General features: G+C 40.7%; 3 protein-coding genes across 7 annotated transcripts; 1 reads left to right on the forward strand and 2 right to left on the reverse strand.

Annotated features, from left to right (window-relative positions):
• Positions 1-8271: 8271 nt before the first annotated feature.
• On the reverse strand, positions 8272-36893 carry pth3r (parathyroid hormone 3 receptor). The gene is made up of 13 exons (XM_010904132.3): positions 36345-36893; positions 26713-26818; positions 25823-25933; positions 23335-23459; positions 21885-21979; positions 13448-13601; positions 12648-12801; positions 11889-11949; positions 11716-11782; positions 10239-10333; positions 10006-10147; positions 9565-9606; positions 8272-9362 (listed from the first exon to the last, which is right to left on the reverse strand). The coding sequence occupies exons 1-13, from the start codon at positions 36405-36407 to the stop codon at positions 8826-8828; spliced, it is 1752 nt and encodes a 583-aa protein (XP_010902434.1). The 5' UTR covers positions 36408-36893; the 3' UTR covers positions 8272-8825.
• Positions 36894-37380: 487 nt separating this feature from the next.
• On the forward strand, positions 37381-42125 carry LOC105030247 (translational activator of cytochrome c oxidase 1). 3 transcript variants are annotated; one of them, XM_010903984.3, is made up of 6 exons: positions 37381-37458; positions 37784-38082; positions 38187-38296; positions 40835-40968; positions 41158-41320; positions 41739-42093. In XM_010903984.3, exons 2-6 carry the CDS (start codon positions 37788-37790, stop codon positions 41946-41948), a joined length of 912 nt encoding a protein of 303 aa, XP_010902286.1. In that variant the 5' UTR covers positions 37381-37458; positions 37784-37787; the 3' UTR covers positions 41949-42093.
• A 303-nt stretch (positions 42126-42428) lies between these two features.
• On the reverse strand, positions 42429-48562 carry LOC105030263 (mitochondrial amidoxime-reducing component 1-like). Of its 3 annotated transcripts, none has more exons than XM_010904013.5 (2): positions 48498-48562; positions 42429-43578 (listed from the first exon to the last, which is right to left on the reverse strand). In XM_010904013.5, exons 1-2 carry the CDS (start codon positions 48503-48505, stop codon positions 42840-42842), a joined length of 747 nt encoding a protein of 248 aa, XP_010902315.2. In that variant the 5' UTR covers positions 48506-48562; the 3' UTR covers positions 42429-42839.
• Positions 48563-61904: the final 13342 nt, after the last annotated feature.

Consider the following 61904-nt stretch of genomic DNA (forward strand, 5'->3'; position numbering starts at 1 on the left):
TTGCAATGTCTGGCAACTTGTGGCAATAGCTTTGAAATCTCTGGATCAGCTCAATTTGCGCCCATGGACTAAGAAACAGCACCAGTGCCACTGGGCTCCAAGTCCTGGATCACAGTGGAACTGTCACACAATGCACAGTTAATGTTATCAATAGTACATAAAAAAGCTGTTACAAAATATAGATTTAAGGGAATTAAATAATACATTCTATTAATATTTATTTGTATCTAATATTGTGAGGCCCAAATCTTGATTAGGGCCCTGCCTCCTTGCAGCAACTCTACTCATGGCCTCGTGGGCTTACTGCACAGGCCAATGAGCCATATTTGGAGATGTTAGAAAAGGTAAACTTTAAATACTGCCATTGACATTTATCACATATAATATATTTGGCATGTACCACAATCAATTGGTGTTCCCCAATTTTGTATATTCGCTTAGACAGAACATTTGTTTTCTACGCAGAAAATCGTTATTTAACAAAGTTCTATCAAATCACATTAGTGGGTGAAGAGCAATAAGCAATATAACCAGATGATGCTGCATTATCGCAATGGCTTGACCCCCGCTCTCCCTGAAAGAGAGAGCTGTGTGCATAGAGAGGCAGTCCAATAATTACTTTAAGTGATTTATAAACTTAGACAAATTGTAGATATTCATGGTTTTTCTCCTTTAAAATCCAGATCAGCTGCAAAAGCCAAGACAGGACTAATACAGGGACAACAAGGTGGGCTGTGGGCAATGACAGCAGGAACTGTCAGGCAGCAACGTGATCTGTAACAAAATCAGGATGACTTTGGACAAACACAGCTATGAGTCAACAAGCCAGGTACTGAGGCAGGTTAAATAGGACACTAGAAAAATGGGTGAGAGCATTCATTTTATCCAAAAGCATACCTCAGCATATGATTTCGAGATATACATGTCACGGAAGGCAACTAAGACTGCACTTTGATACAGTTCCCATCAATTAATTATTATATTTTTGTCCAGTATTTATGAGTTAGCGTTTGTAGCTATAGGAATTTGCAGTGTTTTAACATGTAACCTGCATGAGTTGTTTTGGGTGCGTACGCGTGTGCTTTGTTTTGGTGGTATACTTTTTGTTGCAATTTTGACAGCTCTCTATGTCTGACCCACCCACGCCACCTGATCCTCATGTGCTCTCAACTAACGCAGCTAACGAGATTGCTGAAACGATTGGACAAGCAGCAAATAAAAGGTTTTCTGAAATCCCAGTATGGGGGAAGGGGCCAACGAAAGACGGAGGGAACGGGCCAACGAAAGACGGAGGGAACGGGCCAACGAAAGACGGAGGGAACGGGCCAACGAAAGACGGAGGGAACGGGCCAACGAAAGACGGAGGGAACGGGCCAACGAAAGACTGAGGGAACGGGCCAACGAAAGACTGAGGGAACGGGCCAACGAAAGACAGAGGGAACAGGCCAACGAAAGACGGAGGGAACGGGCCAACGAAAGACGGAGGGAACGGGCCAGCGAAAGACGGAGGGAACGGGCCAACGAAAGACTGAGGGAACGGGCCTACGAAAGACTGAGGGAACGGGCCAACGAAAGACGGAGGGAACAGGCCGGCCCAGAATTGAGGAAAGCCCTGCCTGCGGTGTGCAGCCGCTAGATCGCTGGAGAGCACAAAAAGGCGAGTACCTGGTCTATGCGCTCCTTTAAACTAAGTCTGGTTAAAAACAGAACTTGGCTGCTCTCTCTCTTTCCCCCCCTCAAGAGGAACTGTCGACGAAAGATGGCGACTTCAAACACGCTAGCCCTGCTGCCCTCTACCAGGTTGTACCTACCTCTAAAGAGACAGTACCGACTTCTACAGCACTGCTTCCTCAACCCTGGAATCCCAGATGTCAGTTTTAATATATTTAAACTATTTTTGATAGACTCTGCTCACCAACTTTTTTGAGGAACTTTGATTTATCGGGACTAGAACCAGCTGGGTGTCTTGTAGCGTCAGTTTATTAGTCCATGTTTTCGTCCTCTATATAAACCCTAGGGGGGTGTAATCAGGAGCCTACATGTGACATAAACATAAAATGTAAACAATTGGGACTAAGACTGGACAGACTGACCCTAGCCTCCCAGCACAATACTATAGCAGCATACAACTAGGGACCTGGACAGTTGGGGTCCAGAGATACAGTGGCCCCATCTGAATGTAACCCTGGACAGGGCCAACCACGCAGGAAGCAACTCATCCCACTTTGCCAAGCACCAGACCAAAGGGACACCAATCAACCGCAACCACCCTAAGAGGGGGCTGACTATAGCATATAGCAGGGGTATTCAAATCTGGCCCTTGAAGCTAGGTCCACTCCATTTTTTCATTGCAACCCTCTGATCAGGGACTTATTTAGACTTAAGACACCAGTTGGGTCATTAATGATGAGGAAGATCAGTAAACCAGCAGGCTCTGGCCCTCATAGGTTAAGGTTTGAATACCCCTGGCATATAGAGTTCACTCCCATCGCACGAGGACAGCAAGGGGAACATGAGTAAGTTATTAAACAGAAGAATTGCTTTGATGAAGGGATTCATGTTTTTTTTTACTCTTTGCTGTTTTTTTATACAGCATTATGATTAAACCTTTTTCTGTAAAAATTGTTTGTTCTACCAACAGCTAATCAATGATACCGTAACACCTTTAGCCAATTAGTGATACCCTAAACACCAGCGCCAAAATAACTTTGTTAAAGCTGCAGTAGAATTTATTCAGTAAAAACTAAATTAAGTGACATACAGTGGAATGTCATTTTATCATTTTTGATAAAAAACCACAAAGCGAAAGAAGACTTAAACCAACTCTCTGTAGCTAGCTACCAGGAACCCTAAGCTAACGTTAGCAGGGCTAAGAAGAATGTCTTCAAACTCTGAGTTAGCGCTTTTTTTGGAAAAGATAATTCCATTTTTCATATTTTTATTCAAAACATGATTCTCTATTTGGCATTGGTGCGGAACTACCTTCTCACGGGTGAAAAATTGGAAAATGCTGTAATAGATTTTTCTACTGAAAAATAATTGTACTAGTGCAGCTTAAAACATTTTCACATTTAACTAATAATTTGATCTAACTACAGTACTGTAGCTATCTGGCTAAAACATAGGCACCAAAACTAGGAGCATGTCTAAAAGAGAACGCCTAAATATGTGTAGCAGTTAAGTAATGGCTGATTGGGACTGAGTAGGTAATGAATTGAAAAGATGTGACATCATTAATAACGTGTCTTGAACACAAAGGGATTTGAATGTGGCCTAGTTAAGAATTAAAACATTAAACAATAAAACGTTTTTGACCTGTTTTTTGGACAGTAATATCATTTCTATTAATACACTTTTGGCCTGTGGTTTGGGTCCTAATTTTGTCCTGGGCCCTGTCATTCCTGTTGGTGTCCCTGATGCCCTCCATAGTCATTTCTTTGTTAACAAAGCTCAGAAGGGTCCGCTATATGGAGGTACAGTGTATATAAAAAGTCTACACACCCCTGTTAAAATGCCAGTGAAACAAACTGAAATCTTCGAGGGGGAAAAATGGAAAATAAAAACCTTATAATAACCTGGTTGCATAAGTGTGCACACCCTCTTATAACTGGGGATGTGACTGTGTTCAGAATGAACCAATCACATTCAAACTCATGTTAAATAGAAGTTATTATACACCTGCCATCATTTAAAGTGACTCTGATTAATCACAAAGTTCAGCTGTTCTAGTAGGATATTCCTGACATTTTCTAAGTTGCATCTCAGAGCAAAAGCCATGGTCCACAGAGAGCTTCCAAAGCATCAGAGGGATCTCATTGTTGAAAGATATCAATCAGGAGAAAGGTACAAAATAATTTCAAAAGCATTTGATATACCATGGAACACAGTGAAGACAGTCATCATCAAGTGGAGAAAATATGGCCCGACAGAGACATTACCAAGAACTGGACGTCCCTCCAAAATTGATGGAAAGACGAGAAAACTGGTCAGGGAGGCTTCCAAGAGGCCTACAGCAACATTAAAGGAACTGCAGGAATTTCTGGCAAGTACTGGCTGTGTGCTACATGTGACAACAATCTCCTGTATTCTTCATATGAATGGGCTATGGGGTAGGGTGGCAAGATGGAAGTATTTTCCTACAAAGAAAAACATCAAAGCCCGGCTGAAGTTTGCAAAAACTTGGCACAAAAAGTTGGCACAAAACCTTCAGGCGTCCGTTAGAAAGCTGAAGATGAAGAGGAAGTTCACCTTTCAGCACGACAATGACCCAAAGCACACATCCAAATCCACAAAAGCATGGCTTCACCAGAAGAAGAGTAATGTTTTGGAAAGGCCCAGCCTGAGCCCAGACCTGAATCCAATTGAACATCTGTGGGGTGATCTGAAGAGGGCTGTGCCCAGGATATGTCCTCGCAATCTGACAGATTTGGAGTGCTTTTGCAAAGCTGTGCCATGCTAATAGACTCCTACCCAAAAAGAGTGCTGTAAAAAAAATCAAAAGGTGCATCAACAAAGTATGCAACCAGGTTGCTTAACCTTGTGCAACCAGGTTATTGTGAGTTTTTTATTTTTCCCCCTCAAATATTTCTGTTTGTTTTTCAATTGAATTGTTCACGTTATAGGTCACATAAAAGGTGGAAAAAGTTCTGACATGATTTATCTTTGTCTCATTCTTTTACATCACAAGAACCTGGCATTTTTAAAGGGGTGTGTAGACTTTTTATATCCACTGTACATGCGTCTTTTTTCAATCAAAAATAATTGTTCTAAAAGCAAAAACAAGGTTTCAAAGTAAAAGAAAATATTTTTGCAATCAAGTATTTAGTATTTGAGCGCCAGAAAATATTTTGAGAACAAAACATTTATTTAAAAACAAAACTCACTGGCAAATACAGGCTAAACCATGTATTTCACCGGAAGAACTAAAACAAAATCATGTGAAAAGTAAACATTAACTGTCAGATCCCGTGGGGAGATTTGGATAGGAAGTTCAGGGATACAGGTTGGCTTGGATAGGCCAGTAGGCTACATTTCAGATCCAAAAATGACCTCTAAGATGAGGCTAACATATTGGCTTCCACAATTATTTTTGACATTTAAGTTATTCAATGGATTGTGACATCAGACAAGTGTTAAGCATTGGTGATGAAAGTGTTTCCATTTCAACTTTTCTTGCGTAAAAGTGATTGATTGAACGACTTCTAGAGCAGTGATTCAGTACACCCAGTTCACTGAAAAGATTTGTTCAAAAGGAATGAATCATTCATGATTCGCATATCACGACCTGTGGGTTAACTTGTGTTGCCTTGAGGAACACTACACAAGTAATTTTACAACAGAGGTCGGCCTAACAACGCAGCAAAAACAGCAAATTATAGACACTGATGCTAATGAGAGCATGGAAGAAGTTTTTTACAAATCATGTTACCGTTAGTTATAAATCGTTATACGAATTACATTTTTTAAGACATAAATTCATAAGGAGAGGGCATCTGTTGGTGTCTACCCTGCTGATTGTTTGGTTACTGACAAGTGAAACATCCCTTAGAGACATCATTATGCCAGGCACATCTCATTAAGCTGATTTATTTTGTAGCATGTTTGTGATCTTGTCTAAAAGACCTAGCTAGTTGTGTGAAATCCACTATTTCTGGATGGTAGATATTATGTGGAACATTCAATGACTGTTAATGTGATTATAGCATTTGCATGCCTAGATGAAACATCTGAAAACACACAATGGTGAGTAATGAATTGCGCTCAATGCATCTTCAATGGGCACTGATGAAGATTTGATCCTTGCCATCTGTCTAAATACATTTGATTAATTGATTATGATGGCAGAGTTGTTTTCTACCAAATATTTTCAGTCATGATTTTAAGCCGCTATTGTAATCTAGCCAAAACAGTTAACCTTTGACCCTCATTATGGTGGCAGAACGTGACGGAGTGAAAGAGGTGCAATCAATGAATGTGATATTATTGTAGTATGAGTGTCTGATAAGCATGTAAGATATGCTTCTCCAGTACTGCTCCCATGATATTAGGAAATAACAACTGCAATTTATGGATGTCCAATTTTCTGTCTTTTCTACACCTAAGCAGTAATAGCAGTTCAAGCATTCGCTGTTCAAGCTTTAGCTATTGCGTTTCTTAAACATGTTTGCTTCTGCAACAAAACAGCAAAAAAGAACAGAACCAGACCTGTAGTGTAGCTAACTAGTTATGATGCAAGACTGTAAATACAAAAGTTCAAAGGTTGTTGCTAGTTACAGTCAAATAGCACCTCAAAACTTCTAGCCTAGTAGCTACCACTACTAGAGACGGTCTCTGGCCTGTCTAGTAGATGTATAGCCTACACAAGGCAGATTTTGTCTCCTGTTGAAACGTAACGAAAAACCAGAACCCACCTCTGTACTGCCCTTGCAAAAAACAATGTGAATTAATCTGCGTTGTAAGCTTGCAGACACCTTTAGAATACTTCACCACTCAGGGTGAAAACAACAAATTCTTCATTCACTTTTTTAATATACAAATCTACTGCAGAATATAAATAATCCATATCCCAAATTACATACATGCCAAGAGTACAATTACAATCTACCATATAAACATTACTTTCTGCTTGAAACTAGGGTAAGTCCTGAGCTGATATTTAACTATTCTAAAGATAGTGTATTTTAAAGTTATATATTTTTTACTTATTTTGATCCGTTTTTTATTTATATTTATTTACTGTGTGTTAGGATTTTAAGGCCCCAGGTATGTACAGTGGGGAGAACAATTATTTGATACACTGCCGATTTTTCAGGTTTTCCTACTTACAAAGCATGTAGAGGTCTGTAATTTTTTATCATAGGTACACTTCAACTATGAGAGACAGAATCTAAAACAAAAATCCAGAAAATCACATTGTATGATAGTAATCACATGTATGATATTTTAATAATTAATTAGCATTTTATTGCATGACATAAGTATTTGATCACCTACCAGCCAGTAAGAATTCCGGCTCTCATTACCTTTATTAACTGCACCTGTTTGAACTCATTACCTGAATAAAAGACACCTGTCCACACACTCAAACAGACTCCAACCTTGACACAATGACCAAGACCAGAGAGCTGTGTAAGGACATCAGGGACAAAATTGTAGACCTGCACAAGGCTGGGATGGGCTACAGGACATTAAGCAGCTTGGTGAGAAGGCAACAACTGTTGGCGCAATTATTAGAAAATGGAAGAAGTTCAAGATGGTCAATCACCCTCGGTCTGGGGCTCCATGCAAGATCTCACCTCGTGGGGCATCAATGATCATGAGGAAGGTGAGGGATCAGCCCAGAACTACACAGCAGGACCTGGTCAATGACCTGAAGAGAGCTGGGACCACAGTCTCAAAGAAAACCATTAGTTACACGCTACATGTCATGGATTAAAATCCTGCAGCGCACGCAAGGTCCCCCTGCTCAAGCCAGCGCATGTCCAGGCCCGTCTGAAGTTTGCCAATGACCATCTGGATGATCCAGAGGAGGAATGGGAGAAGGTCATGTGGTCTGATGAGACAAAAATTTTGCTTTTTGGTCTAAACTCCACTCTCTGTGTTTGGAGGAAGAAGAAGGATGAGTACAATCCCAAGAACACCATCTCAACCGTGAAGCATGGAGGTGGAAACATCATTCTTTGGGGATGCTTTTCTGCAAAGGGGACAGGACGACTGCACCGTATTGAGGGGAGGATGGATGGGGCCATGTATCGCGAGATCTTGGCCAACAACCTCCTTCCCTCAGTAAGAGCATTGAAGATGGGTCGTGGCTGGGTCTTACTGCATGACAACGACCTGAAACACACAGCCAAGGCAACTAAGGAGTGGCTCCGTAAGAAGCATCTCAAGGTCCTGGAGTGGCCCAGCCAGTCTCCAGACCTGAACCCAATAGAAAATCTTTGGAGGGAGCTGAAAGTCTGTATTGCCCAGCGGCAGCCCCGAAACCAGTGGGCCAAAATCCCTGCTGCAGTGTGTGCAAACCTGGTCAAGAACTACAGGAAATGTATGATCTTTGTAATTGCAAACAAAGGTTTGTGTACCAAATATTAAGTTCTGCTTTTCTGATGTATCAAATACTTATGTCATGCAGTAAAATGCTAATTAATTACCTAAAAATCATACAACGTGATTTTCTGGATTTCTGTTTTAGATTCCTTCACTCACAGTTGAAGAGTGCCTATGATAAAAATTACAGACTTCTACTTGCTTGTAAGTGGGAAAACCTGCAAAATCGGCAGTGTATCCAATACATGTTCTCCCCACTGTTTACATTTACTGCTGCTTATTACAAAATTACAATATCTGACAAAAAAATACAAATAGCGCATTGATTGGTACAGTATGCAGAAGAGATCAGAGAGAGGACAGGCAGACACAAATCAGTCTAACGATGTATCATACAGTTGCATGAGATATCAAAGGCAATATGAGAAAAATTATGTTTCAAAGGCTTGCAAGACAACATATTCCGTAAAGTATGCAGCAACTCACATATCACTGGTTTCATCATTAAAATCACTGATACACCAATAACAAATGTTTTTTATTCATGGTTAATCAATGTCTATCGATACCTGTGTCATCAGACCAGTGAGTCTTCTCATCCAATCTAAATACAATAACTGTTTCTTCAGACATTAATCAATAACAGGGGGTCCTTTGGAGATCAGTTATACAGTATGGATTATTGGTCCTTGGACAGTCCTTGGAATGCCTCATTAATATTGATCCATGGCAGTGGGTATGGCTAAGTAAAACCAACAGTAAGATATAACATTTCCAGCTCACAAGATTGTCTCCAGTTCCTTTAGAGACAAAGAACAGCAGGGGCCATTGTCTCCCGAGCACTGAGAAGCAGCTACTGCAGTCTCAACCTTGGCTACTCCACCAGCCCCTTTGATCCCCCCGCTAGCTGCCCTGATGTGCTTGCTAAAAGCTTCCACACAGGCCTTGGCCCCCACCCTGGGCTTCCTCAAGACAGGTTCCTGCTGGGGACTTTGGGTCTCTGTGTCACTGGGCCTGTAACCTGGCAGATTTGTGTGAGGGTGGAGGGGGGAAGTGTGGAGGCGTGGTTGCCTGCTTCCCCCTCCCCCATTGTTTTCCCCACCCCCTCCCATCGCTGGGACTCCTACCCCAGTCAGGGACACTACTCTGGTATTGACCACGGTCAGGCTCATGCTTTGGGACGTAGTGTGGGACATCATGCCACTGCCGCCATAGTAGCAGCTGCCCCCGCCCCCGCTACTAGTCACCCGGGCCTTCTGTTTGAGGTCCAGGGCTAGGCTCCGACGTAGCCAGGCCTTCTTCACCTCTGCCTGCACCTGGAAAGACCAAAACCACAACCCACTGAACATAATGGCATCATTTGTTTGGCTAATTGTTAATATAATGTAGACACAATGTGTGGAAAACGCACTTCTAAAATGTGAGAATGTCTGTAAAACTATCTTTGAGGGAATCTTCCTCAAAAAGATACTCTGATAATGAGATATTCGAAATTATGTGAATTGTTTCCGTATTTACCTCCCCATTGCAGAAACAGTAGATGAATGCCACAAAAAATCCCTGAATGTGTGCAAAAGGGGAAAACACACTAAGATTAAGGGAATACATTTAGTGCTTTTTGACCTTTAGAAACAGGTGAGAGGACCAATTTTAGTCTTAAATCAATTAACATTAATCTTTCATCAATACATTTTACACTTAAATTATGTAGTAGACACTCTTATCTAGAGCGACCTACAGGATCAAATGGGGTAATTGTCTTGACCAAGGACAGAATAACATTTTCTTTCTCAGCTTGTGGACTCAAACTAGCAGCTGTTCAGACACTGGTCATACTCTAAAAACGCTTTATTTATAGTCAATAATAATTAACAGTAGACTGTACCAACAATGCCTTTTGCTGATACATAGAAAAAAAATCTCTCTCTCTGAGATAATTTTAACTTTCGGGTATTTGACCTGGGAGGAGTTGAAGAACATTTCGTAGTGCATCTGCACCTGCCACAGCAGGCCTGTAACCTCAGTGTATGGTAGAGCCATAAACACCATGTAGTGCACTCCAAACAAGGGCATCAGAACCAGAGTGGATTTCAACAGCTTCCTGTAAACAGTAAGAAACAAAATGTCAAAAGTTCCATCAGTGTATTATTCTCTGGTTTGTTACTACTACCACCACTACTACAGTTCCTCACCTGTACTGCTGGCGGGGGTCCAGTTTGCCTGTGTTGGTCTCCCACAACTTAGAGGCCAAAACACGTATGATGTTAAGGAACAGGAAGAAGTTAACCTGTAGGAGGAGTGAATAATGAATATACACTCACCTAAAGGATTATTAGGAACACCATACTAATACTGTGTTTGACCCCCTTTCGCCTTCAGAACTGCCTTAATTCTATGTGGCATTGATTCAACAAGGTGCTGAAAGCATTCTTTAGAAATGTTGGCCCATATTGATAGGATAGCATCTTGCAGATGATGGAGATTTGTGGGATGCACATCCAGGGCACGAAGCTCCAGTTTCACCACATCCCAAAGATGCTCTATTGGGTTGAGATCTGGTGACTGTGGGGGCCATTTCAATACAGCAAACTCATTGTCATGTTCAAGAAACCAATTTGAAATGATTCGAGCTTTGTGACATGGTGCATTATCCTGCTGGAAGTAGCCATCAGAGGATGGGTACATGGTGGTCATAAAGGGATGGACATGGTCAGAAACAATGCTCAGGTAGGCCGTGGCATTTAAACAATGCCCAATTGGCACTAAGGGGCCTAAAGTGTGTCAAGAAAACATCCCCCACACCATTACACCACCACCACCAGCCTGCACAGTGGTAACAAGGCATGATGGATCCATGTTCTCATTCTGTTTACGCCAAATTCTGACTCTACCATCTGAATGTCTCAACAGAAATCGAGACTCGTCAGACCAGGCAACATTCTTCCAGTCTTCAACTGTCCAATTTTGGTGAGCTCGTGCAAATTGTAGCCTATTTTTCCTATTTGTAGTGGAGATGAGTGGTACCCGGTGGGGTCTTCTGCTGTTGTAGCCCATCCGCCTCAAGGTTGTGCGTGTTGTGGCTTCACTAATGCTTTGGTGCATACCTCGGTTGTAACGAGTGGTTATTTCAGTCAAAGTTGCTCTTCTATCAGCTTGAATCAGTCGGTCCATTCTCCTCTGACCTCTAGCATCAACAAGGCATTTTCGCCCACAGGACTGCCGCATACTGGATGTTTTTCCCTTTTCCCACCATTCTTTGTAAACCCTAGAAATGGTTGTGCGTGAAAATCCCAGTAACTGAGCAGATTGTGAAATACCCAGACCGGCCCGTCTGGCACCAACAACCATGCCACGCTCAAAATTGCTTAAATCACCTTTCTTTCCCATTCTGACATTCAGTTTGGAGTTCAGGAGATTGTCTTGACCAGGACCACACCCCTAAATGCATTGAAGCAACTGCCATGTGATTGGTTGATTTAGATAATTGCATTAATGAGAAATTGAACAGGTTTTCCTAATAATCCTTTAGGTGAGTGTAAAGTGTTCATAATAAAAGTCACCGTCATTTAAGATTTCTATCCACAAATTTTAAAAAGGGATGGCTGATAAACGCGTGTACAGTGCTTGAGGTGATCCATTAAGGAAGGAGGAAAATGAAATATTAGTTACCACAATGGCTGCAAGAATCGGGACTTGATAGATCCACTTTAGATTTCCTGCACTAATGTCCCAGCACCTGCAAATGTTGAGAAGTTGTGATTGTTTGTAGAATAGCTAGTGTTGAGTGTTCAATAATGAAATTCACTGTCACAGTCAATAATGTACTGTATAAAGGAACTTACTGAGTGTCTGCCAGTGATGCTCGTGCACTGACCCAAATAGATACAAACACCGCTGGGACACCTGTGAAAAGGGGGAGGGCAAAAGGTAGTAGTTCAAAATGGGATAATGTTTACTAATGTAACTTTCCTTATAATATGTTTGAAGAGTATAAACCGAGCAAGGCTCAGTTAATATAGCCTAGAGTCCAAACTAAACATGGTGAAGCTGCATTTAGCAGTTATGCTGCACACAACTGGAATAAACTACCAGAAGATCTTAGACGTGCCCCAAACGTATACATTTTTAAATCCATGTTAAAAACACTTCTCTTTTCACGTGCCTGTGACTGAGGGCTTGAACTTAACCACACTGTTTTTTTTATTTTTATTATTATGTTTTATTGTTTTTTATTGTTATTATTCTAGTATTTGTAGTATTTGTGTGCTACTCTGATAAAATCTCAGAAATAAAATTCTACTATGATATACAGTATCAATGTTACAGAAATTGCTGCAAAATAAGATAACCTTAAACTTTAACAGCCTTGATAACAGGTCTTCATTCCGAAACAAACGCTACCATAAAACAAATTGGCCCTGAACAACAATGTTTAGCTTCTATACAACCTGAGAATCTTTTTAACACTGGGTTCTTAAAAGGTTCTTCCAGGGAAATGTTTTAGTTAAAACGGTTGCACCTGCAGCAAATAAGACCCCTCTGTCACGGAAAAACAAAGAAAAAAAAATTTTAAAACATTTTTGGACTGTAGAAATACTCACCCCAGCCAATGATTGTGAGCGCCCACAGGTAGCTCTTGTCAGATAGGAAGGCCATAAAGATTAGGCTGTGCAGGTACAGCCCCTCCACCAGAATCCAGTAGTGATTGGTCGCCAGGAAATACAGAAAGAGAGTAACTGCCAACTTACAACCCACCTATAGGGCGCAAGAGAGAAGAGCGGTGTCATGTTTAAATCCTTATATAACCATCAGATAATGGTTTAGAAGGGTGAATGGGTTTGAACATGGCATAATCTATTGTTTCTCAAAAATGTCCTCAGGGACTGCCAGATGTTTCACAATTTGTTTGCAGCCTGAACTAGCTCATTTGATCCACCTAACCAAAGGTGTGATAATTTGACAAATTGAATCAGGTGTTCTGGAGTAGTTCAAATACATAAGCTGTCTAGCGGTCACCAAGTTGAGAACACCTAGTATAAACTACATTGAGTTGTTGGTTCGAATCCCACCTGTGTCATATATAATGAATTTGTATGTTATTGTGAATATTGACAGTTTTGAAAGCAACTTTAATGTTTGTTTCCATTTCCTAAATGAATATTGTTATGTTTATTTGACATGTCTGAGTGGTGTGAAGATATTGCTCTGGTCAGACAACAAACATACATTTAATCAATACTGTACCAGGATTGGGTTAAAACTATGTACAGGACATTCACAATTTCAATAGTAATTCTATTTCATGCTTATCAATGAGGACATTTTTGAATTGGAAATTGTTTTTGAATGAAATTCAAATGCAATTGACCCCAACCCCAGGCAGTTCAGATGTGCATAATACCATATGGGGCCTCTCTGACATGTTCTCCACTTCAGCCTTTTCATCGTCAGACATGGCATAGAGGACAGCATCTTTAACAAAGATACTGATGGCCCGACACACAAAGGAGGTAAAGAGATGAATGTGGATATAATTTCGTGTGCAGTGGAGTCGCCTGGAGGTAAAAGGGAGAGATAATGAGACAGAGTGGGAGGAAGGGAGGGAGCCAGAAATATTGGGGGGTGGAGATAAGGGATATTATAATATCTTGTAATCGCTCTTGAAAATACCACACTCGGGAATCTTCTGTAATAGTATCCATCCACAAATTCTGGGAAAGAAACAAAACAAAATGTTCTGCTTTTTTAAGACACCATGGGCCCTAGCTGTCTGATAATATGTCAAGATTTTAGCTTGTTGAAAAATTACAATAGGTCAAGAGTTGCTAACAGTTATCTATGAGGCTTCACCTGCCACATGGTCTTCACGTGTGTTACAGACGGCAATACTCTGGCTTGGGCCTAGTCTCCTGTACATAGCCCTGAAAGTGTGATTGATTTCTTGAAAGTTCCAAGTTACTTAGTATGATCTATTCTGGCTTTTAACTCATGTTTCTTCCCAATCTAGAGATCACATTAAAAAAATGGGCTAACTCAATATAATAGTATAAACTACCTGTAATTCTTTGTAATTTTTTATTGACATTTAAGCGGTTTAAATCCAGTGAATAACCTGAAATGGTATAATGGTATGAGGTAAACTGCCAGAGGTAAAAAAAAAACGTTAAGGTTACCAAAAAATGTTTTAGAGTAAATTAACAAAGGAAGACAGACCATTATAACCCTTAAAATTGTAGGTCTTTCCCTTAGAGAATTTACAAGTAAAGCCAAGGTGTCAGTGAATACAGTTTCCTACACGATCAAAAGCCCTTGGAAACTCTGACAGGAAGAGGTCTGGCAAACCCAAAGCCACAACAAAGTGAGAAGCAGGTTTGAAAGGTCGAGTGGCAGTAAGAAAGCCATTGCTAAGACAGCAAAATATAAAAAATGAGGCTTTTCTGGTTATGAAGCGCCGCCAGTGGACTACTGAAGACTGGAAGGTCTTATGGACCGATATTTGAAATCTTCGGTTCATCGCACAGGGATTTTGTATGCCACTGGGTAGGCTTTGGCCTACCCAGTTTGATTTCAGGCCTACCAATTGTTTTATTTTAATAATTAATGCATTTTTCTAAGAAATGCATGTGAGATTTCTGTTCTATGGGTAATTTTATTATAATATAACAAAGTAAACGTCCACGATAATGAAGTTAGCCTCTGATTATTGGTTACATTTTAATGTTTTACCTACCGTGGTTTACCTCAACAATCTGGCAACATCATGTGGCTAAATTTTGCAGCACATAAGCTAGCAAGCTCTACCACGCTATAGCTTACTCGAACAGACTTACCAGCTAAGGTAATTTAGTAGTTCTAGCAATGGTAAACCAGATGTTGAACGCTAGGTCTTAAAAATAAACATCTAGAAGAAGAGGAGTGTGCCCAAAATTTGGATCAATCTACTGATAGCTTCCGGAATGAGACATTAATAGGTGGTACCTGGACAGAAACAACCGTATTTGCCATCATAAATGCCATTGCCATGTTGAGCCAGGCATGCTTGCCTACCCCACTGTCTCCTCTCGTTCTTGATGCTGCGGGTGGGGGTGAACATAGAATTTTTTTAATTCTACTGACTGAGGCTCTATCACCTTATCATTTAACAACTAGTCTACAGTCTACAATAAGAAACCATTGATGCCTAGTTCAGCCGTCCCGCAATGAAAAGCATTGATCGTTGTTGCCCTCCCGAGATTCGACCCGGATCACCCACGTGAAAGGCTACTACACCACAAAGCTATACATCTAGCACGTGACAGTATAGTCTCTTGACATAATATAATGCTATCATGCATTAACATTACTTCAAGTTTGAATATTTATTTAGACACCATTAACCATTGTGTTAAACTGAGTAACATTTCTTATTAAGTTTTCCTCGATCACAAATAGCATCTATGAACTGTATGGCTTTTGCCACTTATCGTTTAAACATCTTATTAGCCATTCATAAATGACCGAAATAGTCGCAATATAACAGTAAAAAGTTTCATTTTAGGCTTATAACATAGCTACTGAAGTTTTTGTCTATTCTGAACAAATCCTCTTTTGCCACTGGCCGTTTTAACAGCTAATTAGCCATTCGTGAATGACATTGATATGGTATCTATCAATATACACTCACCTAAAGGATTATTAGGAACACCTGTTCAATTTCTCATTAATGCAATTATCTAATCAACCAATCGCATGGCAGTTGCTTCAATGCATTTAGGGGTGTGGTCCTGGTCAAGACAATCTCCTGAACTCCAAACTTCCATCCATCATCTTCCGCTTTATCCGGGGCCGGGTCGCAGGGGCAGCAGTCTAAGCAGGGATGCCCAGACTTCCCTCTCCCCAGACACTTCCTCCAGCTCTTCCGGGGGGACACCGAGGCGTTCCCAGGCCAGCCGGGAGACATAGTCCCTCCAGCGTGTCCTAGGTCTTCCCCGGGGTCTCCTCCCGGTGGGACGGGACCGGAACACCTTCCCAGGAAAGCGTTCCGGAGGCATCCGAAACAGATGCCCAAGCCACCTCAGCTGACCCCTCTCGATGTGGAGGAGCAGTGGCTCTACTCTGAACTCCTCCCGGGTGACCGAGCTTCTCATCTCTAAGGGATCGCCCAGCCACCCTGCGGAGAAAGCTCATTTCGGCCGCCTGTATCCGGGATCTTGTCCTTTCGGTCATGACCCAAAGCTCATGACCATAGGTGAGAGTAGGAACGTAGATTGACCGGTAAATCGAGAGCTTTGCCTTGCGGCTCAGCTCTTTCTCCACCACGACAGACCGATACATCGACCGCATTACTGCAGAAGCTGCACCGATCCGTCTGTCAATCTCCCGTTCCATCCTTCCCTCACTTGTGAACAAGAACCCTAGATACTCCTCCACTTGAGGCAGGCACTCTCCACCAACCTGAAGTGGGCAAGCCACCCTTTTCCGACTGAGGACCATGGCCTCGGATTTGGAGGTACTGATTTTCATCCCCACCGCTTCACACTAGGCTGCAAAACATCCCAGTGCATGCTGAAGGTCCTGGTTTGAAAGGGCCAACACGACAACATCATCCGCAAAGAGCAGAGACGAAATTGTGTGGTCCCCTAACCTGACACCCTCCGGCCCCTGACAGTTGCTTCAATGCATTTAGGGGTGTGGTCCTGGTCAAGACAATCTCCTGAACTCCAAACTGAATGTCAGAATGGGAAAGAAAGGTGATTTAAGCAATTTTGAGCGTGGCATGGTTGTTGGTGCCAGATGGGCCGGTCAGAGTATTTCACAATCTGCTCAGTAACTGGGATTTTCATGCACAACCATTTCTAGGGTTTACAAAGAATGGTGCGAAAAGGGAAAAACATCCAGTATGCGGCAGTCCTGTGGGCGAAAATGCCTTGTTGATGCTAGAGGTCAGAGGAGAATGGGCCGACTGATTCAAGCTGATAGAAAAGCAACTTTGACTGAAATAACCACTTGTTACAACCGAAGTATGCAGCAAATCATTTGTGAAGCCACAACACGCACAACCTTGTGGTGGATGGGCTACAACAGCAGAAGACCCCACCGGGTACCACTCCACTACAAATAGGAAAAATAGGCTACAATTTGCACGAGCTCACCAAAATTGGACAGTTGAAGACTGGAAGAATGTTGCCTGGTCTGACGAGTCTCGATTTCTGTTGAGACATTCAGATGGTAGAGTCAGAATTTGGCGTAAACAGAATGAGAACATGGATCCATCATGCCTTGTTACCACTGTGCAGGCTAGTGGTGGTGGTGTAATGGTGTGGGGGATGTTTTCTTGGCACACTTTAGGCCCCTTAGTGCCAATTGGGCATTGTTTAAATGCCACAGCCTACCTGAGCATTGTTTCCCTTTATGACCACCATGTACCCATCCTCTGATGGCTACTTCCAGCTGGATAATGCACCATGTCACAAAGCTCAAATCATTTCAAATTGGTTTCTTGAACATGACAATGAGTTCACTGTATTGAAATGGCCCCCACAGTCACCAGATCTCAACCCAATAGAGCATCTTTGGGATGTGGTGGAACAGGGAGCTTCGTGCCCTGGATGTGCATCCCACAAATCTCCATCAACTGCAAGATGCTATCCTATCAATATGGGCCAACATTTGTAAAGAATGCTTTCAGCACCTTGTTGAATCAATGCCACGTAGAATTAAGGCAGTTCTGTAGGCGAAAGGGGGTCAAACACAGTATTAGTATAATGTAGATACTGAAGGTTATAGCCAGCAAAGTTTTTGTCTATCTGGAACAAATCTAAAATCATACTCCATTTTGACAGGGAGGAGATTTGATCGCGGAACCTATAGCTTGCACGTCCCCTCCTCTAACTACGCTATTTAACATGAGTAAGGTGAGGGATCAGCCCAGAACTACACGGCAGGACCTGGTCAATGACCTGAAGAGAGCTGGGATCACAGTCTCAAAGAAAACCATTAGTAACACGCTACACGTCATGGATTAAAATCCTGCAGCGCACGCAAGGTCCCTCTGCTCAAGCCAGCCCCGTCTCATGTCCAGGCCCGTCTGAAGTTTGCCAATGAACATCTGGATGATCCAGAGGAGGAATGGGAGAAGGTCATGTGGTCTGATGAGACAAAAATAGAGCATTTTGGTCTAAACTCCACTCGCCATGTTTGGAGGAAGAAGAAGGATGAGTACAACCCCAAGAACACCATCCCAACGGTGAAGCATGGAGGTGGAAACATCATTCTTTGGGGATGCTTTTCTGCAAAGGGGACTGCACCGTATTGAGGGGAGGATGGATGGGGCCGTGTATCATGAGATCTTGGCCAACAGCCTCCTTCCCTCAGTAAGAGCATTGAAGATGGGTCGTGGCTGGGTCTTCCAGCATGACAACGACCCGAAACACACAGCCAAGGCAACTAAGGAGTGGCTCCGTAAGAAGCATCTCAAGGTCCTGGAGTGGCCTAGCCAGTATCCATACCTGAACCCAATAGAAAGTCTTTGGAGGGAGCTGAAAGTCCGTATTGCCCAGCGGCAAAAGGTCTGTATGGAGGAGTGGGCCAAAGTCCCAGCTGCAGTGAGTGGAAACCTGGTCAAGAACTACAGGAAACATATTATCTCTGTAATTGCAAACAAAGGTTTGTGTACCAAATATTAAGTTCTGCTTTTCTGATGTATCAAATACTTATGTCATGCAATAAAATGCAAATTAATTACTTAAAAATCATACAATATGATTTTCTGGATTTCTGTTTTAGATTCCCTATGAAAAAAATTACAGACTTCTACATGCTTTCTAAGTGGGAAAACCTGCAAAATCGGCAGTGTATCATTTTCCACACAGTTTAATACATGTTATGATCTGACTGAGAACGTACCTGTTTTCCTCCACCTGTTTGTTATGCTGCTCAATGGAGCGCCTGTATGCACTGTTTAATTTGGGCTGCAACATTTACCCTTCCAAGTAAACCCAATTTCACAGCATTGTCCAGATGACTCCCGCTGCTCTCATGTTTTGCAATCCTCTCAGAAAGATGTTGCAAATCTTTGTAACCCGTCCTCGACCAAGTACCATCTCCACCAAATAGCAGACATGGAAAACAGAATAGTGCCTTCTTTTGTATGCTAACATTTAGCCACTTTTTCTTCAAAAACCAATCCATGTTAAACCCACGGTTACTTTTCCCAGCAGTTTGAGTAATGACAATATCCCGTGGCTGATGGGCACCAAGTGGCTTTACTTAAAGTTTCTCCTCCAAATTAAGGTGCTCAAGTATAAAATCCACTTTATTCATTTTCTCAAGTTATCTGGCGTTTGTGAAGCTAACAAGCTAGCTAAGTCAATCTACCCTCCTCACTCTTCTTGCCGACTAATGTTGGCACCAGACAGATAGGCAGCCAATCAGGTCTGAAATACAAAACTGCGCTGTAGTGGGGCTACCAGCTGTCAGCCCCACTTGGCATCAAATTCGTGTGATCTGTATTGATCACACTAACATTCTGAGCATGTGTATTTATTTTCACACATACAATGTACATTGCATTGTGAGAGACGGGCGAGCCCCACATTCATGCTTAGCCTATGGTCTACTACTGTGAACTCGAATTGGCAGAAATAGGCAGTCTGAAGCAGCAAGGCAGGGACCAATGTACATTAAATAGAATCCTAACACAAATTATATGCAATTTAAGAAGATGCTATATTCATAGATAATACATTATAAAAATACCAATTTTGTTGCAGTTCTTTCTGTTGACCAGTCGCCCCTGTGTGTTGGAGCAAAATGAACAGTTTTGTAATAATGCTGTCAGTATAAACAACTGACAGCATTACTCCCAAATTCCAAATAAAATAGAGTAATTTAGACTATATACAGTACAACCCGAATTAGAGAGGGGGGCGAGTGGGAAATGTCCCTCTCCACAACATCAGGTGACTACAAACTACCTGGTTATGCCGTATTGCCTGACAAATACTCTCCTGGAGTCCTGCAGCTCTCCTGGAGTCCTGCAGCAGTGACAGTTTACGTGGGCCTCAAGAAGTGCTTCACCACCAGTCCCATCTTAAAGCATCCTGATCCCATTCTGCCCTTTGTAATGGAGGTAGACGTGTCGGAGGTGGGCATCTGAGCTGTCCTCATGTAACCCACCTAAACTACACCCTTGTACCTTCCATTCCAGGAAGCTGTCATCCGCTGAGAGAATATCATGATGTGTGCACTGCTAACCTCCTGGCTGTGGAGTGGGCCCTGAAGGAGCTCAAAACACCCATTCTTTGATTTGAGGACATCTGAGCCGCAAAGGGACTCAACCCGTGTCAAGCTAGATGGGCTATGTTTGTGACAAGATTTGATTTCACTCTGTTGTAACGCCTAGGGTCAAAGAACACCAAGGCTAATGCACTGTCTGCATCCACGACACGGAAGAGAATCCAGAGGCAGATGTTCCCATCATCCCCTCCTCTCTCATTGTGGCTCTGGTTCCGTGGGATGTCAATGCTGATATCCATCAGGGTCAAGTGCATGACCCGTCACCTCCTTGTTGTCCAACTGATCACACTTACATTCCCACTGGAGTGCAGGACTGCCTGCTTGCCTGGGCACATAAGGCACCCACTTCTGGACTGGTCCTCTTGCTGGAGCTGGTCCCCATGACAAACCGCCTCCGCCGTTGGATAGGGGTGACCCTGACTAATCAATCCGTTCCTCCTGGACTCCAAGTGTCGGCTGTAGTACCTGGTCACACTGGGAGGTTTATGTTCCCAGGGGAATGGGGCTGGGTCCCAGTGTAGGCCATCCTGGACCCCGCCCTCATCAAAGACTTTGCCTTTGCGTTGGCAATGGTGCTGCTGGCCTATTAGACACCACGATCACTCCTGGACGTGTCTTGTCACTATTAGGCACATTACATGTATTATTCCTAAATCATTATTTGTATTTAGCTCCTGCTGATTCCTATTATCATTGCCTGTCATGTTTCCATGTGTTCTTTTCTGTGAGCCTGCAAGCTTTAAGATTGTATTCCATTCCATTGTATTCATTATTCAAGATACCTTTTTAAAATTCAAAAACATTCTCTTTTAAAATGTAAAAATAAATACATGTTGGTCAATAAATTATTGGTGAAGTGTGGACTGAACTTAGGTCACAACAACTAATGGATCAAGAGTGCGGGAGCTTCTGATCTGTACTCAGGGGAAACATAAAACTGCATTATTGTCTAACTGCAACATGCGTCATCAATACATGCAGTACCAATCTGGTCGAAGGATCTGATAACACCCTTGAAATACCAGTCATTATAAGAGGGTCAGGCAATTGACGAAACAGCTGGTCTTTGTCTGCCTCATTTTGGGGTCTCTGTTGTGAATACCAGCACCACCTTTATCATAGAAGCACCTATTTCAAGACTTAAATGTATTATAACCACATCAAAATTAAATAAACTGTTTTGTAAGTATTGGGCTATTCTTTTAATATACATTCTTTCAGATTCTTTTGTTATTACATCTGTGTCTCAGTTGATATTGTAAGATTTTTGGAAATGGTGGACTACCACAATGTATCGGTATTACCATAGAATTCCTATTGAAGAGCGTTACTGTATCGGTATTATCATAGTATTCCTACTGAAGAAGAGTGTTACAGTATCAGTATTACCATAGTATTCCTAGTGAAGAAGAGTGTTACAGTATCGGTATTACCATAGTATTCCTACTGAAGAAGAGCGTTACTGTATCTGTATTACCATAGTATTCCTAGTGAAGAAGAGCGTTACAGTATTGATATTACCATAGTATTCCTAGTGAAGAAGAGCGTTACTGGGATCTTACTTGAAGTAGAAGAGGATGGAGACAGCCACCAGTAGGGACACTAGAGAGATGGAGTAACCAATGGTGTACATCAAGTGCAGGCGTACAAAAACGTCCTAAACACAGAAAGCAAATACACTAAATAAATGTGTGTGAGTATGTTATTGTGTGTCTGTGTTTCACTGTAAACAGCAACTACGTTGAAGACATGCTTGTCAGAGAAATGGTTCTTTATAGCACCAAAGCTCATATTAAGTGGGTATGATTAATCAGAAAAGTTATTCACATCAAAAAGCATAATTTTCCTAAAACTGAAAACTAGCATTTATCCATACCATAAAATACTCAAACTGTCACTGATGTATAAGGGAGTGAATTAGGTACAACACTAGGTGGTGTGCACATGCACACGCATAGATCCTGAACACAAATTGAATCATCCTTTTTAAGGCCAAACAGGTGTTATGCTGTGCCAGCAGTTCCAGGCACAGAGCTGGTGATGAATAACAGCATGTGAAAACTTCACAGTGTAGAAGGACTGGCAATACTTTCGGAGGTCCTAAAGGAACAATGAAATCTTCCACAGTCTCCAAACAGAACAATCTAAGCAACAACCAATCCGGGATGGCAAGCCTGGAACATGAGTGTACTGCATTGCCTTGGATAAAACACATCTAGCTGAGTTGATCAGGAGAAATTGGCGGGTGACTCCCATAGGGTCTTGCAGGGAAATTGACAAATTAAATTCTGTGGGAAGCAGGCCAAACTTTAACCCTCATAAGAAAAAGACTTGCATGACGAGAGTGTCAAAGCATAGCCGGTGGCAGCGGACACACAGCCTAAGATGTAGGACAGCACAGAGGTGAACCACACACCAAGGCACAACCCATGGAAGTAATTTAGAGTGATGTAGAAGCCACATGAGCAAGAGCATAGCTTGGAACTCAAGGGTGGTCTGAATGTCTTTGCCGAACCATTCAGATTTTTACTCGTAAAAACTGTAGGCACAAAGGACAACGCCAGCCTTGCAATGCCAACTAATAGAGAAAAAATAAGTATCTCTAGGTGGATGGTTAAATTGTTTGTAGAAGGCAGAAAAATTGCATTGTTAAAAAGATAATTAAAAAAAATATATTTCTTTTTAGGAAAAATAAAAAACTTGAGAATCCGGCTTTGATTTTCAGTGCAGAGTGGATAAACTTTGTGGCCTGTGGTGCTTTTATAGCCAGTTAGGTGGGGGTCACTACTGGCCGCGATTGACATTGTGTTCAGGTTCTGTGCGCAAGTCTGTGTTCCTTCCAGTGTTGTCCAGGGTGACAGAACGAAAGGGATCCCAAACATAACAAGTCTAAATTACAAAATGTTATTATGACGACTGGCAAAATATCCAAATTGTGCTGCTTATACCATTCTTGTGAGGAGTTTTGTCGTCACAAGTATATAAAAACCTAAAACGCATGTGGACACGCACCTCCTCCTGGCTTCTATGGCTGGGCAACAAGTAGGTGGTACACTCGCTGTAGTTGGCCCAGGTGCGGTTGATGCTCGGCACCTGTTCCCAGTTCCCTGAGGTGCCACACTGACGGTATGCATGACCTGTGGGTTCGAGAGAATACCTATAACATATGTACTCAAACCTTGGCCTAAACAATATACACAGAGCCTTTGCCTAAGGGCATAAACCTAAACAATATACACAGAGCCTTTGCCTAAGGGCATAAACCTAAACAATATACACAGAGCCTTTGCCTAAGGGCATAAACCTAAACAATATACACAGAGCCTTTGCCTAAGGGCATAAACCTAAACAATATACACAGAGCCTTTGCCTAAGGGCATAAACCTAAACAATATACACAGAGCCTTTGCCTAAGGGCATACTATTGAGCTAAAAAGGTTCTCTATATATTGGCCCAGAAATTTTAAACACACTGACATTCGCACACAGGTATTTTTTTTATTTCGGCCAAAACTAGGGATTGTGTCCTCATGTTATATCATACGGTATGTAGTGTATGGTATGTATACACTATGAATACATTACAAATGGTATGTAGGTCCAGTGTAGATCATTTGGTAGAGCATGGCACTTGAAATGCCAGAGGTTGTGTGTTTGATTGCCACAAGGCACCAATTAAGTCACTGTTTTGGGAGTCAGCTAAATGACAAAAATGTGAACTATATGTTGCACAGCTAATACATCTGATGCAATCCCTACATACAATTGCCTTATGATGTATGTCTTTGGATAATTTTTAAAGGAATAGTATTTTTTTTTTAAAGGAAGAATATATTTCTGGAAGTCCATTTCCCAAGAGATATTCCTGAAGGCACATAATAATTTTTTAAAACAATCCATTATTAAGCTGTCTCAGTCTGTAATTAGCATTATTAGCATTGTCCAAATTCATGAATGGAAACCGTACATACCCCTATCGCAAAGCTGCATTGCAAGTAGAAAACTACTTCTGAGAGAAATTGGAACGTCTAAGAGCAGAATCGAAACATAGTAGGTCAGGGATAATCCCACAAAACCACAGGGCTTGTTGGTAGACAGACCATCTCCATATAGTCTCCAAATGCCACTTTTATCCCAGCCGTAACATATTTGCTGAAATAACATAGGTACACTAAAGTGTACTCTTGTACAAAGATTACTATAGATGGTCATCCATACAGTAACAGATGAATAGCTAACCACTAAGCTATGTGAACTACAAGGGGACGAATTACGAGGGGACATACTACCTCATTAGAAAATTGCGTCTCAACATTGGATAATTTTGTCACGCATTACCATCACGCCAAGTTTGAATATTTAGCTAGACACCATTAATCATTGTATTAAACTGACTAATGTTTCTTATTTAGTTTACTTCCACCACAAATAGCATATATGAAATGTATGACTTTTATTAGCAAGTAATAGGCCTACTAGTATCTACTAATTACTTTGAATAGTCATAATAGTCTTATGCAAGGGGTTGTGATCGATAGGCTACCCCAAAAAGCATGCATGGATGCGTACCCCAAAAATCCACCAAAAGCAGTCGCAATATAACCGTAAACAGTATTATTTTAGGCTTACTATAATGTAGCTACTGAAGGTTGTAGCCAGCTAAGTTTTTGTATATCCTGAACAAATTCTAATGTGTAATTTGTTAAGTCTGACGAGACACCAATCACTTGCATGAAATGCCTTGTCTCTAACCACTATGCTATTTAACAAGGGGTAGGCAGGAATTTTTGACACACTATCCCTTTAACACATGAACAAACTGGAGCAGGTGTCTGCAAAAGAAGTAGTTGATTTGAGTGTCATGGTTTAGGAGGCAGGACACAGGCACCGAGTTAATGGCAACATTGTTTTAATGTTCTTTATAAAAAAAAGAAAAAAAAAGAGCGAAACTGTGAACTGAAGCACAAAACACAAACTCCAAACAATGAACCGAGAACTTAGGCAAACAAGGGCAACTCTTCACAGGGCAGCAGTCTCTAATTGGGGAAAATCAAAACAGCCGCACAGATATGCTTAGAGGCACCTCTGTGGGCAGGCCCTGGCTGTGACCCCCAGCCACATAGAGATGTCTGGAGGCCCCCAGCCAGGACCTGACATTGGGACCAGCAGACTGCCTAAACTGAATTTACATTTCGCAATGCCCACTCACCAGAGATCAGCTGTTATTACATTGAATGCCATTAATGAACTATGTTAACAGTATACTGAGTAAGGTCACAGCAGCTTAAACATTCAGTCCAATACTCGATATTTAAACGCCCGAAGATAGGAGTCTACTGGTAAACAGTCTATCACTGACCTGTCATGACTACTTAAGGGGTCGATGTACGTGGCCAATATATGTTGTTCTACTGAATGGGGTTTGTCCATTAGTGTAATGTAAAATGACCACAGAAGCTGTCAAGGTTTTGGTCAGTGATCTAATCATTATTCAGCCCACCTTTGTGGTTGAAGTCGTAGATGTACTCCGGACACAGCACAGGAACCAGCTGACTAGGCCTCCCCCTGGGCCAGCAAATAATCCCATCCCACTCTGGTACGCATTCACCTTCTGCAAACATAACAACAGCACAAACAGTAATTTTACGAGTTGTTTGTGCTCTTACACAGTTAAACATTCCCCCAGAATTTCAATTCATGACATTTAGTAGGAGTCTGTCATTACAGCATACATAAAAAAAAATCCTTAACGTGACTTTGCAGGTGTAATAATGGATAAATAACATGAAAAACAGAAATTTGATTCAAGTATTTTTAACATTAACAGGTTAACAAAACAACTCATCCCCTTATCTCTGTTAAACAATACAGCACATTTGTAATTAAATTCCTAACCAAAATAAAAATCCATATCAAGACACACCATCATAGCTCTACGTCAGAGGACGGTGAGCATGGCGTGTCTTCTTGTAATTCATTTTGACTCAAGGATATTGCATTGATATGGCTTTTGACTCTTCTTCAATGGGGAAGTGACATTTATTTTATTGTATTCAGTAAGATACGCTATCCTACAGTGGACTGACAATGGTAGCCTCAAGATAAGCTGATCTTAGCCTCCAGCAAATAATTCATGATTAAGACAACCACTGCACCAGTGGCCTTTTCTGGACCTTGATTTTCAGCGTAGAACTTCAGTAATATCTCAATTAAATCAGACATTCCAGAGGTTTAGACACTTCTGAAACCTTGCCTCCAGGACATTCAGAAATTAGATATATTTGATGTATTCTAGAACCACTATTAGTTTAAGTGTCTGTATAAAGTTTTAGGTTTGGGAAACACTGTCCTTTGACACTTTGGTAAGAGTAATCCACAGACTCCACACACCTTTAATTATGGCTAGCTGGGAGCGGATAATCCTCTCACATTTGGCACGGGCCCCAATCAGGAGGTAGATCTGCTCGTCTCGCGTGATGACATCATCTGAGTCTATCTATGTAGGTAGAGGAACATAGGAATAAGACAGAGGAGAAAAGATTACCACCAACTCGCCCAAATCAATTCCAGAACCTTCCAGAAGCAGTTACCAGGACCAGCCCCTTCCATGTGCAGCTGCACCCCATCAGGACCTCGCCTGGGGAGGTATTAAGACACTCCCCACACACTGCTCAGGGAATGAAGAGGAGTCAGAAGGAGCAAAAAAGGCCAAGCATGTGGGGAAGATATAGGAGCTAGAGAGGAAGCAATTGCAGTCAAAATGAGGCAGCTGCTCACCGTGGCTCGGCTCCAGCTGCACAGAGGCCAAGGAGGGAGAAGGACCAATGGGAGAAACAGGTGGAACAGCCACCAAAGATATGACCACCCGAATATTCCTCCGGGAAGCCACGAATAAGATGCTGCTTTTCAGTTGACATTTCTTTCTGCTCCCCTCACCCTTTAAATTTATAAAATGCCCACAAGTGACCTGAGCACATCCTCTGTGTCCATCCCCTGTGCCTTTCCACTTTACATGTCAGATTAAAATAAGTTAACCCGACGTGACCTATTTCTCAGAGGGGTTTATAAATTGTTGTTTCATATCAAGTCTGTGAAACCTTTAGAGGTGTGTGCAGGTATGGCAACAATTATTTGACTCTTCAGGTGTGAAGCTACATGTATACACACTGATGAGCAAACATTATGACCACCTGCCTAATATGTTGTTGGTCCTCCGTGTGCCGCCAAAACAGCACCTACCCGCTGAGGCACGGACTCTACAAGACCCCTGAAGGTGTCCTGGGGTATCTGGCAGTGGGGCAACAACTTGAATTCTTTATTATGTTCCTCAAACCATTCCTGAACAATGTGTCACAGGGCGCATCATCCTGCTGGAAGAGGCCACTGCCACCAGGGAATACCGTTGCCATGAAGGGGTGTACCTGGTTTACAACAATGTTAGGTGGCCCGTGTCAAACTGATGTCCACATGAATGCCTGGACCCAGGGCCTCCCGGCTTTTCATCTTCCCACAGTGCATCCTGGTGCCACGTGTTCTCCAGGTAATGGTGGACAGGTCATAATGGGCACAATGACCTTAATGTTGTGATAAATTCCTCCCGTAACCAACATTAAAATCTTCAGTGACTTGTGCCACAGTAGACCTTCTGTTGGTTCAGACCAGATGGAATAGCCTTCATTGCCCTTGTGTATCAATGAGCTTTGGGCGCCCAACACTCTGACACCGGGTTGTGGTTTGTCCGTCCACGGACCACTGTCAGTAGGTACTGATCACTGCTGACCGGAAGCAGCCCACAAGCCTTGTCGTTTCAGACATGCTCTCATCCAGTTTTCTGGCCATAACAATTTGGCCCTTGACAAAGTTGCTCAGGTCTTAACTCCTGTCCATTTCTCCTGCATCCAACACATTGACTATGAGAACTGATTGTTCGCGTACCATCTAATCTACCCAGACCTTGACATGTGCCCATGTTAGGAGATGATCAACTTTATTCGCTTCACCTGTGAGTGGTCATAATGTTTTGGCTTATCAATGTATGTATACTTATTATACTGACCTTGCATCAAAAACCTCCACATATTCTGACCTGGAAACCCAAACTTAATCCCTCTGTTTCACCTTCAATGATTCCGTTTATTTTTACAGTGCATTCAGTAAGTATTCAGACATCTTCACATTTTCCTCATGCTGTTACGTTACAGCCTTATTCTAAAATGGAATAATATTTTTTTTCCCTCATCAATCAATAGTACCCCAAAACATTTGTTTTGAACTTTTAGCAAATGTACCTACAATGGTTTTCAAACCCATTACTCAGCACCTTGTTTAATCACCTTTGGCAAAGATTAAACCCTTCTCAAGCACTGTCAAGTTGGATGGGAAACATTGCTGTGGTGAACCTTTTCCCCAGTCTGATGTTCTGAGCACTCTAGAGCAGGTTTTCATCAAGGATCTGTCTTTATTTTTCTCCATTCATATTTTCCTTGATCCTGACTAGTCTCCCAGTCCCTGCCACTGAAAAACATCCCAACTGGCTAGATGATGAGTGATACCTGGTTTCCTCCAGGTCCAAACACCAAGAGGGCTGGCATCTGCCTTTACTGGGGAGTGTCTTTGTTCTGGCCAGTCTACCATAAAGGCCTGACTGGTGGAGTTCTGCAAAGATGGTTTTTTTTCTGGAAGGTTCTGCCATCTCCACACAGGAACTATGGAGAGTGGCAATTGGGTACGTGGTCACCTCCCTAACTAAGGCCCTTCTCCATCGATTGCTCAGTTTGGCTGTGCAGTTAGCTCTAGAAAGAGTGCTGTTTTTTCCAAACATGTTTCAAATAAGAATGATGGACGCCATCAGGAGGAGACCCCCGGGAAGAGCTAGAGGAAGTGTCTAGGGAGAGGGAAGTCTGGGCATCTCTGCTTAGACTGCTGCACCCGCGACCCGGCCCCGGATAAGCGGAAGAAGATGGATGGATGGACGCCATCAGTGTTTTTGTGTATCTTCAATGCTGCAGCATTTTTTGGTAGCCTTTCACAGATCTGCACCTTGATACAATTCTGTCTCTGTGCTCTATGGATCATTCCTTCAACATTATTGTATGTTTTTTGTTCTAACGTGCACTGACAACTGTGGGGCCTTATATACACAGATGTGTGCCTTTCCAAATCATGTCCAATTGATTACATGTATATATTTTTTTTATATATTTGCAAAACATTTCTAAAATCTTGCTTTTCCTTGATCATTATGGGCTATGTATGTAGATTAAGGGAAAAGTCTATTTCATCCATTTCAAAATAATGAATGTGGAAAAAGTTAATGTCTCTGAATACTTTCCCGAATGCAGTGTATATATTTTTTTAGTCTGTAATTTTGCCAGCTGTGTCCAAAAATAACTTTTCTGAAAACAAATCAAAAATATCTTTTAACAAATTTGAAGACAATCCAAGCCAAATCTTTTGGAACCCAGAAAGAGCAGTTGTTTTCGACAATAACAGTGAATGGCGAATAAAAGTAGCTCTGCTTTTAGGTTTTCAAGCTAAACCAGTCTGCAGCTGTCTCTCATGGAAAAGACAAACAAATCCGAGAATTGAAATGGAAGCTGAAATAATTCAGTTTGATCCCCAGGATATCACAGTGCCCTGGAAGTAGTCACTACAATAGATTTCATGGGGTTTGTTGAAAGGTGTTCTGATCGCAAGAGTCCCTCTGTGTCCTCATCAGGGCTCTTTGTCACCTGTAGCCAACATCCCATGGAGCCGATATGCTGCCTCGGGGTGTTGTGAAATAGTTGCACTGGTATGCAGTATGTGTCAATCCCTCTTGAACACTTTTTGTCTGTGGTATGTCCAACACCGTCCACATGGGTGCCTTGTCCTCAGGACCTTTGCCTTGCAAGTGAGGGGCAAGCACAGCACAAAGTCGCTTTTTGTGCCTGTCCATAAAGCATTAGCAAGACAAGAAAAACTAGCAGTGAGTCAGCTAGGCCACTCATCAGGTGATGAATAGCCAGACAGAGAGGGAGCAAGAGAGAATGTATGTGAGAGGTTGTCACAAGTGTAAAAAAGGGGAGAAAGGTAGATGGAGAGACAGAGTCCAGAGACATGACATAGATACACCAGAGCTAATATTTTCAGCAATTGTGTCAACTGTTGGGGGGAATTAGAATTTTGTGTATATAGAAGTTTTTTATTTTACCTACTTTTCACACATTTTACAATTTTCTCAAATTCAGTCATATCTGGTTGTATCGCCAAGCTTGTCTAATTGCAACAACTCCCAACCGACTCGGTAGAGTTGAAGATTGAGGCAAGCCTTCCTCTGTCTCTGTGCCAATCTGTTCTGTTTTCCCCCCATTGCTTGTCTGACCAATAAGTCAAGGATAACTTTAGTTTGCTTAGAAGGCAATCAAGCCGCGTAGGCAGTAACCAAAAATAATGACTCCTGTAACTTTCTATCCCTCTTCCACGCAATTTGTATCACCCATGGGGTTTACCAGCTCCTTGTCAGCTAGTGGCACAGTTAAGGAGTTAAGGGCAACTCCTTAGCATGCTGCACCACATTGGAAGCCTTGGAAGTCCTTAACGAGGAGAATCTTTGTTAACTTGATAAAATACATTGTTCGTAGGTTATAGACAAAATAAATTCAATTAGAAGTGCTTTTCTGATTAGATTACATATTGACCACCTTCCCTAAAAGTCACACTGTAATTTATTTACAGCTCTTAAAGCTCTTAAACTCTACCTCATAAACATCCACAGTCATTGATTGAAAGACCAAACCCAAATTTCGCTTCATGTTCAGACAAAAAAATTGACTTTGTGAGTTTAGTTTGTTATCGACTTGGACTGAAATATGTGTCATCCGGTATATATTTTTCTAATATTGTTTATTGCATTTACTAAGATTGTATTAGAGGTGGGGAAAATAAAACAGACAGTTCTCAGATGAGCAAGATTAAGAACAACAACTCAAATAGGATTTTTTTTATTATCTCCAAGAGTGTATTCAAGAACCAAATAATAACCACAAATAACTAATTACTTTTCTATGCATTATTGAAATGTAAAATATACATCAGTTTTGAATTGGTCACTGCTTATGCATATTAAATCAGTTAACATGTTTTGTTGGTAGAATTTGTGCTATTAACCTAAAATAGTTAGAAGCACCACATACATTCGTTCATTTTTCATATTGATTGAGTTATAGCCCATACATTGCTTGATCCTAGGTACTGTTAAAACACATTTTATTTGTGTTTTACCAAAAAGTTACGGAAAGTTACCATCATTGCAATTTATCAACCAAATATATATCCGCTTGTTTTCCATAATACATAATAGTATATTATTTTTGCATCTTCCTCTTTCTATTTATATGTGTATTTTGCTCACTCAGCACAAATTAAAACAAGTGGATTTATATTTAGATTTGTGGAAAGTTATGTTTTGATGGACAATCTGTTAAGTGCATGGACTGACAGGATGCTGATAAAAACAACATAATTGATGTTGAGGTGGACTCAAGGAATGGTAGTGTGTGCTAAGCTCACTAAATGTTGCCTCCTTGAATGATAGCCAGGGTGCGGGCATTTTGTGTACTGGAACTTTTATAGCTTTTAGTGACCAGAAACGGAAAGCAGGTAGAGGAGGGCCACATGTCAAACAAGCCTAAATAATTATTATCAAAATGTTCAGTTTTTTTTCTCCAATCTGTCTTAATGTTGAGCTGTGTTACAGCCACATTTTTTTACACTATCCTAAATTAAATAGAAACGTCATATTTAGCACAGTTAATTCTTAAACACAAATATGAGTTGTACGGAATTTATAAATTTAGATGGATGTTCACACACGATGAAAGGGAAACTAGTTCAAAACTGCCAGTCATGACAAGTAAAATGATAAGCAACAGTTACTTTTTTACAGCTCAAATTGGTGACACCCTGAACTCAGATCAGATATAAAACATAAATTCCAACGTAAGAAACAGACCACAAAACAGATTTAAAAAAATGCATTTGTTAGTGCCTTTTTACCGTAAGATGTGACCTGCACTAAGTAATATTTTCCAGCTACACTCAACCAAAGTATTCATATCCTTTGTACAAAGCAAAACTTTAGTGGTTAAAAACTATTTATCTTAGCAGAAGTGGTGTTGTGCAGTGTCATCTGGTAATTATTATATAATTTCTCAAAAGGTGAAATATTTATTTACAGTTGAAAACAAACTTGGTTTAAAATGTGTAAGATGAGAAATTAACCAATGGATTATGACAATTTTTTTGAACAAATGGAAAGTGTAAAAATTTACAGTCTTTACTTGTTATTTAATGGGAAGTGTAAAAGCGTATTGTCTTTACTAGTTATTTAATGGAAAGTGTGAAAGCGTTCTGTCTTTACTCGTTATTTAATGGAAAGTGTAAAAGCGTACTGACTCCATGATGAGGATTTATTTATTTATTTATTATTTTTTAGAATTTTCTGGAATTTTCAAGCATTGTTTGATATCGGCAGTGGGCCAGATTCAAATCCATGCTGTTGCGGTTCATCTGCCATTAGGCAGCGGCAATGACTGCTTGATCACCCTAGTCCACATTGGGATCAGCCTGTGTCAGACAGTTGTGAATACCATTTTCTTGTCTTCACATGTAGTTGGAAGTAGATAACTATCGCTGGTGCATTTGCTAACTAGCACTAGCGCAGTGACTAAAAGTCTATTTATCATTGTGCTCATGCATGGGCACACAAAACTATTTTGAACTTAACAAAGTTGTTGTATCTTCAAGTTCCAGAGAAGCAGGTAAAATACTTCATTGATATGAATAATTCATTTTGAAGTACCCCTTAGGAGTAATAGAAATGTTTGGTGTTTGTGGTACATGATTCATTTTTATTGGAAAAAGTATTGATTTCTAACAAGTAGGCTGCTACTGAGGAAAGACATAATATAGGTACATTGTGGCTGTGGGATTATTTGCCTTTTCATCAGTACTGGCTTTTGGTTTGTCAGTATAGTCTAAGTTGAAACCCACTCTGCTCTTATCAAGACTGAAAGAAGCCTAAATAACCTCATTATGGGTTCAGGAAACTGCCTTGTCTGCTTCATTTCTGAGGCTAATTGGACCTTCCAGTGTTTTCTTGAAGCAGGTGTGCAACATTGTAGCCTCCAAAAGTGAAGTGGAATCCCATAAGGCACCACTTTATTTTTGACCAAAATCACCCAAAAGAAGGGAGACTTGATACATTTGCAAAGTACCTATTAAATTAAATATTCAGTTGTGAATTACAGACTTCGAAACAATTTCTCAATTTGAATTGAAAAGACCTAGGACACGCTGGAGGGACTATGTCTCCCGACTGGCCTGGGAACGCCTCGGTGTCCCCCCAGAAGAGCTAGAGGAAGTGCCTGGGGAGAGGGAAGTCTGGGCATCTCTGCTTAGACTGCTGCCCCCACGACCCGGCCCCAGATAATCGGAAGAAAATGATGATGATGATGATGATGATGAATTTCATGCTTGCTTTTTTAATTGAAGTTGAAACATAAATTGCTCATTCGAGTCATTAGTGTGTCCAGAATTTATGTGTTTATTAAAGACGTAGTCACTGTGACCATAGGGCACTCTGGGGATGGAGGCTGGTTTGAGATTCATGGTCTGTGTTGTCTTTTTTGTTGTGTGGCAGACAGCCTGGGATGATATGTTTGAAAAACAATCATTGCAGGACATCTCCCTAGTATTGTCTGTTAATTAGGTTTTCTTCCAACCTAAGTGATTTTAAGGTTGGCTGAGCAGCGTACAGCTGTAGATCTACCTCAGGGCCAACAGTTATTGATTCTAGGAAATGAAGAAATGATGAAGCAGAGATTGATGTTTGGCTACAGACATTAACATCAGCAATACATTCTTAGTGTTTTAATTTAGGCAAAAATATTCTTACAAATGTATTATAAATGTATTTTGGTTGTTGGATGTGGTTTGTTTAACGAATAAGGTAGGAGGGGTGGTTTATGGCTAAAAATACATAGTTACATTTATTTCTCAACATTTACTCATTTACAAATATTTAAAAAAAAAAAATGGTGGTGCTCCTTACTTTTAAAGTTGAAAGTACCAGTACATTCTTTTCCTTAGAGCCCTGGGATAGTGGTCCGAGGTGAAAGGTCATTTCAGACCTGCTTTGTGGTTGTGATTTTGAAGTAAGCCAGACCTCAGGAGATTTGGGGGATATAGATAGCTATCTGGGAAAGGTTTTTGTAACGAGAGTACACTAGTCAAAACGAGTCAAAACTAAAAATGAAGATAGAGGACTCGTTATGAAAAATTGCAAGGTGGTCTAATAATGTGCTAAATTGAATCACAGAGCAGAGAGATTATGTAGGGTTTAAATAGGTGGTTGGGGCAGTGGGCTCATGAGTGCTTTAGGGGTGTAAGCTTAATCTTATCCTGGTTGCTGCATACCAATCATCCCGGGAATCCCAGAGCCATGCCGGTGCAAACTGGCTTACCAGGGTCTGGGGTGGAGGATGGATGGTCTGACACTGTTGCCTTTGCCAAGTTGTACTTTGGTGACTACAACCATTGGGACGTATGCCTACAAGCTACATTTTTTGTTAATTTTTATTTCTAACGCTCAAACAGAAGGATAATTGTGCGAGAAGCCATATAGAGTTCAACAATAACTTTCAAAGGGCTGCAGATTCAGTTGCAGGGAGTAGAGTACAGGTAGACCAATTGACCTTATTAAGATCTCTGACTGTATAAGAGAGTGACATGAAAAGAGCTGTTTCTCAAGAAGTATGATCTGAAAGCAAGTCTGGAGCTTGCTTGAAGTTCAGATGAGACTAAGATAAAGTATTTTGTTATTTTCAAAACTCACAGCTGTATGTGTGGCGCAAAATTGAGTCAGCCAATGCCTAAAGATAGACCTATCCCTACAGTGGAGTGTGGTGGTGGCAGCATCATTCTGTGGGGATGCTTCTCATCAGCAGGGACTAGAATTGTGGTTAGAATTGTGGTTAGAATTAGAAAGAATAGATGTAAAATACCAGGAAATACTGCAAGAGAACCCTTTTCAGTTGGCTAAAGAACTGTGGCTTGGTTGGAAATTCACCATTCAGCAGGACAATGATCCCAAGCACACGGCTAAAGCAACAGTGGAGTGGCTCAAGAATAAAACAGTGAATATCCTCCAGTAGCCCAGGCAAGGTCCTCGCCTCAATCCCAGGAGAATTTGTGGCACTATTTGAAAATTGCCCTCCACAAGCATTGTCCTACCAACCTGAGGTTCATCTCTCAAGAAGAATTAGTTAAATCCAATGTTGGTACACACTTACTAAAAGTCATAAAGTTGTGTATGAGTTCAATATTTGCAAACAGCATAATTCAGTGTTTTTTTTAGTAAAGTATTTGACAACATAAAACCTATTTTACTTTACATTAATTCATATTCAGTGTTAATGTTTAATAAAATATGAAACTGAATGGAATGTCAATGTGTTTGTAATTCAGTAAAATGTGTGATTGCTTAGCGGTCTGAAAACGTTTCCAAGGAACTTTATACATTTTGTTGATAGTAAACCTAAACACACAAAGCCTTTATAATATGTTGCTCATTATAAATAAACATTACCAAAATACATTGAAAGCTTGATTAGAAATTACTAATGTAATTTCTTAGGTCAGGGGCATAGAATTAGGGTGAGACAGGGGGGAAAAGTGTGAACATTCTGGGATTTATTGACTCTGACCCCCCCAATATACAATACAAATCTACGCCATTGCCTTAGGTTGTCCATTAAGCTACACCACAACCTATAGTGCACATGTACTGCTGAAGCATGGGTTCAAATCCAACGCACAACTCTTTCAACAGAAAATTGTCTCCATCTAATAAAGTGTAAAAATACTTAAAACATATCTTAAAAATGTGCTAATACATGAGATTAATTAATGGATGCAGAAATCAATCAATCCATTAAATAAATCATTATTTATTTTAGTAGTTAAATGTAAAAGATACTTACCAGTGCATTGGCAGTCATCAAGAAAAAGCAGAGAACAAAAGCATTGACTCCAATAGATATCATTGTTCTTTTGATCTTCAAGCTAAATCTATATTTTACTCACCAAACCCCCCCCTATCCCCCATCTCACAACTTATCCTCTTTGGGGTACAGCAAAGGAAACTTCCCGCTGAAACACGTAGAATGAGAGTCCGTGAAACTGTGTCCCATTACAGCTCCTGTTACCCAGCTGTCTGAACACATCTCACAGAGAATGAACATGATGCCATAACTCAGAAGAAAAAAGAGCTAAAGCTTAGGTAGAAGGTCATCCTTCTACCCTTCCAATGAATGGCAACACATTAACCATGGTGTAGTAGGACGGAAAGTTGTAGTTGAATCAAAACGTCCAGCCTTTCCAATTGTCCTCTTATTTCAATATTCTGTATGAAGTGATTCTCTTGAGAACAGTGGGCATTGGTATGGTCCCGGTGACTAACTGTGGAGATCCTTGTGTAGCTCATGGATAAGTACCTACTACTGTATGTCTAGCATATTTCTTTGTGTGAGCATGATGTTAGTAAGGGGAGGAACGAAGAGAAGGAAAGCTGCTCATCAGATGCAGCTCCTTTTACTGTTGACTATAAGGGATGGGCTGGCTTAGCTTTCCACCTCAGTAACTCTTTGCTGTCTGGTGCAACTATTAATGTCCCCCCTGTATCTATCTGTGCATTTACTTAACTATGTATCTATGCCACCCTCTGTGTGTCTGTCTGTCTGTCTGTCTCTCTTTTCACTAAAACACAAACCATGGTCAAAAATACATTTGTTTAGAACAATGTTAAAGGATTTTTTCACTAAAAGTAAAAACATATTTATTTCTGGAAATCTTGTTTTTGATATGATTCAACTAAACCAAGCAAAATACACCCTTGAAATGATAGTCTATTCAAATTATTATATTTAACTGTAGTAAGTGTTTTTATATGTTGCCCTCTTGTGGTAACAATAACATTTTAACTGACGGACTTTTATTTTGAAAGGGACGCTTTTTTTGATCAAAAGACAAAACGGAAGTGTCAATTTCACCTGAAAGGACAGTTGCATGACTCTGTGCATGGTCTTACTATAAAGCGTAAGTCTTCTGGTCTTCTTTCAATCTACAATTTCGTTTAGGACCACCATAAATGTATTTTGCAGACCAGTCCAGTCCAGTCATTAATAAGATAGTCGACAGATTATTTTAGCAAGTAGCTACCTAAATTAGCTAACTTGCTAACGTTAGCTAGTTACTGCATGCACGGTCATCTGAAGCCAGGTGCTATAATATAAAATAAATAATAAATAAATAAACTGTTATACACTCGCATATATGTTGACCGGTCTGTTCTGGTTCTCACGTGTACAGCATACATACAATAATGTCTTGTCAATGCCACATTGTTCGTTTCTGACTCAAGGGCAATGGCAGGGGCAGTGGCGTTGAGGGGTTTCTTGACTCGGCATTCACGTCTGCTTGACTGCATGACCATCACGACATGCATGAGTGCAAGGATACGTCCAGTACAGACAGACTGCACAGGGCTGTGTCACGACTTTTTTTGGAAAACCGTTCCTGTACGAACACTACATCTATGTCCTAACTTCTGTGCCGGGCATAATAAGTGGTCAAAGGTTAAACATATTAAAGGTCCTAAAGATGCAGCCCGGAGTCGAATGTTTATGAAGCTTGCAATGATGATACGAATTGCAGTCAAAGGTAAGGTTGACTGACTACTGCATTTGCTCAAATTCAAACTTGAGAATTATGAGTTGAATGTTTTGACCAGTGAAGCATTAACTGTTTATTTTTTTCCTATACAGAAGGTGGATCTAGTAATCCAGAATTCAACATAGCATTAGCGAACGTAGTGGAGCAATGCAGAGGAAAGAACATGCCTAAAGCATCCATAGAAGCTGCCATCAAGGGGGCGGTAAGTTGACTGCTTGATCAAAGTTAAATTGTATTAACACCCATCTCACACTGATTGAATGAATTAAAATTGAGTCAAAATGCAATGTAAGACTTATTATGAGCATGTATAATAACCATACTTTAAGTTGAATGCAGGGCTATCTAATGAGATTGGGGGAAAGGAGCAGCGCAGGGGTCAAAGTCACAGCCTCGCTTCACAATTTCTTTGAGGCCAGGAATATGAATTGAGGTCGCAGGATACCGACAATTCCCCTGGTGTCCAGCATAGGACAGAGTAAATTTACTCCACATCACCCATGATCAAAGTCAGATAGGTTTGCCTTGTCAAATCTCGTTCTAGCAACCCCTTTGTGGTAGGTTGTGCTCCTTCAAATTATTTATTGTTTGAGCTAGTATTGTCATACGAATTTTCCTCTGAATATTCTCCCTATCTTGCTGTGAAGTTGTAACGCTTTAAGGCAATAATAACAAATTGGACACCACAAAATGGAATCGGGAAAAAATTTAATTAATAAGTACCGTGGAAATAAGTCTACACACCCCTGTTAAAATGCCAGGTTTTAATGATGTAAAAGATAAATCATGTCAGAACTTTAACCACTTTTAATGTGACCTATAATGTGAACAATTCAATTGAAAAACAAACTGAGATCTTCAAGGGGGAAAATAAAAACCTTACAATAACCTGTTTGCATAAGTGTGCACCTTCTATACTTGGGGATGTGGCTGTGTTCAGAATTAACCATTCAAACTCACTTTAAATAGAAGTCATTATACACCTGCCATCATTTAAAGTGACTCTGATTAATCACAAATAAAGTTCAGGTGTTCTAGTAGGATTTTCCTGACATTTTCTTAGTTGCATCTCAGAGGAAAAGCCATGGTCTGTAGAGAGCTTCCAAAGCATCAGAGGGATTTCATTGTTGAAAGATATCAGTCCGGAGAAGGGTACAAAATAATTTCCAAAGCATTAGATATACCATAGAACACAGTGAAGACAGTCATCATCAAGTGGAGAAAATATGGCCCGACAGAGACATTACCAAGAACTGGACGTCCCTCCAAAATTGATGGAAAGACGAGAAGAAAACTGGTCAGGGAGGCTTCCAAGCGGCCTACAGCAACATTAAAGGAACTGCAGGAATTTCTTGCAAGTAATGGCTTTGTGCTACATATGACAACAGTCTTGTGTATTCTTCATATGAATGGCCTATGGGGTAGAGTGGCAAGACGGATGCCTTTTCTTACAAAGAAAAACATCCAAGCCTGGCTGAAGTTTGCAAACACAAACATCAAGTCTCCCAAAAGCACATGGGAAAATGTGTTATGGTCTGATGAAACCAAGGTTGAACTCTTTCGCCATAATTCCAAAAGGTATGTTTAGCGCAAAAACAACACTGCACATCACCCAAAGAACACCATACCCACACTGAAGCATGTTGGTGGCAGCATCATGCTTTGGGGCATGACAGGAAGTTCACCTTTCAGCACGACAACGACACAAAGCACACATCCAAATCCACAAAAGCATGGCTTCACCAGAAGAAGATTAACATTTTGGAATGGCCCAGCCAGAGCCCAGACCTGAATCCAATTGAACATCTGTGGGGTGATCTGAAGAGGGCTGTGCACAGGAGATGTCCTCGCAATCTGACAGATTTGGAGAGCTTTTGCAAAGAGTGGGCAAGCAAATATTGCAACGTCAAGATGTGCCATGCTAATAGCCTCCTACCCAAAAAGACTGAGGGCTGTAATAAAATCAAAAGGTGCTTCAACAAAGAATTATTTTAAGGGTGTCCACACGTATGCAACCAGGTTATTGTAAGATTTGTATTTTTTATTTTCACCCCTAGAACAGCTGAACTTTGTGATTAATCAGAGTCACTTTAAATGATGACAGGTGTGTAATGACTTCTATTTTACATGAGTTTGAATGTGATTGGTTAATTCTGAACACAGCCACATCCCCAATTATAGAAGGTGCACACTTATGCAACCAGGTTATTGTAAGATTTGTATTTTTTATTTTCACCCCTCAAATATTTCAGTTTGTTTTTCAATTGAATTGTTCATGTTATAGGTCACATTAAAGGTGTAAAAAGTTCTGACATGATTTATCTTTGTCTCATTCTTTTACATCACAAGAGCCTGGCATTTTAACAGGGGTGAGAAGACTTTTTATATCCACTGTATATGTAAAACAAAAATCAACATTGCTGGCTTCTTCAACAATGTCTAACAATTTATATATTATGGTATGTCTGGAGACAGAAGATCAGAGTTGTGCCATGAGATGTGTAAGGGATAGGACTGGAGCCAAGCCTGTGTGTCTGTCTGTGAAATAGAGAAGAGGAATAGCGTCTCTTAATTTTATTCAGCTTTCAACCCGCCTGCTACCCGTCCACAAAATGATATATCCAAAAGGCCTGTAGGTTATGAGTCAACCCACTATTACACACGTCTGTTAATTTGAATCTGCTTGTTTTCTCTCGCCTATTACATACTTAGAGGATGTAAAATGCATGTGTCTTCTCAGGAAAAGTCCAAGGCAGGAACCCAGCACACCTATGAAGCTCGGGGGCCTGGTGGCTGCATGCTGCTCATCGATATTCTGACTGACAACAATACTCGAAGTCTTCAGGAAGTCCGACACCTACTCAACAAGCATGGGTCAGAACCGAGACGGGGCCAAGAGTGGGGGTTAAATAGTGTCAGGGTGAATTTCGTTAGGGCACACATGCAGGTGTTTCAATATTGCAATGACGTCAAGTAATTCAAACTGCCAGTCTGTGCATGTTTGTTGTTTTCTTTTCAGAACCGTTGTTTGTTTTTGTTGCTTAAATCGGCATTTGTTCACAGTGCGGCATTGTGTGAGGGAGCACGTCACAGCTTCATGAGGAAGGGTGTGGTGGTGGCCCTGGGGGAGGGTGTGTCGTCTGAACGAGCCCTAGAGCTTGCAATAGAGGCCGGTGCAGAGGATGTCCAGGAGATGGATGACGAGGATGAGAAGCCCATACTACGGGTGAGGCGCGTGCCGGGTCCATTCATGGACTGCTCTGCTTCTCATGGGGGTTTTAGTGATGAGTGGTTTTGCTGAATAAGCTGTTGGCCAAATTCAGACGCTGCACCGGAGGAAGCCAGCCAGACCACGGGGCCACTGTAGGCCTGTGGTCTGGGGACGGGTTTCTAAATGGAAAACCGTGGCCAAACCGGAACTAAAATGATTGACATAAGGTCTACCTGGATGTTTCTTTTTCAAAATATTTTCATACACACACGAACACAACATAGGTGTTTTCTCTCTACCCAATCTCTAACACGAGTTGAAACGAATTCTCCCAGGGACTAAGTAAACACTAAACATTAGGATCTGAGATAGTACATCCTGGAACTGACATTAGCTTTCCAGCATCACTAAACCACACTTTCTCCGTTATCAGTTTTTGTGTGGAATGTCGGAGCAGAAGAAGGTGAGGATGTCGCTTGAAGAACTAGGGGTGCGCACTGTGTCCGCCAGCCTGGAGTTTGTGCCCACTGCCCCCACACAGCTTCCACAAGACCAGCTGGAGGCAGCCTTCTCCTTGATAGAGGCCTTAAATGATTACACAGATGTTCTGCGGGTCTGGGATAACATCCAGAGCCAGAGCTAAATAGACTGAGTTCTTGTTCTTGACAGATATGTTACTACTATGTAATAATTAAGGTTATATTCCGCATTTGATATTTGGAATTTAAAGGTGATAGGCATCATATTTCTGGATGTGCATTTTAATAAAAGATGTCCATAATATATTGTATCTTTAGTAAAAGTGGAAGGATTACTAACCCACCAGTGTTGTGATTGGCTGTGATATTTGCCGTGGACTAAATATTGCAGGGATAAATTGTATCATCTAAATCACGCTCAAATATATTTTCATTAAAACAATTTATAAAACCAAAGGTACCAAGTCCAGCATGGAGCTGGTGAAGGGAGATTTGTTTTAAATTGAGCATTGTTATTGTAATTCACCCATCTTCCATATGGGCATCAAAAATAATGGTTGCAGTTATTTAAAGAGAAAATACTGCCTTTTTTTGTGCCAAGAAAAACAACAAATAACAACAAATAAGGATGTACATATAAAATCTTCATGTTCAAATAAAGCTTTATTTTAATTTTTTTCATCTGTTCTTGATGCTCAGAAAAGTGTAGACATATGGTTACATTGTCAGTGTGAATTTGAAATTATACAACATGTATTCATCTTAATCTGGTTACAAGAAAGGCTATGAACTGATTCACTTAAGCATTTCTTCCATAGCCTGGTTCCAGATCTGCTTGGGCCCACCACATTGTCTTTGTAATGCTGAATATGACAATAAATTGACCAATGTGTCGCCTAGGGAGGACTGGCGGTCTAGTGGACATGTTCTGCTGCAGCATGCAACCTAGTGGTCTAACAGCAAAAGGTCTTTATTTTAAACCACTTCCCTGACCCAAAAAAACATTAACATAAATTGGCACAAACATGCTGAGACTCTGGCATCTTCCATCCATCTCAGTGGCTTATCTTGTACACTACATCACCGACCTGGAGGATACCGTCCTTGCTGATGGAAAACATCTGTCCAAACAGCGGCGCTGTCTTATAGATATGTTTCTCGGCTTCGTCACACATTCTGTAGCTTTTCAGCATTTCCAGTGGCTGTTTCCTGCTCATGACTCCTGTTTCAGGGTCGACTGTGGTGAAGATGCACCTTCCACACGCCATCACGCGGCGCATCTGCACGTTGCCAATCTGGATGTCGTCCCAGGAATCCTCATCGAATGCGTCGCAACCGCTAACAACAATGTTTGGTCGGAATCGTGCAACCGTGACATCGTTTTCCAACCTGCTGCTCAGGTCTTTCACAGACGCTTCAGACAGCAACATCACTGCACCACTGTCGGGATATGCAACCTTTTCACTTTGAGGATAGAGAAACTCTGTCTCTGCCGGCTTTCTGGGCTTCATGTGGGGCTCATAGTGCACCATTCGAAAGGTTTTCTCCGAAACTAGGCAACGGGTTAGCCATCTAGACACTTCGTCACCACAGTCCCTGCCTTGGATGTCGCTGCTAAACACCCTGCAATCGATAATGGGGTTCTCGGGCTGAATTAGGGGGAACCTGAGCTTCTCCATGTCAGGTCCATTCAAACACATCTGTCCCCCCTCACTGGTCAATGACACAAGTACCAGACGAGGCTCCTGCCTCCCTGTCACCATGTGGCCATCCTCAGTTATTACCATCCAGTGCCTGGATCAAAACAGAGGTTAAAGTTCAAACACTGTGCCTGGATCAAAACAGAGGTTAAAGTTCAAACACTGTTTATCATTAACACCCAAGAAGTAAAATCTACAGAAGCATATTTAGGTTCACAGAAAAGCCAGATAAATTAATTGGCCGCTAATGTATCCCAAAGAAATTTCTACAACATTGCTGGTTATTATACTTACAAACACTGAATATGTATGCTACAAAAAAAATATTGTTTGGGAAATCATTAATTTAAATGTTTTTTTCAGATGTTTTTTTTTTACTGTAAATGTGACAGGTTTGTCTTGTCTTGTGTTCCAGTGACTACTTTTTTCAATCAATGCTTTTTAGTTCTTTCAAGTCATGTTCACAAACATCCTCACTCTCAAAATGTGTTGACAATAACTGAACTCTGTCACCAATGGACAAAAATAGATCTTTGTCCACCAATGCGACAAATAGTTAGCCTATAGCTTAGTTACTTGAATGTCAGTAGACTTTGTTTTTTGTAACAGATGTCTCTTTATTAAGCATGTATATGTTAACTACCGGTCAATAGTTTTAGAACACCCCCAAATTTAAGCAGTTCCAAGTCCTTTGTATTTATGGTACAAAGGTCAGAAGTAAATTAAATGGTACAAAGATCAGCTGTAAATTGCCAGTGGTAGAAAAAAAGTGTTGGTTACTAAAAACTGGAAAATTATGTAAATTTTTGAGTTATAAAAAAGGGCCTTTTTCAGGGAAAAAAAATTATAAGCTAAAAACATACAGTTGTTCAGCAGCAATTTAAATAAATTAAGCAGGGAATTCTTACAAGTGCCCCAATTCTGTTGATTATATACCATAATTGCCTGTTATGATTTTGAAAACATTTTCAACCACAGTGGTTAATACATGGCTGATACACCTCTGGGCCCACACCTCCCGAGTACCAGGCTCTAAAGACTCTTTGCTGCCACTGTCCAAAGTCATCCTGGCTGTGTTGCAGATCAAGACGGTACCTGGCGATTCCAGTTGCTAGTCTGATAACTACCCCCCCGCCCGCTCCACCCGGTTATCCCTGTCCTTGTCCATCTGGTCATGCTTCTGACCTGGATTTATAGACCTGGATTTTTATAGACTCTGGACAGAGACCAAATGCATTTACTAATTATGACTAACTTAATCTTAAAATGTTCACCCGGCACAGCCAGAAGAGGACTGGTCACCCCTCCGAGCCTGGTTCTTCTCTTTTTTTTAAAAGTTTCCACTGGCAAACTTTTTCACCGATGATTGCTTAACGACGAGAGGTCTCAGAAACTCATGTAGAAAACATGATACAATTGGCATTACAGGGTTTTCAAAAATATATAAAATTTTTCAACTAATTATTTTTAGTAGCGCCCTACGACAGATGTTTACTATTAATGTACAGTGTATGTACGAGTCATAATTATCCGGTCAAATGTGGTTTATATGTGTGTGCAGTTAATATTCAGGTTTGTATAAACACAAAACACAATAAAATTAATGGTGCGATGTATACAAGGTGCGGGTTATAAACGGGCAATTACGGTACAAACCCTCTGCATAAAAGCAGTGTTGGAACAGTAGTATATTGTTATTATAATGGTGAGAAAAAGGCAATTTACAAAGGAAGACTGATGGTCCATTATGACCCTTAAAGTGTAGGTCTTATGGACTTTTCTTGGGCAAAATGTAAAGCAAGTAATATGTATGTATGTTTTTACTGTAATACTTGCACAAACACAAGCAAAAAAGACTAGTAGACATCTGCAGTTAATGTTTCAAATGATATATTTCTATGAAATGTATCTACATGAGATATTCCCCCCTTTTAAGCTTTCTCACCAGTCCGTCTTTTAGTTAGCATGACTTGTAATCTCCTCATAATCGCTTTTTACAGTGCCAGTACTATCCATCCCAACCTAAACCATCCTGGATTAGGCAATACTATTCTGCACCTTGTTCCGTCAGTGAAGACCACAAGGCGACAAGTTGTGTTATTGTTGCACCCATTTAAGACCTTAAACTGTGAGAATTTCAATAAAAACAAAAAAAGTGTAGGCGTTCTAAAACTTTTGACTAGTAGTGTAGATATCAAGTTTTGAATGTTATGATCAGTCCTGATTTTCCCAAAAGCACATTGAGTCAGTTCCTACAACTCCCAAAATCCCCCTCTAGGTGGAGTGGGCAGTGCTTGGCTTGTAGCCTACATTTGTATAGAAGGCAAAACATTAGAAAAAAATTGTGTAAACATGTTGATTTTGCCACAGAAAGCTCTTTGAATGACATTTTAAGATGAACAGTGGGAAAGGTGGAGTTGGCTAGTGCTTGGTGCCTCAAGGGATTCAATGGCTTTAAAGACCAGGGTCAAAGAGCAAAGTTCTTGTTTTGGCTAGGTGACTCGTGAACAGAATTTCTTTCACATTATCGATAATTTAGCAGTATGATGCAAATATTAAATCGTGAATTTTCTGAACTGTGCATGATGACAAGAAATACACATAATATTTTGGGTAAAATTTCCATTTCCTATATATTTAACGGTTCTTGGAAAATAATGGAGATTTTACTTTAACTTGTGCACAGTTGCATTGTTTATTTTTTAAATTAATGTTTTTTGGACAATTTTGAACTGAAAATATGATTGGAATCTAAACACTGATTTAACACCTGTCACGTTATGTTCCTGATATGTTCCAAACCTCAAATTAACTTGCTATATAATTTCTTATTTTTGGGTTAGAAAACAGGGTTTATTTAATATGATAAGCTAATTGTGAGAAATAATTATTGCAACAACTAGGGAACTTTTTAGACCAATTCTGTGCAATACATAGAAAATACTGCAATGAGTATATTCGGATTAAGCATAAAATGTCACTAACCTATCTCGAAGTTCACCGTATTTCAAACCAATCTGCTGACATTCTGCTAGGGCAACGGAAACAGCTTTACCCGACTTCAATGGATGAATTAGGAGCTGTGACACAACGCCTACGCGGGTAACTCTCTTCGATTTTAGGAAAAAACGATATCCAAGTCCAAGTGCAACAACACTAAGGCATCCACCTACAGCCCACAGCTGGGCTTTCTTATATATAAAGGTAAACGCAGTTCTCAACACTTTTACTAAGTCCATTGTAACTTTTCAAAGGCGCAACAGTTTTTCGTCTTTATACAATGGAATGTTGTTGGCATAGAGTAGGATAGAGTTCTCTAATGGCCAAAAGTTCGTTTAACCATTGGATTTTTCACTGAGCCGTTGTCCGCAGATTTTATTAGTTTAGTAAGTCGATTTAAATAATAGTTGCAAGCCCTAGACTATACTACATGCTACAGGGTTTGAATGTGTCCCTTACTATCAACAAACGTGTTTAAAAAAAAAAAGAGTCTGTAGAACTGCGATGATAAATAGTTAATATGTCAACCGGATGTTCCATGATGTCATCGACATTTACAGAGTACGTTTCCACGACTTGGTTAAGACATTGGCATTTAGTGTAATATCTATTTAAAAATGTATATAAATAAAGTATACTGTGGTTGAATTGAATTAATGAATATGTTTTCCGCTAAATAGATTAATTTACTTGTGCATAGTCTTCTTCCAGCCACGATCTTCCCCTTCTTCTGTGGGTTTTACATGTCGGTTGGCAGCCAACTTTTAACGTGCATTACAAGCACCAACTGGACTGGAGTTTCGACCGAGACAGGGAACTAAATACTGAATCAAACGAAGATTTACACCTTACTTAAACTTGGTTCTCCAACCTCATTATTCCTTAACTTCAACATAAATCGTTCCGTTTCACTCCCATAGCTCTGCCATTAAAATAAAATGTGTTCCACTGTTTACATCTCCACCTGATAGTAATTACACCCCCAATTTTAAAGCTTCTCCATCAATTTCAAGGTACTATTAAGCCTTGTCTCTCAATATCATCATCACTAGATATGAGGACCTTCATGTCCTGAACTTTCCCTGGATCTTACAGGTGTCATCACAGGTGATCCCACAACTATTGCCATTTGCATTTAACCACTGATCTTACCCAATACTTTGCTTCTGAGTTACACATTTTTAATTCTAATTCAACAACATTATGTTTGAGAGCCTGCTTGGCGAGACCATCTGACTCCTAATTACCCTCTACCCCAACACCCCAACATGCCGGTATCCAGAGGAACATTACAAATATCCCCATTTGTCTCACCATAGACAAACACTGAAAGATCTCATAATACTCCTTGTCTGTTCTTAGGTTAGATTAGATTAAACGTTATTATCAATGAACAAATACAGTACAACGAAATGCAGTTAGCATCTAACCAGAAGTGTAAATAGAAGAGGGCAGAAAATGTATTAAAAGTATTAAGTATATGTATTGCAAGCAGAATGTATAGATGTGCAATGAAGGCTAATGCAGTACAAATGGTAATACTAAATGTGCAATGAAGGCAAACAGAGGGCAGAAAATGTACAAGTATTAAGTATAGTGTATGTTACAAGTGGGATACATTGTTGTGCAGGTACGAATGGCAGTTCTAAATGGCATTCTAAAAGTGCAATCAGGGCAATTTGAAAGAGTAAAGCCCAAAACACAGCAACATTTCAAGTTACGCAAAACGGAAGTGCTCCAGACCAGTAGGGGCAGTGCAAGGGGGTGTTTTGGGGGTTTTAACTTTGGTCAAAAAATCAAGTGAAGACACTTTACGTAAATTATTAAAAATAAATTATTATAAAAAATATAGCTGCAAGCAGCAATTAAGGGTCCAAGTTATAAGAACGCCATTCGAGGATAGGCCTGATAGGTTGTATAGGCCTGTTTGTGCTCAGGATTAATGAGTGTGTGATTTTCTGGAAAAGCGCTCCCAAATGTCCAATTGGCACCACACACTGCACATGTCCTTACCTTCTCATTCCAATGATGCATATCAAATTTGGTGAGAATTGGACAAACTGTTGTGGAGATATGCTTTCACTTCCTGTGAAATTGTAGGACTTGGGAAGTTGTTGACATATGACATCTGCTGTGTTTGAAATGTCTAATATTGTTCATAGTTATTGATGGGCACTATCCACAGATGCTATTTGTGAAGTTTGTTGGAAATAGGATGAACCACTTCTCAAAGGTAGGTTTTTCAGAAAATTCTAAACTGTGGAAAATGTAATCAGGCAGAAATGAAAACAGCCTTTTCAAGTTGTACAGCACCTATTTCCATATCACATTACACCAGTTTTAGGTCTGTACCACAATCTGTGCAAAAGTTGTGAGCATTTGAAAATCTAATCTTTGGCCGGTAGGTTGCACTAGAAGCATTGGCCTATGGGCGGGGCGAAGCAGTCCAGAGTCACTGTGGCAACTTGATCTGATCGTGTTAAACGCACAGCTGTTAGCACTTATTGGAACTTTTATGTCAATTGACCAGATTGGGTGTGTGCCATTCACATGTCTTTCATGAGCGGACTTGAGAAATACACTGACTGGCCCCAAAAAAGTTGCACACTAATATTTCTTTGGACCGCCTTTAGCTTTGATTACATCATGAATTCATAGTGACATTTTTTCAACTACATTATGCAATGTCAAATCATTTATTTCCGTCCAGAGTTTTTATTCATTTTTGGCTGAGATCTTGTATTGACAACTGGAGAGGCAAACCACTGTGTAAAGTCTTCTCCTGCACAAACCAAAGACTTTCAATGTGGCTAAGGTCAGGACTCTGTGGTGGCCAATTCATGTGCTAAAATGATTCCTAAAAAAACTAATTGATTTGATAACCTGGTCATTCAGTATATTCAGGTACTCAGCTGATTTCATTTTATTGCCACATAAAGTTGCTGAGTTAGACCTACCCAAATGAAGTAACCCCAGACCACAATACTGCCTCCAGAGGCTTGTAGAGTGGGCAATGTGCATGGGTTTATTTTTTCATGCGCTTCCCTTCTTCCCTGATATTATTGCATCCCCGACAGGTTAACGAGCTGATGACACTGCTTCAAAATCAATAGGCTTCTGATTCTTTCCCGGGGCTATGCTAATGGTCCATTACTATTGAAGTAATTGTTTGAGAAGGATACGTTTGTGTTCGGTCCCTTAACAAGTGCTATACACACCGATCAGCCGTAAAATAATGACCACTGGCAGGTGAACTGAATAACACTGATCTGATCTCGTTTTTATGGCACCTGTCAGTGAGTGGGATATATTAGGCAGCAACATTCTATCCTCAAAGTTGATGTGTTAGATGCAGAAATAATGGGCAAGTGTAAGGATCTGAGCAACATTGACAAGAGCCTTCAGAATTCTAGAGGAGTCCATGCTTCGATGGGCCAGGGCTGTTTTGGTGGCAAAAGGGGGCCTACACGATATTAGGCAGGTGGTCAGACTGTTACGGCTGTTCAGTGTTTAAGCAGGCCAAAAGCCTAAAAGTTTTTCATGTTTAGGTTCACCATGCTGATTCAATGCTGGCATTTATATAGCCTATTTTCTTGGGGTTGAGTGTTTTGTTTTTCTCTCCAGTTATAAAATGTGGTTGAATTTGGATGATGGACACTTTAAATAAATTCATGCATGTTCGTAAAAGAAATTAGGCCAATAGATAAACTAATGTTTGAGCGGATGTGAGAAATTGATTGTTGCAAGTTTGGGTCAACTTCAAAGTGATGAAGCAGTATTAGGCAACCTAGAGTCAAATCCATTGGGCCAGGGTTTGCTTTTGGGACTGTCTTGTCTGTCTTGATATACAGCATTTGTTCCTTTTTTTATGTCTGATTGTTTTGCTTGTTTTAATCCCAGATTAAGTAAAGCACAAGGTGCCAAAGATAATGAGTCTTTGCTTCGTTGCAGAAACACCATGTCATAATGGAGTAGCTGTGTTGTTTGTACACTAGAACAACCAAGCCAGTCATTTTGACCGTAGGAAATAACTTAATGGAAATGAAACACATGTACCTATAGGACCCTGAGTTTTCATAAATATGTGTATGTTTTATTCTAAACTTGTTGTTTCATTAAAATTTATATGGATTTTTTTTTCATGAATACTCTTATAGTTGTAATCACACCAAACGGCCACTAGATGGCAGCAGAGGACTGGTAGCGCAGTTTGTATTCACTTCTTGTTATAAAATCAGTTAGAGACCAAAATATGTCAACAGAACAACATTTTTACATCATTATTATAATGCACATGATGTAATGCAGTGCTAACTATCATAAATAGCGAACTACTTGTTATCCAGATGGGTCACGTAGCACAAAAACCCAAACCCTTACGTCATTCCCAAAAAACACACACCTTTCCCAGAACTGTAATTACACTATTCACTTGTTTCCACATGCAAAACCTTACACAAAAGTGGACAAATAAAAAAGTCATTGCACTGACTATCCAGACCTCAAGTGTGAGTTGAACAACAGTTCCCCTCACCAGGTTGTAGTTCTTGAACTTCCTCCGGCAGCAGGAAGTATGTGAACTTGAAAAAAACGGTGGAATAACAACAATAATAATAATAATTTAAAAAATAACAATTACAATAGGGTTCCGCAGCTTTGCTGCTTGTACCCCTAAAAACGTACATCAGTGAATTTAAATTGCGTTATTTTTGGTTGGAATTATTTCAAATAGTCCTTATGCACGTTCCATGACCGAACGTTCCACGCCCACTTCCTGCCAGTTTCCAGTTCCGCATATTACAAACCAGTAAAAATATTGCTAGTGTTATGTCCAGCTCTGTCGCTGCTTTTTTACAAGGTGTCTCCAGGACTTGCCTAAACTTAACATTAATGATGTACATCAAATAGTTAAATCCACCTCCGAGACTCCAGCTAGCAAGAAGGAAAACGGGTACAAGATGTATATAGGAAGCTAGACAACTATGAAGGTAAGTGCCAAAGCAATATGACAGATTTGCAATCATACATTCAACTACTTAGCTACTCAGCGAATGTAACATTGACTTTAGCTAGTTCATGTTAACTATCTTAAAGGGAATCTAGCTGAAAGTGTATTTGTGTTAGCTTGCAATTTAATTCTGCTAGCGAGCTATAATGCCTAACAATATGATTTATTTCATATATTCTGCACAGTATCTAACACTGACAGGGAAGGCTCCCTGTCACAGGTTCCTGAGGAAGAGTGTAAAGCCGCACAGCAAGCAAGTAGGGAAAGATGATAGATACTGTAGATACTAGCAACATTGCTAAGAACACTTATTCTGTAGGACACTTTAATTCTGGTCAACATATGTAGGAGACAGTGTTTACATTTAATCTTATCATTAGTTTATTGTATCACTCATGAGTATACATAACTGAGGGTTGTTGAACAAGGAACAAAACCTTTAACCTGCTTAATTTGTTTTTATGGCCTACCTTGAGGGCCTGAGTTGTGCACCTCATCAGTAACCTGGATACATTGTCGTAAATTACATTTGCTTTTCATTTCTGCACTTCATAACATTTTTGTTCACTTCATAGATGTTAAAGCACTCTGTACCAGTGATAGTGGTTCAAAGCCACTGCTCCTGAGTTGCAGGAAGTGCTATGTGCAACCATCTGTTTGGTCAGCTTTACCAGACTGCTCACTATTCAACACTCTTGCTGCACCACCTGTTCACAGCTACACAGAGACAGAACAACGTTGGCACAAGCCAAGAACACTTGTGAGTCTTAACAGTGCCCAAAACAATGCCCATACATTAGTTATTCTATGTAATAGTAAGTCTGTTGCAAAAGATTGTTACTCCTTGTTCTTTCGGGTGTGAAGCCTGGTCCGATTGATAGCGGAAACCAATTAACTTGTGTGCTGATGGAATAAGGTAAGGTTAGAGGCACCTCAAATGAATGTTTGATATTTGGAGTTTGTAAATCTGTATGTTATAATCCATGTTATTTGATGTTCACTGAGCTTTTACCCCTTTAAGCCATCAATAATGCCGAAGAAATTCCCTCTACAAAGCTCTCCACGGAAAAATGCCTGACTAGGACCTTCTCCAGGTCTCAGAAACATATGCTAACTTTATTCCACTTACTGCCCCTCATGTGACAACCGTGGACATGCCAGCCAACATTCCCCTGGTTTAGTCTGCCTTTGGGCCAATGCAAGCTGGCAATGTATTGTCTTATCAACCTCCACAGCCAAAAACCCATGATAGTGTGAAGATACCTGATGCCCCTTCTACATTACCACTTCCATTAGATGACTGCAAGCTTCAGTCTTCTCAATGGCCCTCATTTATCATTCTTGCGTAGAAACGGGCGTATATGTTGGCGTAAGATTTTGCTTACACTACTCTCACCGCCTGATTTATGAATCTGTGCGTACCTTTAAAATCCAGGTGTACGCAATACCTGCCCTTGATAAATGCCGCGGCTGAAAACGATCGTCATTAGAATAACACGCCCCTATATATTCAAGTCTCCGCTTCCCCCACACCCTCATTTTACGCCATGGACACACGGAAGACGGCAAAAAAGAGAAACTTCTCTGACGTGGAGATTGAGACGGGGAGGTAGAAATAAATAAAATTGTTTCATTTTGCAGTTTAAAAAGCGGAATAAAAGATGATGATGTGATGTGGAGTACCATTCATTCACATTAATAATTGCATGACAATTTGTAATATTCGTCTTATTATTTCATGATATTTATTATTAATGACGTTTATTGTTATTTAGAAGAAGAATGTCGTTATTATTATTATTTCTATTATTATTTAAAAGAACAAGAATGTCATTTTTATTATTTTGTCAGTCTGAATTATATTTTGGTCATTAAAAGCCTTTTATTACGGAACCCAGTCCGTGCGCAACTGCCGGGCCTAACCCTGAAACGTCATGTAAATCGCACTGGCTCGCATCTGAAGGAATACATATAAATCAAATGCTTTGGTAAAGTCACACAAATTAAACCTTGAAGTCCATGTTGCACAAAAATAAACACTGAAGTTTGTAATTATGTTGTGGTTTTTTTACAGTGGGTCATAATATATCATATCTTTTAGTTTGTCAGTACGTTAGGAATTTTTTCCTGCGCATTTCCGCACTAACTCAAAACGTGCGTACACCACCTCCTGAGCTGGCGTAGGATTTGAGAGTGCCGTACGCCAATGTCCATATTGATAAATCTCAAAGTCACCGTGGTTTTGGGTGTACGCCAGGTGTACGCTGGAAATTTGGTGTACGCACTTTTGATAAATAAGGGCCAGTGTGTCTACGTCCTTACTCATCAAGAGCAGCTCCACCGCAAAAGTGACCAAAAGTATGGGGTGCCTAATGTACAAGTTTGGTAAACAAATTTTAGCTGATACATTTTCAACATTTAGCTCACTTTCCTCACATTTAGCGCATTTTCCTCACATTTGAGAGAGAAATTATATATATTATATTATATCTAAATGTTAAATCTAAATCTTAAATATATATCTAAGTATTATATCTAAATCTTAAATATATATCTAAAAGTGTAAAGCTAAATATTTAGAAAATATTCAAATCCCCAAGGAAACCTCGCCCACTGCAGTGGCTTCAAATCGGGCTGATTTAACATTTAGATATACATTTATTAAAGTGTCCTTCCGAATAAGCGGAAGAAAATGATGATGATGATGATATAAATGTAACATTTAGATTTAGATATTCATTAATTCATCTACTTCCGCTTATCCGGGGCCGGGTCGCGGGGCAGCTGTCTAAGCAGAGATGCCCAGACTTCCCTCTCCCCAGACACTTTCTCTACTCTTCCGGGGGGACACCGAGGCGTTCCCAGGCCAGCCGGGAGACATAGTCCCTCCAGCGTGTCCTAGGGCTTCCCTGGGGTCTCCTCTCAATGTGGAGGAGCAGCAGCTCTACTCTGAGCTCCCCCCGGGTGACCGAGCTTCTCACCCTATCTCTAAGGGATCGCCCAGATCCCGGGGAGACTGAGAAGTGTGATCCCCCTGTAGTTGGAACACACCCTCCGGTCCTACTTCTTAAAAGGAGGGACCACCACCCCGGTCTGCCATCCCAGAGGCACTGTACCCGACCGCCACGCGATGCTGCAGAGGCGTGTCAACCAAGACAGCCCCACAACATCCAGAGACTTGAGGTACTCAGGGCGGATCTCATCCACCCTCGGTGCCTTGCCACCGAGGAGTTTCTTGACTACCTCAGTGACTTCATCTGGGTGATGGACGAGTCCACCTCTGAGCCCTCATCCTCTGCTTCCTCAATGGAAGATGTGACGGAGGGATTGAGGAGATCCTTGAAGTACTCCTTCCACCGCCCGACGACATCCCCAGTTGAGGTCAACAGCCGCCCACCTCCACTGTAAACCACGTTGCAAGGGCACTGTTTTCCTCTCCTGAGACGCCAGACGGTTTGCCAGAATCTCTTCGAGGCCAGCCAATAGTCCTTCTCCATGGCCTCAACGAACTCCTCCCACCCGGGCTGCAGTCCGCTTGGCCTGCCGGTACCCGTCAGTTGCCTCAGGAGTCCCACAAGCCAACCAGGCCTGATAGGACTCCTTCTGCAGCTTGACAGCATCCCTTACTTCCGGTGTCCACCACCGGGTTCGGGGATTGCCGCCTCGACAGGCACTGGAGACCTTACGGCCACAGCTCCGAGCAACCGCTTCGACAATGGAGGTGGAGAACATGGTCCACTCGGACTCAATATCTCCAGCCTCCCTCGGAATCCAATCAAAGCTCTGCTGGAGGTGGGAGTTAAAGATCTCTCTGACAGGAGACTCGGCCAGACGTTCCCAGCAGACCCTTACAGTACGCTTGGGTCTGCTGAGTCTGTCCAGCTTCCTCCCCCTCCGCCATTGGATTCAACTCACCACCAGGTGGTGATCAGTTGACAGCTCCGCCCCTCTCTTCTCCCGAGTGTCCAAGACATACGGCCGCAGGTCAGATGAAACGACAACAAAGTCGATCATCGACCTACGGCCTAGGGTGTCCTGGTGCCACATGCACTGATGGACACCCTTATGCTTGAACATGGTGTTCGTTATGGACAAACTGTGACTAGCACAGAAGTCCAATAAATAAGCAAACCCACACCAGCCCACCGCCTCTCACCATGGGCAGCTCCAGAGTGGTGAAAAGTTGGAACCTCTCAACCTCACGCACAATCTCAGGCTCCTTCCCCGCCAGCGAGGTGACGTTCCACGTCTCTAGAACTAGTTTCCGTGTCCAGGGATTGGGTTGTCGAGGCCCCCGCCTTCGACTGCCGCCCAATACTCTACGCACCTACCCCTTATGGTCCCTCCTGCAGGCGGCCCCACGTCACTCCTTCAGGCTGAGCCCGGCCAGACCCCGTGGGGAAAGGCCCGGCCACCAGGCGTTCACATTCGAGCCCCAACCCCGGCCCATGAAAATGTTTTACTGTAACATTTGTAAAAAAAATAAAATATATACAATCTACATTAACAGTCTAAATGGACCTTACTATTGCCTTAGCTCTCTGAATCGTATGCTGATTATTTTGGGACCATTTTATCATCCTAAATGCCTTGTTTCCTGGGCTCCCTTAACTCCTAAATCCAAATGTAACTCCTGCTAACAATACAAGCTGCACCCCTTATAAGGTTATAAACAACAGTAGAAAAAGACATGTGAGGTATCATCTTGAACATTTGGTATTGATTTTACGTTGGTATGTGTATATATTGTCAGGGATTCATGAGAGTCAGGATAATCCTTGTCCACCAAGGAGATTTTATTTTAATAATTTGAACATTTAGATTTTGTTCAATTGATTGTTCTGAAAAGTTACATTGAGTTGACTTTTTAAGAGAGAATATTTGTTTTTATAAATTTACAAAATGTTTTCAATATTATTAATTTCCATGTTGAGTCTATTCCAGAAAACCGCCTTGTCCTGAGCTCAGGATTACAATTTCAAACGTTTAAACCTTTAAAAACTGGCAAAAAATATATTAACTGTCAAAGGATCTTATGTAGTTTATTGCAATAGCTCACTGATTTTGGGAGCATTTATCTTAAAACTGAGTCCTAAAAATGTTTTCCGGAGATTTGGTCAACCTTCATATTTGTTTCCAAATCCTTAATTAATCAGGTATGCAGTGACAGCTATGGCACGAGAACACCATTTCAACTTCCTGATTGTGTATTATGTTGAAAGACTAGATGTGGTCTGGTAAATTCTCTATTTTGATCAAATTAAACAAACCATATTCATACCATGATGGTCACAACCATAATCTGTCAAATTCATTTTGCATATAGATTAAGATGGAACTATAGTTATGGTTTAAATTTTAAACTTTTAATTAGGCTTTAATGTCAGTATAGTAACTGTAAGAGGTCGATTCGTCACATATTTTGTCTGACGGAGCTGACTTCTATGGAGTTCACAAACTGAAGAAGTCATCTAAGAAATCCCTCAATCAATAGAACCCTCCTTTTGCACAATGTGCTAGTCAAAGAACTTTGTCAAAACAAACAGAAACCTGTGAAAAAGGGAACTAACAGTACCAGGCAGGATTCTAAGAAATTATCATGTTCTCAATAATGTCCACCTGTTTAGATTAATTTACAAATTAGTAAGAGAACAAAAAAGTCAAAATTTCTCCAGGCCATCACCCAAAAATGACTACTGACAAAAATGAAACCATCACAAGGAACAAGACAAAGCGCCAAAGAATGACCCTTACAAACTCACTGATCAATCTAAGAGATTATTTTTATTTGTCAACCGTCATGAAACAATCAACATGTCACCAGAATAAGACCCTTGATATTTAAGAAGAATCAATTTCATCACTGTGTGATGAACACAACTAGTAGCCTAGTGAAATGCATACTTTGAGACATTGGAAGGTAACTGCATGACTTCCAGGTTTACTTCGATATGATGGATTTTTTTCTCAATATTTGCACATAAAAGCATTTCCACCGCCACTTATTAATTTTACAGACAAAAAGATCTTGCCATGTTGAATTCACAAATTGTTTACATAAAATGTCATTTAAAAAATGATTAGCACCCTGGATAAGCAAAAAGGATGTATGAAATACCACAAGTAATGAATTACTAATCAATATATTTTTTTAATATAGTAGTACTCAGAGAAAACACATTTCAAAGTAAAATAGTTTTTTTTTTTTCTCAATGATAGGTATCAAAATGATTGGGACCCCTAAGGATTCTTATATAAAAAAAATAATCTTAATTAAGTCTTAGGAAAATCCAATCAAAGAGATCGATGGAGGGCCCTTTGTGAGTCAAAACGACAGTAAAATGCACAAATTCAAAACAACATGATGAAAAGATCATGCCGTTTCATGTCAAATAAAAAGCTCAATTTAAGAGGAGACAACACAAACTAAACCCCCCATATTTTATTACATTGGTCACAACATGCATTTTGCTACTAAATACACATGGTGTTACAACTGGTTAAGTTTAGTCAAGGTTTCCATTTACTGTTAAGGTTAGTGCTAGGCCTAGAATTAGCGTTACAAAATTTATATTTTAGTGTCCCCTCTAAAAACCAAGCTTTTTGTACAACCTTCAAGCAAATTTCTGCTATAACAGTCAGTTTATCCGAGTCGGCCATGCTTTTAAATCTGCCTGTCCTACTTCTGCTGCCTGCCCTGCTGTCCCTACCCCCTCTATATTTCTTTCGCAGATCACCCCAGTACTGGTATATGAGGTTAGGAAGAGTTACTTAATCTGGACCTTACAAATCAGATAAGTGCAATAATTTGGACCCCTTCGTCTGTCTATTATCTAAGCCTCTGTCATCTGCTTGTTAAACCGAATGACGCCACTGGCCGTCATCTATCTTTTGGTGTCCCTTCGGCGGATGTACACTAGGCAATGTGGCTAGGCGACAATTTCGCTTCCAATTCATTTTCAATTGAGTCACATGACCATGTGCTCCGGGCAGTGTGGGAAACCGAGCGGCGCGAAGCAAGTGTAGGAAGTGATGAAAAATAGAGCCACGGGCTATATTATGCAAATGTGAGACAAATTTTGCTTGTGTTGAGATAAATGTAGTTTAAATAATGCTGATTTAATAACCATGTATTCTTATGTTTTTGTTTTATTAAATTGTATGCTGCAGCCAGGTTAGGGAAATATGATTGAATACAATAACCATCAAAAGTTTACATTACACTCAGCCACACTCACTCAGACTTCACACCTGGCTCAGATAGAGAGACAGGATTAAAACCCCACAATTAACATACAAATGAAACTGCCGCCTATACAGCACAAAGAGACCTTCTGTCTCCAGCCCCCTGATGATCTAGTCTAGGTTAGGACAATAGAATGTAAATTACTGTAACCTGATTAAGATTTCACACCTGTATGCAAAGAACCTGTTGATCTATGACCGAGAGTGAGAGCACGTCCTTCCTCATTGGATGGCGAAAACCAACAGATTCGTCCAACATGTCACCATGCCAACGAAGAGCCAATAAGGATGGGTTTTACTCACAAGAGTGAAAAGTAACCGCCCCTGTGGCGGGAGTATTAAAACCAATGTTCGATCTTTATTCGGGGCGAATATTTTGTGGAAGCTCGAGGGTTGAGCAAATATTTGACCGCTGCAGTGTAATTCATGTATTTTGACTTATCAATTCATACTAATAAATCTTAGTGCTAAATTTCCATTTGGACCGGAGCCTCGTCCTTCTTCAGAAATTCTGGTACACGTAAAATTCTTAACACTTGCCCGCGGTGGGCAAGTTGTAATAGGTAGTTGTAATAATATGTCAATCCACACATGTAGGATATCAGATTATTAGGTTAATGAAAATCTAAATATATATATATAGGAGAGATAGCAGCTGCTGTAGCTACTATAGTAAGTATCATAAGAGCTGGCTATGTAGCACATTTTTGTGTATTTGATGAGGACGTAGCTTTATATAATACCAAATGAAATGTCTTTCCGCTTGTTAGTAGTATTTCCATCCAATGATAAGAACGATTAATTTTGCTATAGGAAAGATTGTACGGTAGAAACTATTGTGAAGGGAAACAGAGGAAAAGTGTACCAGACATACCTTTTCTGATTGGCTGTTGTACAGAGGCGTCGCTGGGAACACAATACATACACCCTCCCGCCCCGCCTGGTACAGAAATGACAGGGTTTTGAATGTACATGCGGACATTTTCAATATACACGCTTGCGGCCTACATGTCTACATTGTCATAATGCGCGATCGAAATTACAGATGAATAGATCAGGGGCTACTTTATTATTATTATTATTATTATTGTTCGATTTGAGATCCGGGGCTATTCATAAAAATCCGGGCCTATAGCCCCGGACGCCCAGGGCTGTTGCCCACCACTGGCAAGCGAAAATCGTCTCACATTTGCATAATATAGCCCGTGGCTCTATTTTTCATCGTCTCCTTCGCCTGTAGCATACTTGTGGGTGTGTCTTTAGGCAAACTAGCATCATAACAGCAGGTAAGCTGTGTATTAAGGTTTGAGAATAGCACATTTGTAAGAATGAACGTCAGATTATTACAATGAATAAAATTTGAATATTTTATATTTTTATACATTTGTACATTTTATACATACTCTACTCAATGAATATTCCTAGATGTAATTCTCACCATTACGGTGCATTCACACTATTCGCGATGGGGGGCGATATCTCAATTCATTTCAATGAAAGGAAGCGTGGCGAACGAGTGGCTTGTGGGGCGATGCATGGTCCGTGAGAGGCGAAGGAAAAATTTAGAATTTCTAACTTTATGCAAATCACCCACGCCTATCGCTGGGGACTGACCAATCACGGCATTATGCGTAGGTGGTTGTGAAATGCTCTCCGTACAATTAAAAGAACTTAAACAGAATAGACTCTGTGCACCAGCATAGTGAGGAACTTCCGCTTTTGTCTAGAAGTCTGCATTGCAGTTTCCGGTTTACTTACTAATACTCATCCGCATTAGTAAACACCTAAACTCACAAGATGAGTGATGCTGTTGTACGGAAAAAAAGAAATATAATGTACGTGACTCGTTTAAGTTTCAAGGTACAAGTGGGGCATCATTTTAATCAGGAGAATGTCCTCTTTTTAATAAAATATGGCTTGCGCCATTCAGTGACTTCAAACGCTAGACTAGAAATAGTCAGAAAAGGCGTTTTTTTTTTAAATATACTTCCACGTAATGCAGGTTTAACCGCAGTTAATACCATATAGGACCAGACGTTTACTTCCTATGCCAGTTGTTATTTTTCAGTTTCGTTGTGAAATGAGGTTACAGTAGTAAAATAAAAGAGGAGACCTGTTTTGGTGCTTTTTTGAGGCTATGGAATTTTAAGCTTCATTCAGGTTGAAGAGGCTGAACGAAGGTTCGTTTCAATTCACTTGCTATGGGGACTGCCTGACACATATTATTATATTTATGAATAACAATCAAATGGTTAATTACTTAGAAACTAGTTGATATGAATAAAGGTGCCATCAGTTGTATTCTTATGAATGACTTGTTTGACATTGAGTCAGTGTTGCTGATGCAAAGTAGGTCCTTCATTACCAAACACCAAGTAACTAAATTAGGATACAATTATGAGTCATTAGCAATCTGTAATTTTGGGGGGGTCATGACCCCCCATCCCCCCTAATTCTATGCCCCTGATTACAGTATACCTACTTCTCCGGGCAGCACTATACCACTGGATTACAGTATACCTACTTCTCCGGGTACCACTACACCACTGACTTTAGGCCTATCAATCTTGCCCCGTGAGTATGAATGAGTTTTCAACAATGTTCAATATCTGGTCATGTTGGAAAATGAAACCAAAGCTCTTTACCTGTATTTTATGTATGCTGCTTATTAACCAGGGAGACCAGCATGTCCCGCTGGTCAACATGAGTGCACACTCACCTAACAAACTCAGGTGCCTGAGCTCCTAAATGTGTACTAGAGCATGAAGAGACAAAGAAATCCCTGCTTACGGTACCTTCCCCTTTCCAGTGCTAGTGGCAAAGTCAAGGCTCTAGATTGTTTTAGCTTGGTGCTATGAAAAAGCACTGTAGACAGCTTTGCCACCTGGTTAATTGACATTAAGAGTATTTTCCAGACAGTTTCAGTTTTCATCACACATTTTGTTTTTTATACAACAAAACATGCAGTAAAAACTTTGGGCTGAAGTTAGCCAATTCTTTTACCATTTTTCTCAGTCGCTTTGGTACTATTATCAATTGTATGGTGCAATGTTTCAAAACTCTTAGTACAAGACTCCAGACAGCTCATACTCGTAAATCCGTAAATCTTGCATTCAAAACAACTGATCTTCCTTTCATTTGGTTTGTAAACATCTTTCACCCCAAGA

Source organism: Esox lucius, chromosome 5 (assembly GCF_011004845.1).
Source record: "Esox lucius isolate fEsoLuc1 chromosome 5, fEsoLuc1.pri, whole genome shotgun sequence".
NCBI classification, from domain to species: Eukaryota; Metazoa; Chordata; class Actinopteri; order Esociformes; family Esocidae; genus Esox; species Esox lucius.

Coding starts and splice junctions, on each gene's coding strand:
- pth3r (XM_010904132.3), bottom strand. CDS start 36,407: ATGATATCTATTGGAGTCAATGCTTTTGTTCTCTGCTTTTTCTTGATG. Junction 10,334..11,715: donor CGATTCTTGCAGCCATTGTG/GTAACTAATATT, acceptor CTCCTCCTACAG/GTTAACTTCTTCCTGTTCCT. Junction 9,363..9,564: donor ACTGTTTCTGCAATGGGGAG/GTAAATACGGAA, acceptor TGGTCTTTCCAG/GTGCAGGCAGAGGTGAAGAA.
- LOC105030247 (XM_010903984.3), top strand. CDS start 37,788: ATGGCAGGGGCAGTGGCGTTGAGGGGTTTCTTGACTCGGCATTCACGT. Junction 40,969..41,157: donor CACCTACTCAACAAGCATGG/GTCAGAACCGAG, acceptor ATTTGTTCACAG/TGCGGCATTGTGTGAGGGAG. Junction 41,321..41,738: donor ATGAGAAGCCCATACTACGG/GTGAGGCGCGTG, acceptor CTCCGTTATCAG/TTTTTGTGTGGAATGTCGGA.